Consider the following 70186-nt stretch of genomic DNA (forward strand, 5'->3'; position numbering starts at 1 on the left):
TTAGCTTTCCAGTCCTCATATATACAGTCCCACATCCTCTTGTTCAATCCATGTTTCCATATCGACACGATTTCATGGATTCCAAACAACACACAACAGATACATGCACTGATGTGGAAATGGAGACTCTGGAAATTTTAGATGATATGGACATCCGGACACACAGACAGACAGACTCACTTTTGGTACAATCAAACTTGCGTAAATACATGAAAGAAGGGCTAGAAGGGCCACTGGGAAGATCCAAAGATCATAATAGACTTTAATTATTATATATTCAGTTGTCATCAATCCGTACAAAACGGTGAAGAATATCAGGGTGAAGTAAAAGATGCAGGAGAAGGTCTGAAAGTATCTATATGTAAATTTTGTTACTGGTAAGATGTAGAGCTCAAAATTCTGCACAATTTTGTAATAGACACTTTTTTGATAGCACCAAATCCTGAGGAGATACGGGCGGTTGAAGTTTCTGGGAGAGACGCAGAGAGGCTAGAGCGCTCTCGTTTCTCTATGTCTCTCTTCAACCGCCCGCACCTCCTTAGGATTTGCTCCAATCAAAAACTTGTTTACTAGTAAAATGTAGAACTTGAAATTCTACACATTTTACTAGTTAACAACTTTTTGATAGCTCCGCCCCTTTTAGAGATACAGACGGTCCAACTTGGGAAGAGCGCTCTCGTTGGCTCCCCTCAACTTCTAAAGTTTATATCTGCCACTAGCTAAATAGATATCCCACAGTACGTACCGTAGACCTGAAATCCACTAAATACGGCAGGCAACAGATATAAATCGAGACAATCATTCCAAAAACAATAGAAATTGTTGTCCATCTCTGCACCGTCCTCTCTCTACCCGGCTCTTCATCATGTTCTTGCGCATATAGAAATTTAACAGCCATAATAATGAAATAGAGACCAAATAGGAGAAATTGTGATGGTGACGGAGGAATGATAAAGTTGATATCAGGTTTGGAGAACGGATTCTCTTTGAAATTGTTGCCAGAATATATGGAAACCAGCAGAGCAATTGTGAATATCGAAGGGAATCTCATTATGGGAAATGTTGGAGACTCTCTAATAGTGAGCCGAGAGGGGTCAAGACTGTAGGAGGGGGAAACAGATGGTCTAATGGAAAGAGCAGATGGTTTTGATGGGAGGGGATAAGTTTAAAGGAGAAACACAGAGAGGTCAGAAAAAATGGATATAAAATGTCGGATAAATTGTTTCACATGGGAAGTCTTTGAAGACGCCGCTTTCAAACGGTCTATAAATTCGACCTCACAATATTGATTGTTTATGGACTATACAGGTCATAAATAAGAACTTCATTTTTGCAGTTGATAACATTTTTGTACGAGCACATCATAAGACGTTACAGCCAGTCAATGTATACAACTTCAGAAATTTCATCATTTGGCACTGAAAAAGATTGATAACTTCTTAGGATGTGCTCGTGCAAAAATGTTATCAACTGCAAAAATGAAATTCTATTTATGACCTGTATAGTTTATAAACAATCAATATTGTGAGACTTTCAGGGAGGCCGTGTCACAGTTGGTCATTTTCAACTAAAAACTGCAAGTGTCGCATTCTTTATGGCCAGCACTGTATATCTTTATAGCTCAACTTACTAACTTTGTTGGTGCACACTTTAAAAATACGGTACAACTGCTTACCGATTTACATAGAATGAAAGCCAAGGGAAAGATCCATTGTATTGACGTGGCGGGCACTCACACGAATATCAACAACAAATCAGCCTTGGAGGCTGTTACGAAGAAGCTTCGTAGACATGGCAGGGAAATCGAATGGAAGAGAGTGTCACCAGGACACCTTAACCAGCTTCTCGAGGCTTGTCATAGGTTAAACAGCTTTCAGTTCACAGGTACAGTGCCGGACAAAAAGGTATCAATTGTCTTTTTCAGTTGAAAATGTCCAACTTTAAGAGAGTGTTGCAGTATCACTGATTGTTCCACAAAATAACTTTTTATGGGATCAAAGAAACCAAGACTAAAACTCCATTTTTGTAGTTGACAACTTTTTTGAACGGACACTCCCTAGAAAGTTATCGTCATTTTTAGGCGACAGCTCAAAAATCGCCCTATTTTTGAACTGAAATCGGTCGATTTGAGGGAGAAATTACTTTGTCGAGATGTAACATGCTAGGGAGTGCTCGTGCAAAAAAGTTGTCAACTACAAAAATGGAGTTCTATTCTTGGTCTGTTTGATCCCATAATGAGTTATTTTGTGAGACAATCAGTAATACTGCAACACTCTCTCAAAGTTGGAAAATTTCAACTGACAAAAGCAAAAGTTGATAGCTTTTTGTCCGGTACTGTACCTTCTATAATCAAAAACGAGGCCTTGTTATGGGCAGTCTACATGGATACCATTCAAACCAATGTTCATAAACCACTTCTGTGCCACCGTTACATTGATAACATCATAGTTATTGCGGAATCGAAAACGATAATGGAGCATGTCATTCGATGCCTCAATATCCAAGACAGTATTCTACTCACGAGAGTAACACCTAGAGATGAATGGCTCCCATTTCTAAACTGTAAAATTCGATACACAAAACGATGGCTTCTCCACTCGATGGTACCGAAAACCTGCCAACTAAAGTATTATGATCCATTATGACTTTTGTCAGCCCAAATACTCTTCTAAAAATTGGTATAACACTACTATCAGAAGACAACACGATCCCAACAAACGTACGGACAAACATATAGACTCCAACATCCCTATCATTCATTCCAATGCCATATTTCTCCACAGTCCTCATTTTCCTCTACGTAGTCATATAAAAATGGAATTTTTAAACCCAAAAACTAAAATCGAAAGTCTGAAAAAACTGAAAAATCAAAACTTTTCAATCTGAAAAATTACCAAAAAAAGGTGCCGCCAGATATTAGCAGCCCACCCCTTCTTACAACTGCGCTCCGCCGCAAACGAGAGAGTATTGGCGAGAGACGCAGAGTTTTGTTGTGGCGCGAGAAAAATTTTCACAGTTTTTGACCTATTTTCCATAATTTTCTCTCGAAAGTTGGCAAAAAAATTTATAAAAACTAGTGAAAATAGATCAAAAATGGTGAAAATCTGTTTCGCGCCAGAAAAAACTCTGCGTCTCTCGCCGATACTCTCTCGTTTGAGGTGGGGCGCGGTTGTAACTTAAATGCTCGGCTAATAGATGGGTAATCATTATTTCAAGTCACAGTTGAGTTTTGAGCCCCCCCCCCCCGTACGGTCGGTGGTACCGAAAAAGCCACCGTAACCCGAAATTCTCCTTCAGTGTAAAAACATTCGTGACCTTTCAAGACATTTTTTAAATTTATTTTAACTAGCGGTAAGTAGGCGGTGTATTATTCATAACGTGCTGATCGGGTGTTCCAGAAATCCAATTAGATCGTTATCTTTGTGTATATAAGTTGGACTTTTGTCCAGTTCAACGGTTCAGCCTAACCGTTCAAGTGACGCTCGATATCGGAAACAAAGGAACCGACAGGTGAGTAGGCGAACGTATTCAGGCGGATCCCGCCGGTAAGCGGGGGACGCCAGTCTCACGTATTTTAATTTTATCTATTTCAGTTGAGCAATGTCGTCCTCCGAGAACACCGAAAGCAGTGCAGAGGCTGTTCATCATGAAATTATCGTAACTTATACGAAGAAAACGAAACCAAATGATTCAATTATAACCCAACGGTAAGGTGTAAAAATATTAGATAAACAATATATCACTATTGGTCTTAATTACTCGCTAGAACATATCACTATTGGTCTTAATTACTCGCTAGAACATATCACTATTGGTCTTACAAATTCAAAAACTTTACTATTCACAGAGTAATGTTAGAGACGGAAGATGCTCTTGCTATGGAGACAGCGTTCACTTGTAGTGAACTCAACCGATACAAACCAGTCAGATTGTTGTAAGTACCTTGAGTTTTTTTTCATAAACTTTAATGAGTGCACTTCCAGCGCATTGGTTTACCTCATTGCTGCTATATCGGCGAGCGCAACGTTGAGTATGCTAGTTTCAACTGGATTAATGCATTCGGAGTTGGACAACTACGGTAACATAGTTTGGTGAGTTTTCCAATTCTGTAACTACAACTGTTTCAGTTCGGTTTGTTCATTGCCTTTTTACAGGTCGACTTCTAGTAGCACTTTAGTTGATGGTATAATCCGAGGCGTACATGTGATTCTCTTTGTAAGTATTTCGTAATCAATTATTTCAAAAAAGCCTATTTCTTATAGAAATTTCTCTTGATGTGTACGGAGAAACGAAACACATTTTTTGTAAAAGTTGTCTTCGTCGAGTTGATTTGTGGAGTGGTGGCGATTACATTGTTTTCATTGGACACTCATATGCTTTCCGAATATTCGCAAATAATAATGATAAATGTTGTATTTCGTGAGTTTACAATATGATTTAGATCTGAAAATTCATCAATTAATCTCATTTCAGTCAATATGAATGAGAAATCTTCAAAGTTATTGGGTATTTGGAAAGCTGTTACTGCGATTGCTGAACTTCTAATTGGAGCATGGATAGCTTTATTAGTTAAAAAACACTTAGGAATGGATGGAATGAGATATACAATCAACATAACAGTTATCCTCTATTTTCTTCTTCTTCCATTCGAATTCTACGTGTGGTAAGATAAGATCTCAATAAACATTTTCCTCAATACTGCTACTTTCAGGAATCGAGTCAGAAAACTGCGAAAGGAACAGGAAAAGAAACAGACCATAACGATGCCAATACACAAACGGTTTAAACCAAGCTCGAATGTTTCACAGGATATTGAGATGTGAGTTCGGTCGAATTTTTTGGTGCTGCTCCGAATCAGAAAATCAATAGAAGTGCCTCACTCAGAATCATCAAAAACCAAATTTTAGTCCTTTCTGATTACTGCCAAATCTAATTCGTGCGGTTCTGTTTTGGGGTCGCAGCAAAATTATAATGGGAATAAATGAGTTTCTAAATTTTCCAACGGCTCGAAGAACTTTTGTGATCTACACATGATCAAGGCACACTGTCAGTTATAATCACAGTTTCTTGCTGATTGAAAAATTTTAAAAATACCATGGACACCCCATGGTCGGAAAATTAGTATTTTTTCCAAACTTTCTATCTGCAAAAAATGTAATTATAAGTGACAGTATGACAACTGAGCATGTGTAGATCACAGAAGTTTTGCGTGCCATTGAATAATCACATTTCTACACATTCCAGGCATCCCATTAAATCGCCGTATTACAAGTACATGATGGATTATGGTAATATTTCGCTTCTCAATCACTGACCAATTGACTTATTTTCAGAGCCCGCAGAATTGGTTCGTGCTCTAGTTTTTGTTGATACCATAAACGGACAGACAGTTGAATCTATAAAGACGAAGTTAGAAAACACCGGGATTCGGATCACGGAACGGGCGCTAAACATGTTCATTCAAGAAATTTTTGGCGAAGATCCGGTGAGTTGGTTTTGAAAACTTACGGGATCAGAAAAAATCAAATTGATCGAATCAATAGAAAATAGGATTAAAAATAATCATCTTTGTTTTTCCATGTTTTGTCATTTCCACGTTGGAATGGCTTTTGTTAGTTTTCATTTAACAAAAGGTCACGCGCTTATTTTCAAATTCCAGATATCAACTCATCATGTGACAATAGTTTGAAGAAGAGAAAAGAAGGAATACACCATTTCACGTCGTCATGCATCTCATCGTCTTATTCTGATCCGATTTTTGCAATAACTTCTAGAAAAAAATGAAATAGATTTTTATTCGAATTTTCAAATCACAATAAGGAAAAATAAATTATCAGAAAAAAACCAGAAACGGAATTATTTCAAAATATTGATTTTCTTGTTACTGGATGTTTCAGCTACCTGTTCAAAAAGTTTATGCAAAACGGACGCGATTCAGTGGAGTTGTATGAAAGCATGAATTTGTCCTCAATTATGCTTGCTACATTGCGCGAATCATCGTTAGGACCACCTCGAAAATCAAATTTCCAGCTGATTTTTAGAAAAAAATTCTCGGAAAACGATTTAATGTGGTCATTCTCTTTTTGTTGTTTGAAAGTATTTTCTTTTTCATTCCGTCCTTTTCAAACCTTGAACCTCCTTCATTTTTCTTAGTTTTGTCACGAAAATCGGCAACTAAATTACAAAAGCTTGTGAAGATAGACCAAAAGAGGTGAAAATCTGTGTTGGGCCAGAAAAAAAACTCTGCATCTCTTGCTGATACTTTCTCGTTTGCGCCAGAGCGCAGTTGTAAGAATAATTTAAAATACTTAATTACTCGCTAGAACATATCACTATTGGTCTTACAAATTCAAAAACTTTACTATTCACAGAGTAATGTTAGAGACGGAAGATGCTCTTGCTATGGAGACAGCGTTCACTTGCAGTGAACTCAACCGCTACAAATTAGTCAGATTGTTGTAAGTACCTTGAGTTTTTTTTCATAAACTAATGCTCTGCTAATATAGAGGAAGTGTCGGAACTTATTTTCTATATACTTTTCCAATATTTTTATATTTTTCAAAGTGTTTCTTTATTCTGATCCTCTCTGAGTCGACTGAGCATCGATCAACTGACCATATTCACCCGAAAAAAGTTGACCATCTCCGATTCGCCAATCCTTTTAATCAATTATAGTATCAAGTGTTCTCAGCAAATTGGAAGAACTTTTGGCCAGGTCCGTCACATGATAGTGAGTACCAAGAAAAATCGAACAATCGATATTTTTCGAAAAAAACATTTTGAAGAAGTTAGGAGTAAAAAGGGAAACTATTGTAGACACGATTTTAAGCATTTTTTGTGTTCCGAAAAAAATTCCAGATCAACGCCTTAATTATGAAAATATTTAAAATGTGTGAAATTTTCGGGTTTTTTTTCATAAAATTTTTATCTCGACAATGACCCGAGATAACACCGTTTTTATTTGAAAATCGGAATCTACATAAAATTTAATATCAGAGACATGCTGTCCCTACTCGTATCTCTAGACTAGCGAGTAATTAAGATCAATAGTGATATATTTCAATGTGAAAAATGCCATTTTTGTTAAATTTTTTGAGTTTCATCCAATTTTTGCTTATAACTCAAAGTATAAGTTTGAGGGAGATGATATCTTTTCAGGTTCGGAGTCTACATTGAATTTGGACACTGCGGCTCAAACTAAATCAATATATGGCATTTAGTGTAGTTTTCTGACAATACCTCAAACGATTTGGCGACATTGAAATTTTTTTGCTTCATACGTTGAAATCTATAAAAAATCGCATGTTTTCACTCGCCCCAATAATATATGCCCCAAGATTTTTGACCGAACTATTCAAATTTAATTCAGGTGGCTGGGGGCTGTGCAAACGCCTCCCATTGTACTCGGCCGTTGTCCGTTTACTACACAAGAGGCTCTCCCTCAGGGCAGCTGACCCCGTCCTTCCCTCAGGCCAGCTGATGGTCTGTGTTCATTTTTTGATGAAGGGGCAAGAGTTGGCGTGTGTGCGACTTGGTGCGGGTGTGGTGGTGTGACGAGACCCCTCCTCCTTTCTCCTTTCCTTCAACGTTCCCACCAAACGATATTGATTGCCTCCTCCTCTTTTCTTCTTCTTTCCTTCAACGTTCCCACCAAGCCTCTTATTTCTCCCAATGAAAAATCTTGCCCCATATTTCTACTTTTTCTCTAATGTAGCCGTTCTCGTGCCCAACAAGTATACACCCTCACCACCCAAAGTTGTTGGATGGGAATTTGGAAGAACCTTCTCCTACTATCAACTTGTATTCTTGGCTATAATGGTTTCGATGGGAATAACTCGATGTTTGATGACAATAGAGAAAGAGGATACACCAGAGAGAAGAGTCCGTCCGAAGAGACATATGACGTTTTGTCTCGTTTTTGGAATTGGATGTGCAGTCGTGCAGTTGGCAATGCTCTTTTGGTTTGAGCCCCCGTCCCAGGTTGAATATTTTTCGTTTCTCACTTTCTCGCGGTCCTAGGAATATCTGGCTAATTTCATTTTTAGAACGAGTGTTTGATTGTATTTCCAAGATTAAAAAAATTATGATCATACTCTAATCCTCAAAAAACACTGAAAAGGTAAAATTAGTTTGTTGTCTTCTGGAGAAAAACGTGTGATATTCCTAAACTAAAAATGTATAATTCAGACCCGCTACACGATCAGCACCTTACTGCAATTTTTACAAGTCTTAGTGATCACATGGTTCGGAATGGAGTACTGTATGACGTGTTCGGTTAATTACAACTGGCTAATTATCCCAACTATAATTACGTGCTCGTTGACAATTTATGGATTCGATTGGATTGGTCGAGTTGTAAGTGTTGCTGAAGTTTTCCAAAAATGCTAATTAAAATGAAAAATTTGCAGGAATACTCAAAACTATATCTCATCTGGAATATGTGCATATTCTCTGGACTACTCGAGTTATGGCTCATGTGGTGGAATGGTGTGGTGAATAGCTACATTTATGATATTTCCATGGATAATGTTAGGAATAGTGATGAAGATGATGATGAACGGTGTATTAATTGCTCTAAATTTAGTTGTTAACTGTGAATTATTACAATACTAAAGAAAATTCTAAAAAACTTTCATTATTGACGTATCCATATGCTGAAAACCGCTCTACAATTCCTGTTCTCCTGACTCAAAAGGTGATGTTCCCGACGATACTCTGCACAGCGGCGAGTGCTATCCCGCTGACTCGGATTCAGGAGATGGTGGTACTACAGTCTGTTGCTTCCGTAGTGCTATATGATATTCTCTAGTCTTCTGGAGTTGTATGATATAGGTGCAGGTCGAGTACCCGGATTCTTTTCTGTTAGAAATTAACCGGAGTCGATGAAGACGTGTTGTTAAAAAAATTAAACTAGTATAATAAACTATTATCACTATTTTTAATTGAATAATCAAATAAATTGGTAGTTTTATGTCTCAAAATTGAGCGGAGCTTGCAAAATATTGTCAACCTGTAAAATGTGCAAAATTGCACCCTAAGGAGATATACGTCTCTAAAGACAAAAAGAGACGCAGTGAAGCAAGACACTCTAGATATCCGCGTCTCTTCCCCCAACCCAAAATGCTCATATCTCCCGATGCTTCACTCCTATCAAAAAGTTGTTAACTAATAAAACGAACCAAATTTCACGCTGTATATTTTACTGATCACAAATTGTTCGAAAACATTCGTTCTCGCAGAGATAAATTATAAATGTTTGGCACATGAGGCTCCATCGTGTTGTTAGAGGTGGGGATCAAAATACAAGACACGCAGAGCAGCAAGAAGACGGACTATCTGCCCTTCATTCTCCTCCTGCACCCCTTCTCCTATTGATTCGACGGCTCTCTCTTCCAAAAAATGAGACATTTCTCCTTATTCGCGTTTTCTGTCTTGTTTCAATTCGTACTAACCCCAACACTTTCTGCGAGGATACGTTCGCCCAGCCAAACGTTGATTTCCTATTCAACTGGACCTGGTTCCAAGCGATTCCGGCGCTTATAGTTTACGCGTTATTCCTGCGAAATGGGTTGAGAGTGGTGGATGAAGAGTTGACCGCCGAGAAGTCGACAAGAATCCGTTGGTATATGACAAGAGTTGTGTGTTTTGCTATTCTCCACTCGATTCTTGATGTCGTCCTTGTCTGCCACATGGAGGCGGTGTCTGTGGTAAGGGGATCATTTTTGTAATTGACATCTTTTTGAAATCCATAGATCCTGATGATTTTAAGTTGTTGAATCTCCGCCCACTTTTTTAAGGGTGGGTTGGTTCGCAAAAGATGGTTTAGGGCTATATTTTCGTAGTTGACAACTTTTTGATTGGAAGATTCTCTGCGGATATACAGGCAATTGAAATTTTTTAAAGAATTTGAGAAGAGAGGAGAGGAGAGACTCAGACAGCTAGGCGCTCTCGTTCCTCTGTGTCACTCCTTCTCTCTCAAATTTCCACCGCCCGTATCTCCTTCGGGTGTGGTGCTATAAAAAAGTTGTCACTCCTTCGAAATCCGGAAAGCTCGTCAAAATTTTAGAAAGTTCATTCAAAATCCGGAAAGTTCGTTGAAACTGTAGAAAGTTCCTTTGAAATTCGATTGGTAAAGTATGCAGAATTTCCTGCTCTACATTTTTGTAGTTGATCATCTTTGATAACACCGCCCATTCTTGAGATTCAATGCTTAAAAGACAAGAAGAGACGAAGGCAGATAGATCACTCTCACTTCTCTACGTCTCTGCCTCTCTTCTCAACTTTTTTCTTTGACCGCCCGTATCTGCTCAGGGTTTGCTCCAATAAAAAAACTTCCAAATATAAAAATGTGCAGAATTTCCAGCTCTACATTTCCTCAGTTGACCATTTTCAATATTGTCAAACCCCTAGAGGGTACAACCAATTCCACACGTAACGTCTTACCACCTTCATCTCCCTCCTCGTCTCCACTGTGCTGTGAGGATTTTTGATGGTTGACTACATCGTAATCGGTTTTTCCCAATGGCCCTATGTACCCTTATTTCATGTCTTTGTATGAGGATGATCGTGCCAAAGGTTTGTCTGTGTGTCCGGATGTCCCATATTCAAAATCATTCCAGAGTTTCCATCCTCTATTCTACACACTGATTTGTAATTGCTTCTTTGGAATTTACGAATTAGTGTTGATGTGGAGATATGGGTTGAAGAAATATACGCATTCGGAGGATGTCAGTTTAATGGAACTTGTGTGTTTGATTTATTGTGTTTGACTTTTAATTGAATTTGTGATATTTGTGAAAGTATGAAGTCACGGATAACGAATATTAAGGGAAAATGAAATAAAACTCGTTATCAAATTGTTGTATCTCAAAAAGGGGCGGTGTAAGCAAGAAGTTGTCAGCTAGTAAAATGTGTAGAATTTTAAGCTCTAAATTTTGCTAATTGACAACTTTTTGATAGAAGCACCCCCTGAAGAGATACGGGCGGTTTAAGTTTAAGGAAGAAATAGCCGAGAAGTACTGCCAGAACGAGTTGTGACACAGTGGTTATGAGGTGTCGGAGTTGGATTCCTCGATTGTATTATTTGTTGAATGAATCTTGAATTCTTGCTGCAAGCGTCAAACAGCCCGGTGTTAAGATAGGCTTGTTCAAAGCCGGAAATTAGAATTTTCCATCTGGAAATATTCCGAAAAAAAGCCGGAAAATCTGAATTTTTGGAGTACTGTAGAATTCAAAGGCGCAGATGTGTTGCAACGAGGGTCTCGAAACGAAATTCGATTCATTTTATTTTTTTTTTCAAGTTTTTCGTCAACATCTATTATTTAGGGCTGTTAAAACACAGTTTTTTGACCTATTTTCACTATTTTTCAAAAGTTTTCATGTAATTTGTTCTTAAAAACAGCGAAAATAGGTCAAAAATGGTAAAAAATATTTGTTCGCGCGAGAAAAAAACTCTGCGTCTCTTGCCGATCGTTTGCGGTTGGGCGCAGTTGTAAGAATTCACGAATAAACCGTTTTTTTTTTCCGCAAATTTCCGCTTTTTCCAGGAAAAATTTATCTGAAAAATTACCATTTTCCGAACAAGCCTGATTCAGTAACCAGAAAAAATTTTACAGTTTTATCGCTATGATGCTCAACATCATTGTATCCACCACAATTCTTTCCTTGTCATCAATCAAGGACACTGATGGTACCGGATTCATATTTGACGGGTTCTTCACCATGGCCTTCTGGACAAATGTCTACCAGAATCTCTCAATCAGTCGCATCGTTGAGCTGCTGGATCAACTGTGGATTGTGATTCTGTGAGTTTAAGTGTGTGGTTTTCAATAGCAAATGTTTATAATCAGGTCAACATCAACATCCACATTTGTCTTCGCAATCATGAAGCTAATGAATTTCGGAACTATGGTATTAGCCGAGCATTTTTATTACAACCGCGCTCCACCGTAAACGAGAGAGTATCGACGAGAGACGCAGTGTTTTTTCTCGCGCCGACACAGATTTTCACAGTTTCTGACCTATTTTTGCTATTTTTCTGAAAAATAGCGAAAATAGGTCAAAAACTGTGCCGGCGCGAGAAAAAACTCTGCGTCTCTTTCGTCGATACTCTCTCGTTTGCGGTGGAGCGCAGTTGTAAGAGGAGTGGTCTTCTAATACGACCTCTTCGAAACTATTATTCTATCCTACGGTTATCAATTATTCAGGCGCTTATGAAGATTTTTTCACTGCAAAGTCGTTCTTCGTTTTCGTTATCGTCGGAAGTGGAACTATGCTTTATCAAGTCTGGCATTCACAGCTGGAATCAATATTATGTATTGTGAGTTGCGTTTCCAAAAATGTCTGTTCCATATTCTGTTCTCAGGTTTCGCCACGGATCGCGTTAACACCAAATACGGAAACGTCCGGACCCCTCTGGAAATTGTGGAGCTGTTAGTGGGCTCCGTTCTTTCGAAAGTTCTATTGTGGTTATTCGGTGGTCGAGTGAAGATGTGGCTGTTTGCGATATCTGCTTTCGTTACCATTTCTATCGGATTCGTCGACTTTATGCTAGAGTAAGTATTTAATAATTTTTCTTCAAAAATTCCTAAATTTTCAAGTCTGGAAGCGCTAACACTCGGAGCAAACCAGCATGAGACTCAGCGGGCTGCCAGCAACCAAGGTCTCCGAAGAACCGAAGAGCATTTCCAGCTGAAAGAGCTTCCGTCAGTTTTCCAATTTTCTTCCCTAATTTTGAATAATGATACACTTTTCAGCGCTAGCAACAACCCGCCGGGTCCAAGTGCTTCTGCGGACCAGCAGTTAGACTATTTCCCTTTGCCCCCAGCCGATGAGCTTCCCCATCTTCAGGTAATTCTCAGGTGGAATTTTTTTCCTAATTTCTTCGCAAAAAAAACCGTCCGGAACCCGGTTTTTCTGCATTTTAAGCTCAAAATTCAAATTTTCAACCAATTTTCGCCAAAAATTCGAATTTCCACCGATTTTTTCAGTTTTTTCTCCTCCAAAACCGCTTTTCCGTCTATTCACCTTCACAGTGTCATATACAATGAAAAAAGCTAGTTTTCTGCCGATTTGAGCCGGAAAAATTGTAGAAAAATTATACTTTTCCATATTTTTCGCGAAAAAACCCGTCTGGATTCAATTTCCGTCACAATTTTCAAAAAAAACGACAAATTTCTGATAATCTAGATTAATTTCTCGAAAATTTCAGTTTACAAGACGAGAGGAGACGGTTGTCAACGAGAATGCTGATCAGGACCAAATCGAGCAACCGAGAGTGAGATTTTGTGTCAAAAACTACGAAAAAATTGTTTGCGAGCCGTTTTTCCGAGTGATAAAAACTGGAAATACGAGATTAATTTCTCGGAGAGTTGCAGTGATGCGCCAGTGGCGTTCTCGCGCTATGTTTAGCAGAAGCGGAATTTCGGAGTGTCGTACTAATGGAAAATCGGGTTTGCGGTTCGAGTGGCAATTTTCCTCCATGATATCCGTTTGATTTCGTGATTTTTAGATAAATTGTGAAGCAACACGACAAAACATCATCCTGCGAGTGAAAAAAGTCGGAGAAAGTATCTGAGCCAGGAGAGACGTCAAGAGGAAGACAAAGAAAAAGTTTTGGGTGATGGTACAAGTTCAGAAATTGAGCAAATGTTTTGAAACTTTGTGTATGAACAGATCCATCCTTGTACTTTAATTTTGTAGTTGGTCGTTTTTTGATGCGGGTCTTCCCTGGACTGTTGTACTCTATTGAACGTGACTGAGTCTTTAGGAGCTACAGTAACCCAGGGAGCGGTCCTAGAAAAAAGTGACCAACTAAGAAAATGATATGTTAGGTTTGAACATTCTACTGACAAAATTTCATGTTTAACGGTCGATTTTTGAGCTCACGGCAAGTTGCTGAAGTGAGAAACGACTATTTCTCTATACATTATTGCTGATCGACAACTTGCCATGAGCTCAAATATCGACCGTTAAACATGAAATTTTGTCAGTAGAATGTTCAAACCTAACATATCATTTTCTTAGTTGGTCACTTTTTTCTAGGACCGCTCCCTGGGTTACTGTAGCTCCTAAAGACTCAGTCACGTTCAATAGAGTACAACAGTCCAGGGAAGACCCGCATCAAAAAACGGCCAACTACAAAATTAAAGTACAAGGATGGATCTGTTCATACACAAAGTTTCAAAACATTTGCTCAATTTCTGAACTTGTACCATCACCCAAAACTTTTTCTTTGTCTTCCTCTTGACGTCTCTCCTGGCTCAGATACTTTCTCCGACTTTTTTCACTCGCAGGATGATGTTTTGTCGTGTTGCTTCACAATTTATCTAAAAAATCACGAAATCAAACGGATATCATGGAGGAAAATTGCCACTCGAACCGCAAACCCGATTTTCCATTAGTACGACACTCCGAAATTCCGCTTCTGCTAAACATAGCGCGAGAACGCCACTGGCGCATCACTGCGACTCTCCGAGTTCGCTAAACTCAAAACACGCCAACAAATCTACTGACGCGTTTCCAGATCACCGGGCGGCACGGGAAACGCGCCAACAAAAAATACTGCGCATTGACGTCACAAATCCGTTGAAATCATTGATTTTCCACCGATTTTCGTCATTTTTTCTCATTTTTCTATCAATTTTTCGTAAAAATTTCAAATTTCCAGTGTCACATCTACGTTACAATGACTGAAGAGTCGGAAAACACACCGAAAATCGAACCAGAAGTCGAGAAGACTGAAGAGACGGAGAAAGTGGAGACGGAGAGTGTTAAGGAGGAAGTCAAGGTGGATTTTAGCATAAAAATAGTCGAAAATATCGATTTTTACAGGATTGGGTGCCGGAAATCTATCGTTCACATGGTGGTGACCCTCGTTCGGTCAACTTGAACTTGTGAGTAAATGATGCAACAGTTTTCTTGAAAAAATCCAAAAAAAATTTCTTTTTTTCAAGTTTTTCCCCAAAAAATAATGAAAAATCGATAATTTACAGCGCTGTGTTGTTGAGTCACATCTCAACTGACTTGATCACTGACTCCTACGAGCAATTCGATGAGACGATCCGTACGATGCTGAAGATGGGACATAATCTGAATTCGGATAACATTGTGAAGGTTAATAGTGCTTTTGGAGGAGGGAAAACTGAAAAAATCAAGGAAAATTTGATTTTTTGGCGAAAATTTGCAGAAAAATTGATTCTAGACGGGTTTTTTCCTGAAAAATATGGAAAAGTATAATTTTTCTACAATTTTTCCGGCTCAAATCGCCAGAAAACTAGCTTTTTTCATTGTATATGACACTGTGAAGGTGAATAGACGGAAAAGCGGTTTTGAAGGAGAGTGGAAATTCGAATTTTTGGCGAAAATTGGTTGAAAATGTGATTTTTGAGCTTAAAATGCAGAAAAAACCGGGTTCTGGACGGTTTTTTTTGCGAAAAATTGGTTGAAAAATGTAACTTTCAGCGAATTTATCTACAGATACATGGATTTTAAGCTTATAACGCATTCAGGACTGTTTTTTCTCGAAAAATATGAAAAAATCTCATTTTTCTACAATTTTTCGTGCTGAAATCCTTGATTTTTCAGATTTTAGAGCTAAAAATCGCACTTTTCTCACTTCAAATCAATAATTTTTGATTCCAGGTGATCCGTATCCCGATGCTCGAGGATGGTGCTCCGAATAAGGTAAGCTTTCGCGGCGTTTTCAGGTTTCCCGCGTTTTCAAGTCGAAAAAATTCGGTTTCCAAGTCGAAAATCGATGAATTTTGGCAGAAAACGCTCGAAAACAGTGGATTTTCTCCGGATTTTTGGATTTTCACCTCCCAACCCAACATTCTCCCTCTAAAAATTACAGAACAGTGCTCTGAGAGCGCTAATCTGCTTCTCCGACAAGATACAACAATGTCGTTGTCTGGCGAGAAAAGCGAAATTCGAAGAGGATCAACAGAAAGTTGAGGCAATCGAGTCGCTGCCTGAGTCGTTTCTTTTCATTAGTGAAGAGGATCGTCAGATTCTGGAGAACGGAGTGCACGAGCAACACGAGGAAGAAGAGGAGAATGATGATGTTGGAGAGGAAGTTGATGAGATGATGGAGGAAGAAGAGGGACACGATGAGCATGAAGAGGATGATGAGGAGGAAGATGTCAAGAAAGAAGAGGAGAAGAAAGAGACTAAAGGTTCGCACAGAAAGGCCTGAATTCCCCAGAATTTCTGGATTCTGGAGCCAAATTCAAGCTGAAAATACTCATTAGACTTCATTCTACACTACCTAAGGCTCAGAAGCTCTAAATTCTGAAACATGAGAATTGGAAGCTTCTGGAGCTGAATACAACATAAAGTTACTTAGAACCCTTCTTGTCATCTGACTTCCTCGCAATTTTTACTAGTCCAGAAGCTCGATATTCTCAATCGAGAGAATTGAACGCTTCTGGAGCCGCCGAGCTCAATTCAAGACCATAGCGCTTTTCAGTTTTCAGTGAAAGCCGTCATGAATCGACAATATCTTCAGTAAAGAAGCGTCTCTGTCACTGATTCTAGCTGAAAATCACTAGTTTTTCTTCAAAAAAGCCGAAACTCCCTTACGCTAAGCTTCTGAGTTCTCTACCGAGAGATCGGTTGGTTTTGTGGCAGAATTCAAATGGCTGGATTTTCAGCAAAAATGCTGAAAATTGAAAATCGCTATCATTTTAAAATTACAAGTTTTCTGACGTCAAACGCAGAATTCTTACCAGCAAACCACCAAAAGAGTATTGAAGAAAAGAGTGCTGAAAATTGCAAAATCGCTAGTTTTACAGAATTGCCGATAAGAGTTTTCGCGAGGTCCGAGATCGGATGCTTTTTGATCAGAATTCAAGTAGAATTGGCCGGGTTTTCAGCAAAAATGATGAATATTCGAGATAAATACATTCAATAACTCTCCTTAGCGTTCTGGAACTAAATCCAGCTTGAAAATCGCTAGTTTCACACACATCATCATATAATTACAAGTTTTCTGACGTCAAAAGCAGAAGTCTTACAAACAGAAACCTCTGGAAGAGTCAATTTTTGTCAGGAAAAGCTGAAAATCTCATTTTTCGATAGAAAACACATCGAAGTGGCACTTCTTCACAATCGAAGCTCTAAGACACTTTGGGGGATTCCGGTTTCATGAACACCTATTCAAACGGTTTCAGAAGCTCCCCTCAAGAGTAGAGAGTCTCGAAAACTCTGAAAATTTCAGACTGAAATTAGTGTCCCCCCAATTTTTCGTTTTTCTTCCTTAAAAATCTCGAAAATTTTCCAGAAACTGAGAATAAGAAGAGCAGCGGTGACGTGAAGAGTCAGAAGCCAGAAGAGCCAAAGAAGAAGGTTTACGAGGATGACGACGAGAAGGCTTCATTCGAGATGCAATGGGAGGGTGCGCCAGAGTTTCAGTGGAGATGTAAGCTATAGCAAGTGGAAAATCTGGAATTTTCCAAAAATTATAAGATTTTTGATGCTTTTAGTGTCAAAAAATGACCAGTTTTCGACGATTTTTCAACAGAAATCACTTCAGAATCTCGCAATTTTGGATGCTAGAGTCGCAATTTTAGCCAAAATCTCCAGAAATGCGTCCCAGGCGCGCCAGCCAATAATTTTTGATGATTTTAGTGTTAAAATGATCAGTTTTCAAAGATTTTTTTGAATTTCCAGTGTGCGACGGAGCTCGTGACGAGAAAAAGCTGATAATCGAGAATGTGATGTGGGCGGATCTTCAGGACGTCTTCATCTACCGTACGATTCAGAAGGCGACTCTCTGTGAGACGAGTTTCCCAACTCGTTATTCGAATGAGGGACAACGTCCAGTCTACGGAAAACTTACACTGATCTTCCCAGGATTTGTGGCGATTATGGATGAGGCTCTGAAACATTTGATATATTTCCGTAGTGGAGATAACCGAAGAATCAAAGTGTTCCTCCCACAAACCACGGTCTCGTTGAAGAGAAAAGAGGAGTTCGAGGGGAAACTCGGAAGATTAATCAAACCGACACAGAGAATGATGGAATTGGTTATCAAGATTCTTCCCGATGGATACGTTCCCACTTTGGATGACGCTTGTCAGTGGTTTCCAGATCAATCGGTTATCGGATGCGAATTGGTCCAGGATGAGATGGGGTAAGGACGAGGAAATGACTGAAATTCCGTGTCAAACAGCTTTTTTGAGTCAAAAACACTGAAAATTTCACCAAATTCCGATATAAATTGTGTGTTTTGAATCTGAAGTACAAAATTTTCATTAGATAATCCAAAAATGCGAACTTCTAGTGCCTTTTTCACTCATTTTCAACCGTATAACCTCACTTTTTAACAAAAAGGTTTCATTTCCAGAAAACCATGTGCCATCGTGAGATTCGAGACCGCCCAAGAGGCAGTCGCTGCTCACGCGAGCAAATCATTCGTTTTCATCGGATTGAAGGGTGAAGAAGTGAAGAAAGAGGAGACGAATGACGATAAGGATGATAGTGTTGTCGAGGAGAAACGACACCGGTGCAATGTTTTTATGAGAGGAGGTACGGGAGGGATTCTGTGTAAAAATACGGTATTTTTAGTCAAAATCGGCTGAAAATTGCCAAAAAATCCATAAGAATATTATAATTTTTAGTGAAATACTCGAGAAAATCGGCTGAAAAATGGCTTAAACTGTGTGAAAATTACTAAAAATCCATGAGAATTGAGTAATTTTTAGTCAAACATCTGACAAAATTGGGTAAAAAATGGCTGAAAATGGCCAAAACTGGAAAATGTTCTAAAAATCCCTCAGAATTTAGTATTTTCAGTCAAAACTGACCATTCCGGCTGTTTATATCAAAAAGTGGTATTTTTCAAGGTTTTAAGATTGAAAACTCGACAAAATCGGGGCAATACCGAATTGAGCGAAAAAAAGAGTCTAAAAACAGGGAAAATGCTCAAAAATCTGCATTTCCAGCATATTCTAGAAGGTTTTTGCTGAAAATTTGGTTAAAATCCCGACCTCCTTTCATTTTTTTCCGCTATAAAAATGCATTTTCCATCAACAAATTGTTTTTCTGAATCGAAAAATCCAAAGAATTTTATTAATTTTGCACTGAACAACATTTGAACAGCCGGCGGCCGGTTCAAAGTTTTTGAGTCACTCTTTCAGAAAATGAACACAATTTCTCTTCCTCTTCCTCTTCCATTTATTTGTTCACCGCCTCTTCATTGTTTATATAGGCTGACGACCTATGCCCCAATATTTATAAAAAGGGGAGAAAAAATGGTTAAATACACGTAGTTTCGGTCAGATTTCTGTAGAAAAATGGCTGAGAAATGTGGTTTTTTGAGTGAAAATCAGGATTTATGTTAATTTTTTCGCTACAACTATCCATTTTTTTTCAGTCGAGGCTCACTTCGGATCGTATCTCACTTTCTACGACCAACGCAAGAAAGCTCAGGAGCAAAGTCGTCAAAACCGTCAGAAACGAGGTGGTCCCGGACCGTCATCGACCGCCGCCCAGAAGCGTCCAGCCGGTTCGACGATTCGTGGACCCGTTCAGAAGAAACGAGCGATATCTCCGAAGAGAGCCGGTGGAGCACCGAGAGATTCTACAGGTGGTACACCACGCGGTGGTAATGCATCGCGCAGTGCTCCAAGAGGAGGTTCTGGTGGAGGGGGCGGAGCTAGACGTCCGTCATCCCCAGTGAGATCATCGAGACAAACGCCACGTGGATCTGTGTCAAGAGGTGGACAATCGACGAGAGGAGGCACTGGAAGTACACCGAGAGGAGCATCGAGAGGTGGAAGTGGTGGTGGAAGAGGTGGAAGAACTGGTGATCGTGGAATGAGTCGATGTGAGTTTGAAAATGATGAAAATGCGGGAATTTTTAATCCTTTTTTTATTTGAAATCGTGATTTTCAGACCCAGAATCATCTGAAATCGTGATTTTCAGCCCCAGAATCTTGCTTTTTGAGGTTAAAATCTCGATTTTTCGACCAGAATCCACATTTGTAGCCCTTTTTCATGTGATTCTGACCCGGATTTGTTAAATCTCAATTTTCGTCATTTTTCACTGAAAAATGATAGTTTAAGATTCAGAGACCTCTAGAAAAGGTTCTACGTCGAAAATTGTCGTTTTTTGACTTAAAATTTATATTTTACGGCTCTTAACTCCCAAATTTGGCTCCAAAATACCTTTTTTGACCGGAAATTCATCAAAAAGCCCTCAAATTCATAACTAGAATCTATTTTAAACATCAGGTTTCCGTTCCCAGTCGTTCATTATAAATCAAAGTTTTTTTCTTCAGCCGCCCCACGCTCATCGAACAGCAACTATCGCTCCGATTCATTCTCATCATCATCACAGAGACAACAGCCAAGAACCGATGCATTCTCGGGATATGGATAGTGAGTTTGGGCTGAAAATCCATCTAATTGTGCATTTTTGAAGCTGAAAATGACAATTTCAGCTTCTAAAACCCTCTTTTTTTGTGTTTTCCATCTGAAAATTGCATTCATCAAAAAGTGGGTTTTTGAAGCTGAAAGCATCGCAAAATGGGATAGAAATGCCAATTTCGGCTTCAAAATCCCAAAGTTCGAGCCAAAATTCCAGGATTTTCAGCATTTTCAGATCAAAAAACCCCATATTTTTTTGTTTCATTTCGTAATATTCTGCGACTTCATAGGAATAGCGTGATATGAATTCATTAGGACTCCTCATCTCCTCTTAATGCTTACGTAGGCAATGTCGTGTTTACCGGAAGGAAGAGAGATCTTCTTCTCACATGTATATTATATAATTTATTCATTTCCTGACTAATAATCGTGTCCCTCATAGAAAGATCTAGAAAACTTCCAGAATTTTTGATGACATTGACTGAAAATTGACTGAAAATTGACTGAAAATTGGCTGAAATTTGACTGAAAATATTAGAAAATGTCCAATTTTCAGCGCTCACTTCGATAGCCGTTACGGTGCAAGTGGAAGCAGCAACGATCGTCCAGCTGTTGATCCATTCGGGCGTCCGATGTATTCTGGTAAGTTAGAGAATGCTGAAAATTTTTGATTTTCAGATCGAAAATCGTGATTTTCGGTGTGAAATCGGGTTTTTTTTGCTGAAAAATTGGGATTTTCAGTGGTTTCAGACTGAATTTTGGGGAAAAATAACGATTTTCGGCTGAAAATCTGTCATTTTCCAGATTTTTCGAGCTGAAATTCATTTAAAGCTGAATTTCTGATCTTTTGACTTGAATTCCTGCTGAACATTTCATTTAAAACATTCTTTCTCAACCCGGAAATGACGCACCACTTTCAGCATTTGAGCCATCAAAAATTGAGAAGTTTCTGCCGTTTTTGTTGGAAAAATCTGGAAAATTCTTGATTTTTCGTCAAAAAATGCGATTTTTGCTGAAAAACTTGGATTTTCAGCATTTTTTCCTCCCTGAAATCACGATTTTTCTTGCTGAAAATGTTGAAATTGAGTCATCTCACTTTCATTGATAAGACTCACATCATTCTCTGGAATTATGCCCTACACAAACTTTTACACTTTTTCCCTCTCCGCCCCGCCAATTTCCAGTCATTTCCAGACAATGCAATTAATCGTTTCTTTTGTTAGTTCCAGCCTTCTCGAACACATCATCATCGTCATTCCATCGAGATGATTCGTCGTCCCGCGGATTCTCATCATCATCGTCGTCATTCGAGTGAGTTCTTCGTTGTTTTCAGATTATCCAGAAGAATGGAGGAGGAGGAGCAATGAAATTTTTAATTAAATTGTGCTCTCTGGAAGAGAGAGAGGAGAAGCCACCAGGAAATTGCATTCCTGGCGGCGAAAATGCGTGCTTTTTCAGTCTTTGGAGCTGAAAATGATGGTTTCGCCTCGTTTTTTCGCGGTTTTTGAGCTGAATTCACCCCCAAGCTCGAAATGACGAATTTCAGACTAATGTTTAGCGTTTTATGACATTTTTAAGCTGAAACTGCGCTGAAAATGATGGGTTCAAACTCATTTTCAGATTTTTTGAGCTGGAATCGTCGATTTTCAGCTCATTTTTTTGGCGTTTATGTCTTTGAAATCGTCGTAGAACTTGTTTGCTCAATGCTCAGTGACTCAAAACTGAAATTTTGAAAATTCTGAGTTTATAGCTATTTTGGAGTGAAAACTGCAATTTTCGAGCTCAAAAAATCAAACCTCACTCACCAAATCATTATTTTCCAATTAACACACACTGATCCATCCTTATTTTAAGCCGAGAGAATTCCTGGAAATGAGAGAAATACTTGCATTTGTCTCTTCTTGTTGTCTTCTTCCCCACCAATGAATGAGAAATTAATTAGGTTTTTAGCGCCGAAAGTCTCAAGTGGTCTTAGCGAATTTGTGACCGCTTTTTTCTTCTTATTTCCCCTTTGAAAACACATTTTTTCGAGAAAAACTCATTTTTTACATTTTTTATTGAGAGAAAGATAGTTTGCTGAGTTTCAGACAAAAAATAAGGCTGAAAATGCGATTTTTTTCTTTGAAAGACACAAGAAAATAGTGTTTCAGACGGAAAATCGGGCTGAAAATGCAATTTTCACAATATTGGATGCCCTTCTATTAGAGTAGTGAATTCTCACATCCTTGACCTTTTGCCTCTTGGAGAAAAGTGGAGATCCTCAACGATTCATGACGCAATTTATCTTTTTCTATCTCTCTCGTTCTCTCCGTGTTCCGCTAATCTCTCTTGCGACCTCCTCAATGGTAACAAATCATTTCTTCTCAAAAGACACGTAGACAGGATAGAAGAGATGATTGATTTTGTATATATAGGTGACGTCTGTACACCGTCCTAAGGTGACGACGAAATAGGCATTGAGAGATCAAGAGGTGATTAGATGGGTTTTGAGTAGAAATTAGCTGTCATTTTGATAGGAAAAACTGTATTTTGTAGTCTGGAGAGTATTTTGAGTCGTTTTTTTTTCTCTTTTTCTAGCTATCATTGGCCTTTAGGCTATGAATCTAGTCTGGAATTCCAGAATTCCAGCCAAGATACTCTATTCACTATTTCCTTGAAATCATAAGCACGGTTTTCTCTGAAATTTTCAGTTCTCCAGCTATAATTATACCTAGACTGAGCTCTCTGGACGATTTCATTGAAAAAAGATGTCCTAAGCTCCTAGCTCCGCCCATTTTCTCCCAGGGCTCTAGCTCCGCCCCTTTCTTTCTGGAGCCCTACTCGTTATCATCTCCAACTGGTCCGTCTCTTCCTCAGACTCCGCCCATTTTGAGGGGTCTCCTTCCTAGTCATTCATTCCTTACATCTAGATAGCGTGTGTGTGTGTCCTTTGTAGTTTTTATGATGATAGTAGTATCGCCGGGAGACACAAAACGAACACACACGAATTGGTCACTTTTGTGTCCTAACGATCTTCTCTCTTTGCTATAAGAATGATGACTATAAACCACACTTTGTTCTCTATGTTGTTTCTATATGACTGATGTCACCTACTACACAGGTTGTGTCTTGTTTGAGTGTGTTTTTTCTCTAATTCGATGTACCCCCTTGTGATTTTTTTCGCTTTTAACATGATGGTAGAAACGTGGTCGATTTTGAATGAGGAACTTGCATTTTCCCATTTAGAAGTGTTGAAAAATCGACTTAATTGTGATTTTTTGAGTTAAAACTCTTATTTTGTTTAGAACTCCTTAGAATCCCTGTTTCACTTTGTTAAACGCTGAAAATCTCATTCAAAACTGCGATTTTCCATGAGTTTAACTGAAAATCCCGAAACGATAGCTTTTCAGCGCTGAAATTCCCTTGATAATCTGAAAAGTTTGTCTAGAATGGGGTGCTTTGAGCCAAAGCATAGGTTTTTTGAGTGGAAAACTACTGAATTTGGACGTATTTTCAAGGTTTAGAGGTATTTAGAGAGGTTTTAGACCGAAAAATATCGAATTTTGAAAAAAAATCTGAACTTTTAATCAATGTTTTTCGATGTTTTTAATACAAAAACCCCTCTAAATACCTCAAAAACCATGAAATTAGTCCGATTTCAGTAGTTTTCCGCTCAAAAATTGAGGTTTCGGCTCTTGAAATCGCTATTTTCAACCCAAAAACTACCTATTTTCCATAAAAATCCTTTAAAAAAACAAAAAAGTTTACGTAGGTTTAACCAAAATTCAATGTTTTTCTATCTAAAAACCCTGAAAATTGTCCAATTTCAGTAGTTTTCCACTCAAAAATTGAGGTTTTTTAGCTGAAAACTACATCTTTCCCATTGAAAGTACTCCTTTCTCCTCCTCCTCCAACTTCTCTCACTGGAAAAACTGGATTCGTCTTCCCTCTTTTCTTTTCAAAACGTTCATTTTTTCCATCTTTTTGCAGCAATCGTCGTCGCTACTAGACGTCGTTTCGTCGTCTTCCAACGACTACATTCAACACATTCAAGAAGAGATCAGTATGACAATGAAGCAATTTTAATCTGAAATTCCAATTTATATTTAATCCCCTGATCTCTTTATTTATATATCTTTTCTTGGTTTTTAGATGGAAAATTTGAGATTTTTGAGCGTTTTTTGGGTGAAAAATGTCAAATTTTGCCCCAAAATCTCATTTTCCCCATCTAAAACCCTTTTTTTCTGTTATTTTACTCTTTTTTAACTTATTTCATTCCCTTCTCTCTCTCTCTCACTATCCAATTCCTTGAAACAGCTGAAATTCTTGATTTCCAGAGAATTTTTTCAGATTTTCAGCTCTATTTTAACCGAAAATCCCTTTAAAAGTGTCAATGAATGTCTCTAATTGTCTTTAATTCCCCCCTTTTTTCTTATTTTTGCAGTTTTTTTCAACTGTATCATATCGTTTTCTTATTTTTTCTCCTCATTTTACCTCTATTTCTCTCTGAAATCACCTCATTTTCAGAACCTTCATTGGTCTCTTTTGGTTAACACAAAATGGGTCACATTTCCGGAAAACAATGCCCGATGGTGTTGTTTATTCGGCTTCTGTTACAGGTTGGTTTTTGGATTTTTCAGATGAAAAATCTCAATTTTTAAGACAAAATTGTCATTTTTGAAGGTAAAAAATGTGTATTTTATAGCCTTTTCCCTTGAAAAGTTGCAGCTTTCAACTCAAAAACTGTTTTTTGGAGCAAAATTGCCCTCTTTGAGGCTAAAAGTGTGAAATTTTTGGGTAAATATGCACATTTTCGGCTCAAAAACTCATTTTTTGAAGCTTCAAATGTATTTTGTGGCTTTTTGGCTTTTTCCCTTGAAAATTGCAATTTTCTGATTCAAAAACTTTCTTTTTTGATTTTTCATTGGAAAAGTCGTTTTCCAGCGTTTCCAGCTAGTTTTCAGCTTAAAAATCACTCCAAAACTGCTAGGAAACTCGTTTTCAGCTTGGAAGGAGTTAAAATCCACTTTCAATCTCAAAAACTGCTTGAAAATCCTATTTTTATCTTGAAAATAGGATTTTCAAGTAGTTTTTATGATTAAAAACGGATTTCGGAGTGATTTTCGAGTGAAAAAAATCTATTTATAGCTGAAAATCCACTCAAAACCCCGCCCATTTTTCCAGCTCTCCTCATCAGTTTCTGCTGAATTGAGTCGTTCAATGTCAGTCAGTTATTCGACTCCATTAGTTCGTGATTTGGAAGAATCTGGAAGTGCTCAAGTGAATGTAACTCTGCAATTCCCGAGAGACGACTTCGAGACGGACAATATTGAGAAATATTTGTTCAATGTCGAGTGAGTACTGGAATTTCAGAGGAAATGGGTGAAAAATCGGTAAAAATGGGGGTTTTTTCTTGAAAATGGTCTCAAAAACCCAATTTTTTCGCAAAAAGTGATCCAAAAACTCAATTTTTGTAATTTTCCATCCAAAAAGGCAAAATTTCTCGCGAAAAATTGTCTTAAAACTCATTTTTAGGGCCATTTTCACTATTTTTATCAGCAAAAACACCCATTTTCGGCCAAACCCCGTCCAAAAAGCTCAATTTTATGTCATTTTTAACCCAAAAATCGCAATTTTTCGACAAAAAATCTCTTTAAAAAACCCATTTTTATGCCATTTTGCAGTTCATTCCACCCGGAAATCGCGACGGCCACCGATTACACGTCGAAACTGAAACGAGAGCAATTCCAACTATCGGCGAATAATCAATTCTACGAGACGGAGACAATAATCACAGTGAACGGGAATTTGTTGGGGAAAACTGCGATGAAAATGAGATTAGTATCGATTGATGAGAAGACATGGAACGGCAAGAGATGGAATGAGACAAGTGACATTCAGATGGATCCACGACTGAAATCAGAAGAGATGGACTCAGTGCTCGACGTCTGGGTTGTCAGATCGAAATCATCGAGACGTTGGACATTCATTTTTGTGGTTTCCGTTGTGATTCTCATCTCGATTTGTAATGTGATGATGGGTTGTGAGGTAATTACTCTGAAAATTTGAAAGAAAATCTGAATTTTTAACCTTAAAATCGTGGATATCGGCTCAGAATTGACTGAAATTGAGGTTTTCAGCTGAAAATTGATGCATTTTCAGACGCAAAAACCTATCTGAATAAGCTCCGCCCCTTTTCAGAGCACCAATTTCAAGTTTCGTCGTCGTCAAAATCAGAGAAATTCAGTGGAAAATTGGCATTTTCTATGAAATTTGACCCAAAACTTTTTTTTTTCGGTGCCTATATCTCATTTTCGAAAATTTGTCTAAAATTGGACCAAAAAACGAGATTTTCCTTGAAAAACGCTGAAATTCTCTCCCACTATACTTAACTCTCTCTCTCTCAATTTTCAGCTCGTCATAGACTGAGAATCTGAGAAAATTGACCTGAAAATCGTTAAAATCGACTCAAAATTGATTAAAATTGAGATTTATAGCTGAAAATTGATGCATTTTCAGACAAAGTTCTTGATTTTCAGCTCCCAAACCCAAAAAACTGCGATTTTCTAAAACATGCTGAAATTCTCTCCCACTATACCTAACTCCTAGCTTCCTACTTCGCGAAATGACGATTTCAGTCACTATACCTAGCTGTTGAAGCGCGATTTTTTGAAACCCGCTAAAATTCCGAAATTCTCTCCCTCTATACCTAACTCTCAGCACAATTTTCACCTCGATATCGACTGAGGATCTGAGAAAATTGACCTGAAAATCGTTAAAATCGACTCAAAATTGATTAAAGTTGAGATTTCTAGCTGAAAATTGATGCATTTCCTGAAGTTTCAGCTTCCTTCAGTCACTATACCTAACTCTATTCCCAATTTTCAGCTCGACATTGACTCTGTCATCGCGACACTCAAAAAACCAGTTGCCCCAGCTATCGGTCTCTTCGCTCAATTCATAATAATGCCTTTGCTCTCGTATCTCATCGCTTATGCCATCTTCATGCCACGTGGATTATACTCAATGGCTCTCGGACTCTTCGTCACTGGATGCTCTCCAGGAGGCGGAGCTTCCAACTTCTGGACACTTCTCCTCGATGGAAATCTCAATTTGTCAGTGACAATGACATTCATCTCAACGATTTGCTCGTTGGTTATGATGCCAGCGTGGTTGTACTTCTTGGGACACCCGTTCCTTCAGGGTTTCAATTCGAATGCTGTTATTAAGGTATAGGAATTGCTGAAAAATTGCTGAAAATCGATTGAAAATGAGAGATTTTCGGCTGAAAATCATTATTTTTGGCTTAAAATCGGTTATTTTTCGTCGAATTTCCGCTAGATAGATCAAAAATTTCAAATTTTGAGTCAGTTTTATGGTCGAAAAATGAATTAAGATCAGCATTTTTTGACTAAAAATGGGCGAAAATGGCTGAAAATTGATTGAAATGAGGAATTTTCTTATTAAAATTGGTGAAAATCATCATTTTTGGCTTAAAATCGGTTTTTTATATTAAAATACTATTTTTTTCGTCGAATTTTCTTCGTTTTACATGGAAAATTCGAAATTTTGAATCAATTTTATGATTTTCATCGTCGAAAATCGGGTTGAAATCAGCGTTTTCTGACTTAAAATCGATCATTTTTCCACATAAAATGGTCATTTTTAGTGTTATTCGTTGAATTTTGGATGGAAATCTGCATTTTTTGACTAAAAATCAGTGAAAATCGGAAATTGGTCGCATAAAATGACAATTTTTGATGTTTTTCATTAAATTTTCTTTATTTTACATCGAAATTGTCTAATCATGAGTCAGTTTTATGAATTCCAACTTCGAAAAGTCGATATTTTTCGTCGAATTTTCTTCAATCTGGTCAAAAATTACAATTTCTGAGTCAGTTCCGACTTAAAATCGGTGAAAAAGGGAAGAAAATCTACTTTTTTGGCTAAAAATGACCCAAAAGAACCATATTTCGATATTATTTCCCGATTTTAGTTCAAAAATTTCAAATTCTTCATCTCATTTTTCAGGTGCCATACGGAAAGATCGCAAGTCAACTCGTCACCCTCATCATCCCACTTCTCATCGGAATTGCCATCAAAAAGTGGAAACCCGAGTGGGCAGCGAGAGCACGTCTTCTGATGCGTCCATTCGTCATCTTCGTCATGATTTTCGTCGTCGCATTCGGCTCGATCACGAATCTCTACATGTTCCGAATGCTCACCGGACCCGCTTTGATCGGTGGTCTGGCACTTCCGTGGTGTGGATTCATGTTCGGTTGTTTCACGGCACTCCTCACAAAACGGAAGCCAGAAGACGTGACGGCGATCGCTGTGGAGACGGGAATTCAGAATACGGGAATTGCGATTTTGCTTCTGAAGGCGTCGTTCGATCAGCCGGATGCAGATATTGGGGCGTTGATACCGGTGATTGTCGCCGCGTTTACACCGGGACCGCTTTTGTTGGGTGCCGCCGTGCATTTGACATTCAAAGCGTTGAGGAATAGAAGGCAGAAGGTAGAATATGCTCTGAAAATCTAGAAAATTTCATGTTTAGAGCGTTAAAAATGTAGTTTTTGGCTGAAAAGGTGGATTTTTAGACTGGTTTCCAGTCAAAAATGGACCAAAATTCCAGAGAAAACCTGAAAATTGCATATTTAGAGCGATTTTTGGCTGAAAAATCAAATTTTAGATTGAAATTCCGGAATTCTAGCTCCAAAAACTGAAATTTTCGGCTTGAAATTCGCGTTTTTACCAATTAAAGACATCTGGACATCCGGACAAATCGAAACACTTACTGCTAGCTTTCTCGACGAGAAATTCCCCCGATTTTCAGAAAATCTTCAAAAACCGGATTCCAGAAAGTTTTCAGCTCGAAAATTGCAGACTTTTCACTACAGTTTATTCAAATTTTCAGACAAATTCGAATTTTCTAGCTGAAAATCTTAATTTTCAGCCAAAAAACTTATATTTTCAGCTCAAAAACCCGATTTTCAGTCCGTATTGAATTTTCGAGCTCAAAATCTTTCATTTTAAGTTTTAGACCGGTTTTCCACTAAAGAAATGCTCTGAAATTTCAGATTTTTAGGGGAAAACATGAAAATTTCCCGAGTTTCAGCTCCAAAAGTTCCAGAAATACCACCCAGTTTAGATTTTTCAGCTGAAAATCTTGAATTTTCAGCCCAAACCCCGATTTTCAAACGTTTCCCAACGAATTTCGCATATTTTCAGTCCACATCCGACTCTGATTCGATCGAAAAGCAATCAGTCGAGCTGATCGACGCCTCGAAGCTCTCGGAATCCCAGAAGTTGAATATCGCCTCGAATTCGACGACAATTCTTCCGAATGATCAATACGAGAGTCTTCTGGATCGAACACCCGAACTCCCGGCGGCAGCTGTCATCGTTCAACAATAATTTCAGCGTTTTTATTGAGATTTTCAGCCAAATTTTAGTTTTTTGTTCCCTTTTAGATATTTCTAGTCTCTCTCTTCTCTCGGTCATATAATAGGTGTGTGATTTGTGCTTTAATCTCCCCCATCGGCTGGTCCCAATCATAATCTGTGAAAAAGTGGGCGGAGCCTGTGTCTGAAAGAATCGGAAAATTTGAATCTCTATTTTAGGCTAAAATTTGAGATTTTTGAATGATTTTTACCCAAAAACTCAAAATTTTCAGATTTTCAGCTCTCTAAGCCCCGCCCCTTTCCAATTCTAGTTGACTACTTTTCCCCTCTCCATTCATTGCGTATCCCGATTGATATACCACCCATCCCCGTTTCAATATTGTTTAGTACAGGTTCCATCCCCTACTCATAGCCGTTTCTCGAGGTTTTTGGGCTGAAAATCACGAAAAGATGATTGATTTCGACTGAAATTGAGCATTTTCAACAAAATTTAGGTGAAAAAATTAGTAATTTTGGCTTATTTTGATGATTCAGCTCGATTTTTGCACTCCTGATAAATTTTTGTGGCTGAAATTGCTCAAAATCGATTAAAACATTCAATTTTAACCAAATATCTGATTTTGAGCAGTTTTTGATCAATTCCAGCCAAATTTATGTTAAAATTTCGCATTTTCAGCCCATTTCCACCCCTCAGCTCGATTTTCGGCTGAAATCGATCCAATTTTCGCATTTTCAGCCCATTTCCCCCCTCTCATTCATTGTTATTTCAGCATCCCATTGATCTCTCTCTCTCTTTTTGTCATTTATAATAAAAAGAGCTCTGATTTTATGTCAATCCACTCTTTTTTTTCCAAATTTTTATTTCAATTCTCTATTATTGTTGTCGTGTGTCCACTGGTTGTTCCAGGTTGCATCTTTTTGTTGTCTTTTTTTTGGTTTTGTCTGTGTTTTATTATTTTGGTGAGTTTCTTTTTTTTGCTGAAAATCGGTGAAAAATTGTCGATTTTTCAGTGAAAATCGGCCTAATTTAGCTGAAATCGGCTGAAATTCTGGAAATTTTGAGTTTTTGACTGAAATATGTCTCAAGTTTAGCTGAAAATTAGCTGAAAATCGGCTAAAAATGACTGAAAATTCTTTTAAAGTGGAAAAATGCCTTAAAACAGCTGAAAATCGATCAGAAACTCGACTGGAACATTCGAAATTGTGGTTTTTAGACAATTTCTGACTAGAAATAGCTGAAAACAGTCCTTTTTCCCAGAAAAATTGACTGAAAACCGGGAAAATTCATTTTTTAAAGTCTCATGACCTAGAACTTTCTCTTCCACGGCCTCCTGATAAGAATGGGTGGAGCTTACCATTCTGGAAATCTTTGGGATTTCAAAATTGGAGAAAATGCGGTCTAAAAGCTGAAATCCAGGAGAATCGGCATCTCTGAAAGTCCTAGATTCCCAGCTGAAAGGATCTGTCTTCAGAATCCTTGACGTCGGAACCAGAATCCTTGACGTCGGATCCAGAATCCCTGACGTCGGATCCAGAATCCTTGACATCGGATTCAGAATCCCACGAACACTTTTTTCTCTTCGAGACTACGGTATCCATGGAGAATTGGAGAATCTCTCCACTCCATAGACTCCGCCCACTTTATTAGCTCTCTCTTTTTGAAATGTAGAAGAGCCGGCTGCTGCTGCTGCTCATTTCATTCTGAGCCCCCAGAGCCGCTTGATTTATGGGCTTCTCGTTGTTTTTTGTGTGGTGCCTCTATCTCGTCGGAGGACAAAAAGTACAGCTAATCAATCAAATATCAGTAGATTTTGTGTTGTGTAATAAGGAGATCTGAGAGCTCCAGAGGATCTGAAGTGTGGGCAAATGGCTCCTTCGGCTCTAGGCTCCAGAGACGGATTCCAGAAGTCTAGGAGTCTAGATACCTTGAGGAGCGGTTTCTACCGGATCTGAGAGATTCTATGCCTTAGCGGACGGTTCCTGAGAATCCGGAGAGCTCCTTGGGCTCCTGAGACGGATGTTTCTATAAGGCAGAAGATTCTGTGAGTCTAGGAGATCTCTAACGGATTCTAGGAGCCTAGGAACATAAAGAGCTCTTTTAGATTCTATGGGGGTCTGAAGAGCTCTACCGGATTCTAGGATCCTTTAGAATTCTACTGGATTCTAGGGGTCTAGAGACCTGGATTTTGAAAGCCTTAAGAGGATTCTGAGAGCCTATAAGACGTCTAGGAACTCTATTGGATTCTGAACGAATAGATTCAAGGTGAACATTGATTCCGGCTGATCGGACGGCTTCTAGAATTGTATAGGTAGTCATTAGTTCTCAGATTTGTTATAACGAATCTGAGAACTTTCAAAGATCTATGACTATAAGGAATCCGGAACGCTTTTGGAGCTCAGGAGCCTTATCAGTGAATCAGAATGGTTAGGAGACTACATGATTAGTGCTCCTGCGCTCGGACGGTCGCAGGCCAGAATACGTCAGAATCTGAAATGGTTTCGAGATGATCCACGAACTCCAAGGTTTCGGAGGTCTTCAGGTGGTTCAAGTATCTCGGATAGCGGTTTTATTGAATCCGGTGAATCTCAATGCTTCCTGAGAACATTATGAAACTAACAGACTTCTGAAGCTCAAAATTCCCAGAATCGTGGTCTTGAGCAGAATCTGAATCCTCTCCCCGCTCTTCTCCCCACTAATTATCCCCATATGAGCCGCCTTCTCGCCACCACCTGTCCTCTGCAAGTCACACCCGGCTGGCAATAGAAAGATGACCCGTTTTTGGCGGTCTCGTGACCATTTGATCCTATTTCTCTCCTTGAAGCAGCATGACGTCTTCTTCTTCTTCTTCACTTCTGAAGTGGGTCACATGAGATAACCATGACTACCGTCAGTCAGGCTCTCAGAAGGCTCTCAGAAGAGATGAAACAAGTTGAGAAGTGAAAAGAGCGTGTGACTTTTCACTTCTCAACTTGTTGTGCGAAATGATGATAATTATGGAGCGGGGGTGACGCCTGGTACGTTAGGAGGGGAGACGTTGATTAGGGGGAGCGAGTGTGGGAAATTGGAGAGGTGAAGAGAAATTTGAAGACGTCGAGAGGGGAGGGGAGAGACCTCGGGAAAGAATCCGAGCTAAAAGGAGGAGGCGTGACTTCTTTTTGTTGAGTATACTGTATCTAGTGGCTCTAGACGACAGTTGCTTAGTTAGCAATTGATCTGAACTGATTTGCGTGTTGATTGGCCAATTAGCGGCAGTCTGAGCGCTTGACGGGTTTTATTGCATTTAAAATAGTTATGGCTCTACTGGAATGCTCAAGAACTCTCTCTTCTGCTATTCAGAGGCATCTAAAACCGTTTCAGACTTGCTTTATAGGGTCTTGACCGGTTCAGAAAGTAGGATCGATCTAAAACTGTCTAGAATCGACCAGACCTACTTGAAACTGGTGATACTCATCTAGACATGATCAGAGCGGTTTAAATCTGTTTCGAGGTAATTAGAGTGTTAATTAGTCGTTCAGACCAATCAAGCTAAGATCGGCTCACTCAGAGCGTTACCAAACTGAGTTTAGACGGGTTTTGAAGCATCAGGAGTCGTTCTAGAGGCTTCTCTGTTATCTAGAACGGTCTAGACTGGCTCACGGCCAGATCGATCTGAGCTAGTTCACACTTTTGTTGAAACGGTCTAAAGAATGTACAAAATTGGTTCAAAACCGTGCGAATGCTCATCTGGAGCCATTTTGAACCAATTGGAGGCTTTCAGAACGGTCAAAATTAGTCTAAAACTAAAGTTGGCATGCTATCTAGAACGGTTTAGCTCAGTCCAGGACTCTGAAACTGTCCGGACCCTTCTGAAACTGTCCAGACCCTTTTGAAACGGTCCGGACCCTTCTAAGTCTGTCCTGATCCTTTTGAGACTGTCCGGACCCTTCTGGATTCCCCAAAACAATCCCAAATTGATCCTTTGATCCCCTCCAACACCTCAAGTCCATATCCGATAGTCTAGTCTGTGTTTTGATATGTGCACACACACCGAATTGCTCAATCACTTCTGATTCTCACCCAAATATTTATAATCGGTGTGGTTTGCACTGATCAAATTGGTGGAGAATAAGGGCTCTCTGTGTTTACTCACTCCCCCACACACACACACAATTCATTCCCGCGCAGCAGCTCTAAACCGTGTGCACTTTTTGCAAGTCCACCGTCCTTTATCGATGGGTCAGTCCTTTTCCTTCCTTCCTTCCTTTCCCATGTACAAACAGACACTGGCAACAAATTCCTATCGGTATATAGTGTCAGTAGTCACATGTGTCTGTGATGTGGAAAAAGTTTAGAGAAAGAGGAAAAGGGTAAGAGCACTCTGCTGCCGCCTTCCCTTACACTCCTGAAAGAAGAGGAGCGTCGTGAAGGAGCCAGAAGGAGCCCAGAGGCGCACACACGTGTTTTTGTTTCCGTCAGTCACTTTTGATGAGAGTGGAGATACTTACACTTTTTCTCACCTTTTTCCTGGAAGGGATAGCATTCCGGAGAGGCTAGGCACCTGTTGGAACCGGTGGGTGTTCTTTGAGAGAGAGCTCTGCAAAGTTCGGAACTCATTGAGAGTGAGATTTGAGAGACTCCGACGGTTCTAGAGGAATTTGGAATATTCTGGGAGATCTGCGAGAATCTAATAGGTCCCAGATGATTCTAGACGACTCTTGGAGTATTCTGAATCTAGAAGTTCTGAAGTCCTGAAAGGTCTGATAGGTTCCAGATGATTCTTCTTGGAGGATTCTGAATCTAGACGGATTCTAGACAAGAGGATTCTGGCGAGCTCAGAATGGTCCTGTAGGCCTGTTCGAGACTATTCTAGAAGGTTACACCTCAATCTAGAGATTCAGAAGAGATAGACACTTCTAGATGATCGTTTCAGACTGTTCTAGAGAACTCTCGACGATTTTGAATCTAGAGAATTCTCACATTCTCACAATGGTTCTGACGGGATTCTGAAGGATTCTAGTGATTCAGAAGAGTTCTAGACTTCGAGTTTTCCGAAACTGTCATAGTCAGTTCTAGAAAACTCTGGATTATTCTAGATTTTTCTGCCATGGTTCTAGACGATTCCAGAGTCTATTCTTGGCGCCGGTCGTATAGATTCGGTATGATCCGACGATCCTCGAGATTGTTCGAGTGACACGGAGAAATCGATGCTTCTGGAGCCTTCTGAAGGATTCCCGTCCAAATCTGGAGATTCTAGAAACTACTTTTGTAGCGCTCCGGAGGATTCGTGAAAGTATGAGGCTAAACGACGCTAGAGGCTCCTGAAGCTCTTCTGATAGCTTCTGATCTCAAGTTTCCGCGCCAACGGCACCCCAACCTCTCTTCAGAAGACACAATCCTGGTCACTGACTAACGCTGTCTTCTGAATTCTGATTCCGATTGTTTTTCGTATTCATTCGTATCCAGTCAGTCTCAGAACAATTAGCTTTTTTTGATACGACTACATTTTCTTGTAGTTTTGGTGTCGAATTCTGGAAATCAGAAGCTATCGGAACACCTTCTGATCAACAAAAGCGGATTTCAGACAGAAGGTGGAGGAGGATGGGGCCAAATTGCTGAGCAGAAATCAGCAAATTGGGCTCAAAAAACCAGAATTTTGGAGGTGAAGCCATTTTTGTGATTGCTATGGAGCGCACTTGCAACGGTCTGCTTACTAGAATATAGATCTGTCCCAGCTATGAAGCCACGCCCACAAGCTAGACTCTAGCTATCTGTGGTTACGGTAGCAAACTTGCAAATCTGAAATTCCCTAATTTTTGACTGGAAAACCTTGCTCAAAATCTCCAAAAATCGCATTTTTTCACTTTTTTTTGTTAAAAATTGCTGAAAAATGACATTCTCAAATCTGTGAAGTTTGCTGTAAATCTATGCTGAAAGTCGACTCAGCGAGATCTTGAATTCCAAATTCCAGCCAGGAGCCACGCCCACAAGACGGGTTCTAGCTTCCATCATATCATCTTGTTGCTACAGTAGGCCAAGCCTAATCTGGAAATCTGGAATTCCAAGCCACGGCTTCTAGAGACTACTGTATAACCAGACATTTGGCTAGGCAACATCTGAAATTCCAGAGCCACGCCCCTTCCAAAACGCCGGAAAAGAGGAGGAATACTAATACTAATTTAGTGGTAATAGATTCCCCCCCCCTTTTTTGCGGAATGAATGGAAGAAGAGAGGCGGCGGTAGTAGCAGCTGCTACCCCCCTACTACAACTACTAGCCGAAAAAAAACGGCCCTCTCTTTTTCTCGGAAGAAATAGTATGGATTAAGGAGAAGAGGAATTTGTGTTCCCCCACTCTCTCTCCAAGAAGAGACGCAGAGTAATGCCACTTGGCACAGTGCCAGCGGTTTCTCTGCCGTCTCTTCAATTCAATCCAACACACATCCAGCACCGTCTGCGTCTCTCTGCTGGTGTTAACTGGCACGTGATTGAACGACGGACACACTTGGGAGGGGTCGCGTCTCCCGCACGAGAGAGACCCCAGAGAGACTTGGCACACTGCCAAGTTTTTTTTTGGAGTGGCGCCCAGCCCCGCCCGTCAGCTCTCAGATGATATGATTGAGGAATGGTGATGATCTTTTGATCTCAATCTGAATCTGGGATACGGTTTTAGTTTTTTTTTGGCGGGAAGCGAGAGAGAGAGACAGAGAGTACAGTTTTTGATCTTTTACCCGCCAAATCGTGTGTTTTTCAGCAGTTTCGGACGGTTAAAACCGCCTTTTTTTGAGGTTTTAAACGGTTTTACCACTGAAAAATGTGGTTTTAGACCGTTTTTGTCAGTAGAAACCGCCTTTTTTGAGGTTTTTATGTGCAAGTAAGGTTTTTGTGCCGAAAATTGTCATTTTTATGCAGTTTTTGACAGTTAAAACCGCTTTTTTTATGGTTTTAGACTGTTTTACCACTGAAAAATGTAGTTTTAGACCGTTTTTGACAGTAGAAACCGCTATTTTTGACATTTTTGTAAATTTTTATGTGATTTTAAACGGTTTTATCACTGAAAAATGTAGTTTTAGACCGTTTTTGACAGTAGAAACCGCTATTTTTGACATTTTTGTAAATTTTTATGTGATTTTAAACGGTTTTATCACTAAAAAATGTAGTTTTAGACCGTTTTGGACAGTAGAAACCGCTATTTTTGAGGTTTTTGTGCCGAAATTTGTCATTTTTACTCAATTTTTGACAGTTAAATCCGCCTTTTTTTGAAGTTTTCGTTAGTTTTTATGTGATTTTATACTGTTTATCATTAAAAAATGTAGTTTTAGACCATTTTTGACAGTAGAAACCGCTATTTTTGAGGTTTTTGTGCCGAAATTTGTCATTTTTACTCAATTTTTGACAGTTAAATCCGCCTTTTTTTGAAGTTTTCGTTAGTTTTTATGTGATTTTATACTGTTTATCATTAAAAAATGTAGTTTTAGACCATTTTTGACAGTAGAAACCGCTTTTTTTGAGGTTTTTGTGCCGAAAATTGTCATTTTAACGCAATTTTTGACAGTTAAAACCGCCTTTTTATGGTTTTAGACTGTTTTACCACTGAAAAATGTGATTTTCGACGGTTCAAACTGCATTTTCTTATTAAAAGAGGTTTTTGGTGTTTTTAACGCGTAAAGTTACTATTTTTGCGGGCCCCTCAAAACCACTATTTTCGATTTTTCTGTACCAAAAGTTGATGTTTTAGCCGTGCAAAATCTCAGTTTTTCACTATTTTTGAAATTTTTTCAATCTTTTAGACCCACAAATTCCCATTTTCTCCCATTTCCGCTCTTTTCTGTGACAAAAATTGGGATTTTCTCATTTTTCGTCATTTTTTTGTAGGTTTTTGTGCTGAAAACACTGATTTATGACATTTTCATCAATTTCCAGATCACAAAAATCACAATTTTCCTCAATTCTGTCCATTTTTTTGTGCCGAAAACCCTGATTTTTGATATTTTCATCGATTTCTAGACTCAAATTCCCTTTTTTTCTTCATTTTCTCGTTTTCTAGACCCAAAAATCTCTGTTTTCTTCTTTTTTTTCAATTTCCAATCATTTTTGACCTCTTTTTTCTCTCAAAAATCACAGTTTTTGACCTTTTTTTGAACCCGGAAGTACATTGTTATTTTCTCTGCGTCTCTCATCCCTCCACACTCTCTCGCCTCTCTTTTCGTTTTTCGACGATTTCTCTGATTTTGCCACGTGGTTTCTACACTTTTTGGTTTTTTTTTCTTTTTTTTGACCGAAAAACGTTGTTTCGATGATGCCTGTATGATTTGGCTCTTTGCACAGTCCGTTTTCCACAGAAAATCCACTTTTTTGACGTTTTTTGAATCGAAAATACGAGTTTTCTATGATTTTTGACTGGAAAATGTTGATTTTTGCTTGTTTTTTTTGTGTTTTTCTCACTGAAAATTGCTAAAATAATGTTTTTTTATGATCAAATCCTTCGAAAATAAGATTTTTGTCATCAAAAACCTTCTAAAACTGCGAAAATGTTGAATTTTGATTTTTAGTCTATTAAAAAAAAAATGTCCCTTTTTTTTTAACTAAAACTACTCAAAATAGTGTTTTTGGTGGAAAAATTCAGTTTCTTCGCTGATTTCTCATCAGTTTGTTCGATCATGCTCAAAAACTCAAAAAATGACTTTTTTAAACCGAATTTTTTCATCAAAAACCGTTCAATATCCACATTTTTGCTCAAAAATTTGAATTTCTGTTGATTTTTTCTTGTTTTTCGCTCGTTTTTTTTACCAAAAAACGCTATTTTTCGGTCCAGAAACAGGCAATGACCCGAAAAATCGAAAAAAAAAGTGATTTTTTAGTTCAATCTGCATTTTTTCCTCAAAATCCGTCTGAAAAAGCGTTTTCTAACCTAAAAATCCTTATTTTCCGCCTATTTTTCCATTTTCAGCTTCTAAAAACTGGAAAAATGAGCGAAAATCCCCATTTTATCGCATTTTCCCGCGATTTCTCCCGGTTTTCTCGATGATTTACCTTCGAAATCTGATTTTCTACCCTATTTTTTGATTAGAAACTCCAAAAATCGAGTTTTTAACCGAATTTTTGCATTAAACATCTGAAAAAAACCTTATTTTCTATTCTAAAAACCTCGAAAAACTGGGAAAATTAGCTTTTTTACCTTCAAAATCTCATTTTCTACCAATTTTTTGTCTAAAAACTCTGGAATTTCAGTTTTTTCTTTTTTTTAGCTGGAAATTCTTCATTTCCTCCCCCTCACATGCACCTCATATAAATAAATAAATAAATATAATCTTATGCCCTTTTCCACTCTCTCACATCACTCTTTTCGCTCGATTTCCCCCCTTCTTTTGCTGTTTTTTATTTTATTTTTCCCGCCGATTTAGTGTCAGGCGGGTTGGGAGAGAGGAAGGAGAAGAAGACTGGGAGGTTAGTGGTTAACTGGTGAGATCACGAGGTTCTGTTGTTGGGTGGGGGGGGTCTCAGTCTGTCTATCTCTCTCCACTATTCCATGTAGTTTGATTCAATTTGACTCTGAAATTTGGCTGAAAATACTCAAAAATCGGACATTTTCAGCCGATTTGAAGCTGGGCTTTTTTATGCTGAAAAATTGTCTGAAAATGAGGTATTTTTCAGCGGAAAATTGGCTAAAAACGACCAATTTAGACTGAAATCACTCAAAAATCGGTCATTTTATGCCAATTTTAGCTCAAATCACCCAGAATGTCCCATTTCCACTTCTGGGTAGTTTGACCTTTAAATCGGCTGAAAATTGGATGGAAATGAGGTCAATTTCAGACTGTTTTAAATAGATTTTCAGCCGATTTAAAGCTCAAAATCGACTGAAAATAAGAAAGTTGAAATGAAGGCCGAAAAATACCTAATTTTCAGCCAAATTTTATTCCATGTAGTTTGATTCAATTGGACTCTGAAATTTTGACTGAAAATGCTCAAAAATTGGACATTTTCAGCCGATTTTAGACTCAGATCACCCAGAAGTTGAAATCGGGTGAAAAATCCCTCATTTTCCGTAAAAATCGGACATTTTCAGCCAATTTGAAGCTCAATATCGACTGAAAACACAACTGTTGAAATGGGCTATGTTATGCTGAAAAATTGACTGAAAATGAGGTATTTTTCAGCGGAAAATTGGCTAAAAATGACCAATTTTGACTGAAATTACTCAAAAATCGGTCATTTTCAGCCAAATTTCAGCAAATTCTTTGATTTCACTATCCGAGAGTGTTCCAGCTTGAAAATTTGTCATTTTCAGCCAATTTTCAGCCAATTTAAAGCTCAAATGACACAAAGCTTGAAATCGGGTATTTTCCGCTGAAAAATCTGTCATTTTCAGACAAGTTTCAGTTAATTTTTAAGCTCTAAAAATGCACCATTTCAACTTTCATGTTTTCAGTCGAATTTGAGCCTTGAATCGGCTGAAAATCGATCTAAAACAGTGTGAAAATGTCCAAGGAATTGAATTGGTTTTAGCCAAAAATAGGCGATTTGCGTGGCGAAAATTTCAGAAAATTGCTGAAAAAAGCAATTTTTCACGAATTTTAACAGGAAATTTGAGATTTTTGGCTGAAAATCGCTATTTCCCTGTTAAAATTCGTGAAAAATTGCTTTTTTCAGCGATTTTTCAGAAATTTTCGCCTCGCAAATCGTCTATTTTTGGTTAAAACCAATCCAATTCATTGGAATTAGGCTCAACGTTCTCGTTCTAATCTCCTGATTCTCCTAATCTCTAGAATCTTCTTATTTCCCCACACTTCCCCCATCCAAAACCAATCCCCTCCTTTATATACCCCCATCTAAGCTCCGCCCCCTTTCTACATACATTTTTTGGATTTTGCTCTTTTTGCTATAATCCCTTGAGAGGAAATGAATGATAAATCCCCTCTTATCACCTTTTGATTGCTCTTTTGGCTGCTCTCAGACCAAAATAACACTGCCTGGCGTGTCGTTGGCCGCTTTTTATCAGGAAAAATGGGATCCAGAGAGCTCGAAAATTCAAAAACGCGTCTCAGGCGCCCCAGACTCCTTTTTGAATCGAAAGAACTGGAAAACGCGTCTCATGCGCCCCAGACTCATTTTTTGATTTGAAAGAAATGGGAAACGCGCTTCTGGCACCCCAGACTCCTTATTTTGCCTCGAGAGAACTGGAAAACGCGCCTCAGGCGCCCCAGTCTCATTTTGATTTGAGAACGCGGGAGAACGCGTCTCATGCGCCCCAGTCTCATTTTGATTTGAGAACTCGAGAGAACGCGTCTCAGGCGCCCCAGGATCCTCTTTTTGAATCGAAAGAACTGGAAGACGCGTCTCAGGCGCCCCAGACAGCCTAAAAATGGAACTCTCGCCGTCATGCTCAGTGAGCATGACTCTTTTTCCATTTTGGAAACAAAATATGTGTTATTTTGCAAAACGAGACTCTAATAAGCGTGACGATGGAGGGGAGTCATGTGATTTCTAGTCAGAATAGGGGGTTTTCCTGAAGGCTGGGGTGCCGGTGAGCGCGTTTTTCTCGGAGATTTTCAAATTTCCGTCTGGCGCGCCTCCGTCGCCCCCTCTCCGCGATTTCGTCTCGCATTATTTGCATTTCGAAACATTCCGATGGTATATGACATCATTCTTGCTTCTTTCCTTCACATGCCTCTAGTAGTGGAATGCTGAGTCACTCGGCTGGTCCCCCCCTCTTGTGTTCCCTTCAAATGTCGAGAGATGAATGACACATCTGAAGAATACTCGAGGGTAGAGACATGAGGGGGCGGGGAGAATGGAGAAGGAGAATGGAGGTTATGTGTCTAGACAGAGGTATATACCATGCTGTGTGATGGTGGTACGGTGGAATCTGACAATTCCTGAAAGTTTGAAGCAACGTTCTAAGCGTTTAGGGCGTCTTCAAAGCGATCAGATTGCCTGAAAAGCGTCTAGGACCGTCTAGACCATGTGGGCGCCTTTGACGCGTTTAGAACGATTCCTCATCGTCTAAAGGGCTTCACAAGTGTCTAGAACTCGTTTGAGGCGTTTTTGACGGAGTTAGAGCGGTTTTGAGCCGTCCGAATCACCCCAAAACCGTTTAGGACCGTCTAGACCATATGGGCGCCTTTGACGCGTTTAGAACGGTTCTGAACCGTTCTTGTAGTCTAAATGACTTCGGAAGTGTCTAAAACTTATTAGAGGCGTTTTTGACGGAGTTAGAGCGGTTTTGAGCCGTCCGAATCACCCCAAAACCGTCTAGGACTGTCTAGGCCATCTGGGGCGTCTTAGACGCGTTTAGAACGATTCTAAGCCGTTCTCATCGTCTACAGAGCTTCAGAAGTGTCTAAAACTAGTTTGAGGCGTTTTTGACGCATTTTGAAAGATCCTAAACCGCCGAGAACGCCTAAAAATCGTCTAGGACTGTATGGATATCTCGAAGCTCCATTTCAGCTAAGACAGAACTGTCTAAAGCAATCTGGAGCAACTCGAATCAGTTTGAGACGAATCCAATCGCAATTGATGCGTTTAGGACAGTCCGGAGGGTTCTGGACGTATTTAGGCTTGTCCAGACTGAAACAGCTTGATTTCAGCCAAGTTCTTCGGTTTTCATCAGTAGAAAAATATTCCATAGAGCTGAAAACGGCTGGACCACTCCAGGAGTGCTCTAGAACGATCCAGATCATGTTAGACACGTTTTTCAGAGCAGAAACAAAACGCGTCTAGAAAGGTTTAGGTGAGTCTGGCGCACCTCGGGCATGTAGAGCCATCGTTCCAGCCAGATTACTGTAGCTACTCCGCCTTTCAGCCGTTTTTGAGCACTAAAGTGCCACTGTCGTGCCTCCGACGCGGCTAGAATAGTCTGAACCAGATTACTGTAGAATTCAAGCCAGAAACTTGATAGAGACGCCACTTTGGCAACAGGCAGCAGACTGAAAAAGGTCACATTACTGTCTCCCCCATGTGATAACTGTGCTAACTGTCATGTGTTCCTCCCCGCCACTATCTTGTGGCCGCCTCAGCAGCCACATATTGTTCGGCCGGTGCTCTCTATCTATCTATCTATCTGACTGCCTGTTTTCTTCTCCTTCTGTGTCCACCATCATCACAATTGTGCAAACATTGTGAATATTTGTGTCGTCTTCTCTATACCTCTACTCCCCGCCATCTCCACTGTCACAACATATTTTCTGTGTTTGAACTTTTAACAAGGAGAAGGGATGGCTGGGAGAGCGGTGGGAGATGGAGATAGAATGAGATAGAGAGAAGGGAGAAGAAGCAACAGTGTGGTGTGGGAGAGCACCTCCCACACACACACACAGACACAGCCGCCGTTGTGTTTTTCTATCGCTCTCTAATTGATACATTTTTATTGTTTTATGATGGTTTTATTGGGGTGTCTGGATTGCTGGTTTATCGTAGTTTGTAGAGAGAGAGAGAGAGAGAAGGATAGTAGAATATAGTCGAGCATGGTTATGGGCTTTGAGCTCAAGATGTAAAGCTCGGAGATCTAGAATAACGAGATTCATGTATCCGAGCTCGAGAATCCAGAATCTAAAGTCTAGGCTTTAGAACGTAAGATCTGGAAGTCTGGATTCTTTTCTGAAGTATATAGCAATCTGGGCGTAGAATCCCGAACCCCAAATTCCAGGTTCTAGAATATACGCTTCAGAATCCATGAAACAGGCTTTATGATTCAGAAATATTTTCCTGTACCGAGTGACGAGCTCCAAGTTTCAAATTCTAGGATCTAGGCTTCAGGATCCAAGTTCTTGAGCCTTCAGATCCGAATCTCAAGCTCCAGATGTAGAGATTTTGAGATCTAGGCAGCAGCACCTAGAACTCTGAAGATCTAGGCCCCTTACTTGATTTGACACAGAAATCACTGTGTCGTGGAGATTCTGAATCGGTCTTCAAACTTCATACGATCCTTCTGAAGCTATACGGCCAGATTTCGAATCCTCGAAATCAGTGCTGTGTCAGCTGGGGTTTCTAGACGATTCTAGAAGATCTCGACTCTGTTCCCCTCATGGAGTTTCTGAATCCGTTTTCAGATTTGCCATAGCTTCAGAACATACTCAGACACGGATCCTCCGAATCCTCGAAATCAGTGCTGTGTCAGCTGGGTTTCTTGGCGATTCTAGAAGATTTTAGGATTCTGAATCTGAATCTAGTGGAATCTGAAGCTAGCGTTCCCCGAGCTTCTAGAGATAGATCACCAATATCAGAGCTCCTTCTGAAGGTTAGATCCCGAATCCTCGAAATCAGTGCTGTGTCAGCTGGGTTTCTTGGCGATTCTAGAAGACTTTAGGATTCTGAATCTGAATCTAGTGGAATCTGAAGCCAGCGTTCCCCGAGCTTCTAGAGATAGATCACCAATATCAGAGCTCCTTCTGAAGGTTAGATCCCGAATCCTCGAAATCAGTGCTGTGTCAGCTGGGTTTCTTGGCGATTCTAGAAGACTTTAGGATTCTGAATCTGAATCTAGTGGAATCTGAAGCCAGCGTTCCCCGAGCTTCTAGAGATAGATCACCAATATCAGAGCCACATGGCCAGAATTTGGAGAATCTCCTCCTGCTTGTCTATCTCTCCATCTCTCCCTCCCAATTCATTCATTTTTTGTCGCTCGTTCAATCAATCCCCCCTTCCCCACCACCCCCGCATCAATATCAATTCCCTCCCCGCTCTCTTCTCTATTCGATTGATGATATATAGTTCCTGCTCTTCTTTTTCCAACTTTTTATATGGAAAATGAGACGTCATTCAGTCCTATAACAGTCATGTGATGGAGGAGGAGGAAGTTAGTACATAGAGGGAGAGTTATATAGATGGTTTCAGAGAAAGTTTGAAGAAATCGGGAAGTTTTGAGAATCTAGAGATCCTGGCTTCAGAATCTCTAGATTCATTGTCCTACTTGTGGAAAGTGTCTAGTATTTTCGAATTCTAGTCGCCTTGCTCATTCCGATTGAGAAAGATATGACGGGATATCTGTGCATTTCCTAACCCAAGTTTCTCAACGAGATCATGAATTATTCCATTCATTTTTTCTCTCGAGTTATCAAAAATTCCACGAGATTTTTCGGCGAGTTTTCCTTCTTCTGGAGGTTTTTGATCGGTTTTCGCTCGATTTTCTAGGAATTTTCGCCTCGTTTTCGCTATTTTTAGATGATTTTTAGTGCAACTTTCTCAGATTTTCCTAGATTCAGCAAATTTTCAGCCATTTAACGCATTTTTAGACAGTTTTCTGGGATTTTGACTCACTTCTCTCATTATCAGCTGTTTCCGAGCCAAGTTTCAGCTATTTTTTCCTCAATTTCTATAATTATTCCCCGATTTACAGTCAAGTATCTTATTTTGAGGCGATTTTTCAACCATTTTCCATCATTTTCAGACAAAATTTCTGAAATTTTCTCGTATTCCTCCAGTTTTTAGCGTATTTTAAAACCCATTTTCTCTCAATTCTTCAGGTTTTTCGCTCGATTGTCCGAAATTTCAAATAGATTTTCAACATTTTTAGCCGATTTTTAGAGATTTTTCATGATTTCCAGCTAGGTTTCAGCCAGTTTACTCCGTTTTTCGCCGATTTTCAGCCATTTTTCCTCGATTTTTAGATATTTCTCAACATTTTCAGCCAGTTTACTCCGTTTTTTTGTCATTTTTAGCCGATTTTCGCCGATTTTAATCTATTTTTCTTCATTTTTCCTCAATTTTTTTCCGAATTTCCATAATTTTTCTCCACTTTTTTTCAGAATATCTTCTCTCCTCCCTCTATCCACTTCACCACTTCCCCTCCTACTCGAACCACCTCATCATCCACCGTGAGTCTTTCCTGGAAGACGAAGAGAAAGAGATTCCGCAAAACAGCAGCAGCATGGCCACCTATGTTAAGAACTTTTTTCGCGCAAAACGGCGGAAAACTGATTGTGAGTTGACGATTTTAGTGGGAAAAAATGGAAAATTTGACGAAAAATGACCAGAAAATGATAAAATTCGCGAAAAAATAGTCTGAAAATGACGTCTGGCGCACCTTTGACGCGTTTTTGAGAAAATTCACAAAAATTGCCGTCAGGGGCGCCTTTTGACGCGTTTTTCACAACCGAAAACGTGTCTGGCGCACCTTTTGACGCGTTTCTCTGAAAATGGGCGTGGCCTAGAAGTGGGCGGAGCCTAACATTCAGAATTCAGTTTGAAAAATCCCGCAATTTCACTGTCTGGCGTACCTTTGACGCGTTTTGTGAAAATTAGCAGAGCCTCATGTCGAAATGCACCAAAATCAGTGGCTGGCGCCCCTTTGACGCGTTTTTGAAAATGGGCGTGGCCTAAAAGGGGCGTGGCCTAAAAGTGGGCGGAGCTTAAGAATTTTGGAAATTTTCACATCTGGCGTACCTTTTGACGCGTTTTTTTCTTTCAGCATCCTCGGAAGAAAGTGATCTCCACTTACCGCCCCGCCCACCGTCATCATCTGGAGCGTCGACGTCATCATCAGCCGGCGTCTTTCTGAGTCCCTCGTCAACAGCGAATTCGATTGATTTTATGATTGGAACGACGACGACTACGACGATGACGTCATCTCCATCGACGTCATCTGTTCTCGCTCCTCCCCTTCCTCTATCAGTTGTATCGATTCGAACGGGATCTGGAGTAGGGATTGGTCACAGACGGCAGCATTCTAGTCGTGAGTTTTGGAACCTGAAAAAGACACAAAATTATGAAATTTTCCGCCAATTTTGACCAATTTTTAGCTGAAAATCGGCTAAAAATGGTCTAAAATTCAAGATTTTCAGTCAATTTTCCCCCCGAAACCGCTTAAAAGTTTCAGCTGGACACCTGCAACAGTACCAACAAGAACTCCACTCTCGACACGCTGCGAACATCGCCAGAATCGCCTCGAGAAGACGTCGGAATACGGAGGATCACGATCCGAATGAGAGGCCACCCAAGTTTAAGCATCGAAGTCCCTAGTGAGTGGAATAGAAATTGTGGGATTTGGGAAGTTAGGCCATGGCTACGGTGCTTCTAGAATTCTGAAATGTTGAAATAGAAGCGAGTTATGAACAATTTGAATTCGTGGCCTAGAAAACCAATTTTTGGGAAGTTAGGCCACGGCTAGAAAGCTCTGAATCTAAGCTATATGACAGGGGTTTTTAGAATCTGAAATCTTGATTTTAAAGCAAGTTACGAAGGTTTTAAAGTTGGTGGCATAGAAAACCAATTTTTGGGAAGTTAGGCCATGACGAAACGCTGCTGAAAATTGTTTCTCTCACAGTAGTTTCAGATATTTGAAATCCAATTTCTGAAGCCAGTTATCCACAATTTGAATTCGTGGCCTAGAAAAACCAATTTTTGGGAAGTTAGGCCACGGCTAGAAAACTCTTAAAATATGCTATCTGATAGTGCTTCTAGAGTTCTGGAATCTTGATTTTGAAGCAAATTACCAAGATTTTGAAATTGCTGGCCTAGAAATCGCAAAAATTGTATTTCTAGGCCACCATTTTCCCCATCGGTTTTACCGATTTCCAGATGGCCTAGAAATCCTATATTAGGGATTTCTAGTCCTCTCAACCTCTCATATCTCATCTCTCTTTCAGCTATCAAAGCAGTGGTTCCCTCGCCCACTCCGATATGCGAATGATACTAATCGAAGCGGAATCGCGTGTGCTCTACGACACGGCTACAGTAATCCCCGTGAGATACGGTATCCATCCGGCGAAACGATCCCTCTCGGCGTGTGGAGAATTTCAGTTTTTGAGACGGCGAAAGGATACGCAGAAATTGTCACAAATGATATTCGGTGCGGTGCCGAATCTGAAAACGAACGAGTCGTTCAGGATTCATGTGTTAGAGTGAGTTTTTTGTCTGAAAATAGCAAAAATCGGGCTGAAAATCCTCTAAAAATGCCCTATTTTGACCAAAAATTATCCAAAATCCATTAATTTTGGCTGAGAATGGGCAATTTTTGGTTGAAAATAGGCAATTTTGGCTGAAAATGGGCAATTTTTGGCTGAAAATCCGCTAAAAACTTTCATTTTTGACCAAAAATCATCCAAAATTCGGGTTTTGAACCGATTATCACCTTTTCATTCGCTATTTTTGGCTGACAAATAGACAATATTTGACTGTAGTTGGCTAAAAAATCCGCTAAAAACATCCAAAAGTCTTCCAAAATTCTGGTTTTCAGACAAATTTCAGTCATTTTCAGCCATTTTTTCATCTTTTTTGGTTGAAAATGGCCGAAAATCTGGTAGAATCGTCCATTTTTGTCTGAAAATCACCGATTTTCAGTCATTTTCAGCCATTTTTCACATTTTCTTCCTCTTAAATCCAAAATTTCCAGAGACCAAGAGACAATTCTCGTCAGCAAGACATTCGCCATTCCAAAGAGCCGAAAAGGAGCCCTTCCACCACCTGCCGCCGCCACCGTCCTCCGTAACCATCTTCTCGACGCAGCGGCGACGTCATCTGATTCAGATTCCCAAAGTACCGTCAAATCGCTCGACGGATGGAGAACTCGAACATCGAAATCGATAATGACGACACCGGAGGGATTCAATCGTGTCCGTCACATATCGATCACTTTTGGAGAGGACGATTCATACGATTCGCATCAGAATTTGTTCGGATCGCCCGGCGGATCATCGTCGATGAGTTTGCCGAGAGCGTTCTCACCGCCTCATCGGATTTCGAAGGCGAGAAGAAGGCAGATGGCTGTGACGACTAGTTTGAGTGAGACTTGTGAGTTTTCAGAATCTGAAAATATGGATTTGGAGCCGAGTTATCCCCAATTGAGAGCGCTGAATCTGAGCTATCTGACAGTGTTTTCAGAATCTGAAAATATGGATTTTAAGCCGAGTTATCCCCAATTGAGACCCCTGAATCTGAGCTATCTGACAGTGTTTTCAGAATCTGAAAATATGGATTTTAAGCCGAGTTATCCCCAATTGAGACCCCTGAATCTGAGCTATCTGACAGTGTTTTCAGAATCTGAAAATATGGATTTTAAGCCGAGTTATCCCCAATTGAGACCCCTGAATCTGAGCTATCTGACAGTGTTTTCAGAATCTGAAAATATGGATTTTAAGCCGAGTTATCCCCAATTGAGACCCCTGAATCTGAGCTATCTGACAGTGTTTTCAGAATCTGAAAATATGGATTTTAAGCCGAGTTATCCCCAATTGAGACCCCTGAATCTGAGCTATCTGACAGTGTTTTCAGAATCTGAAAATATGGATTTGGAGCCGAGTTATCCCCAATTGAGACCCCTGAATCTGAGCTATCTGACAGTGTTTTCAGAATCTGAAAATATGGATTTTAAGCCGAGTTATCCCCAATTGAGACCCCTGAATCTGAGCTATCTGACAGTGTTTTCAGAATCTGAAAATATGGATTTTAAGCCGAGTTATCCCCAATTGAGACCCCTGAATCTGAGCTATCTGACAGTGTTTTCAGAATCTGAAAATATGGATTTTAAGCCGAGTTATCCCCAATTGAGACCCCTGAATCTGAGCTATCTGACAGTGTTTTCAGAATCTGAAAATATGGATTTTAAGCCGAGTTATCCCCAATTGAGACCCCTGAATCTGAGCTATCTGACAGTGTTTTCAGAATCTGAAAATATGGATTTTAAGCCGAGTTATCCCCAATTGAGACCCCTGAATCTGAGCTATCTGACAGTGTTTTCAGAATCTGAAAATATGGATTTTAAGCCGAGTTATCCCCAATTGAGACCCCTGAATCTGAGCTATCTGACAGTGTTTTCAGAATCTGAAAATATGGATTTTAAGCCGAGTTATCCCCAATTGAGACCCCTGAATCTGAGCTATCTGACAGTGTTTTCAGAATCTGAAAATATGGATTTTAAGCCGAGTTATCCCCAATTGAGACCCCTGAATCTGAGCTATCTGACAGTGTTTTCAGAATCTGAAAATATGGATTTGGAGCCGAGTTATCCCCAATTGAGACCCCTGAATCTGAGCTATCTGACAGTGTTTTCAGAATCTGAAAATATGGATTTTAAGCCGAGTTATCCCCAATTGAGACCCCTGAATCTGAGCTATCTGACAGTGTTTTCAGAATCTGAAAATATGGATTTTAAGCCGAGTTATCCCCAATTGAGACCCCTGAATCTGAGCTATCTGACAGTGTTTTCAGAATCTGAAAATATGGATTTTAAGCCGAGTTATCCCCAATTGAGACCCCTGAATCTGAGCTATCTGACAGTGTTTTTAGAATCCGAAAATATGAATTTTAAGCCGAGTTATCCCCAATTGAGACCCCTGAATCTGAGCTATCTGACAGTGTTTTCAGAATCTGAAAATATGGATTTTAAGCCGAGTTATCCCCAATTGAGACCCCTGAATCTGAGCTATCTGACAGTGTTTTTAGAATCCGAAAATATGAATTTTAAGCCGAGTTATCCCCAATTGAGAGCGCTGAATCTAAGCTGTATGACAGTGCTTTCAGAATCTGAAAATATGGATTTTGAGCCAAGTTACGGGTTGATGGCCTAGAAATCCACATTTTTGGAAAAGTTAGGCCAAAGATGTGATTTTAAGCTATCTGACAGCGTTTTCTGGTGCTGAAAATATGGATTTTGAGCCAATTTTGACTGATGGTCTAGAAAACCACTTTTTTGGAACTTTAGGCCTAAAATGTGAATCTGAGCTATCTGACAGTCTTTTCTGGAGCTGAAAATAAAGATTTTGAGCCGAGTTATCGATGGATGGCCTAGAAATCCACTTTTTTGGAAAGTTAGGCCATATTCGATAGTACTTTAAGAATCTGAATAAATCAATTTTGAGCTAACATCCGAATGGCCTAGAAAACAAGGAAAAGTTAGGCCACAATAAATTGACACCATTTTCAGCGGCCGTTCCAATACCATCGTCACTGAAAGCGCGTTCCCGAATGAGTTCGATGAGTTCCTCGCAAGCAGACGACACAGACGGTCATCCGATGTCAATGCAGAATATGCGAAACGTCGCCCTGGGAATTCTGGTTCCAATCCAACAGAGATGTTTCCTAATGCAACACATACCACTCATCGAATCGGAGATGTCTCGTCTCGAGACACGAATCATAAACGCCGCTGGCCATCCGTCGACATTTCTTCAGAATATCTCGAAATCGTGGGAGGAACTGACTGAGATCATATGCCAACTGCATAATGCACCACGACTGAAACATCCGTATTGGTTGGCACTGAATGAGAAGTGCCATCTGGATGGACGGACGTTGGCGACGGAGTTTTGTGAGCAGCTGGCGTATTTGGTGCGGAAATACGATAGAAAGGAGGCTGGATAGTGAGTTTATAGATAGAATGGATTTGGATCCAGGACTAGGCTACAGTAATCTCTAGGATCCACTCTATAGGATCGGCTAGGATAGGCTACAGTAATCTCTGAGTTCCAATTTGTAGAACGGGATCTAGGATCGACTAGGATCGGCCTACAGTAAGTAACCCGCCATCCAGAATCTGTTAGAATCAGAAATTATGGATCCTGCTATAGTTGGCTACAGTAATCGCAAGGATTGGATCTGGGAAAGCTTACAGTAGGCTTCTAGGATCGCTTTGAAATTTCCAGGATTTCAAGATCCTATGGGTTACTGTACCTCATCCTAGATCCTCGATCCAGGATCCAAGAGCCTTTCGGATCCTTTGGGTTACTGTACCTGATCTTGGATCCAGGATCCTGGATCCAAGAACTTATCGGATACCATGGGGGTTACTGTACCCTATCCTGGATCCTGGATCCAAGAGCTTTTCGGATCCTATGGATTACTGTACCCTATCCTGGATCCTGGATCCTATGGTGGTTACTGTATCTTATTCTAGATCCAGGATCCAATAGCTTTTAGGATCCCGTGGGGGTAACTCTACCCTATCCTGGATCCAAGAGGTTTTTGGATCCTATAATGGTTACTGTACCCTATCCTAGATCCTAGATCCAGGATCTCAATCTTCCACCACATTCTCATCGCCAATTTCTTTCAGTTTCCTATCCAACCTGGTCACCGCCCTTCTCATGCATCACATGTCGTGGGTCGCCAGTGTCGCCTCCCCACCGCTCGTCAATATGGATCGAAAACAAAAGCAAAACACCCTCTTCGGAATGAACTCGAAAGAAGGCGCTCCGACGGTCGGCTATAACGCCCTCATGGCTCAATATCTCGAAATTTCGGGAGCCTGCGGAAATATGAGATCAGCAAAGTTGTGTATTCTCGGCGATGATGTCGAGATTCTCGCCTCCGTTTGCTCCGTTCTTTCGTTCTTTATTCGATGCTCCGCAGTACAACATATTGGTAAGCACAACGGCTGGCGTGTCTTTGGCGCGTTATTTTTATAGGAAATATGGCAGTTTTGATTTAGACGAATTATCCCTGATCTTGATTCGTCTGGCGCGCCTAGGGACGCGTTTTTTAAATTCTAGACGATCTGGCGTGTCATGGGCGCTCCTTTCATCGAGTGAATCAACTGTCGTGCCTTTGACGCGATTCCGATAGTGCTTTTGGTGCGTTCTAACTACTTTAGATTTCTGAGAAAACTGGTGCGCCTTTGACGCGATTTGAAATGTTTAAGCCATTTCTGACTATCTGGTGCATCTTTAGCGCGTTTTCTGTTTAAAAATCCAATGATTTTGAGCTATCTGGGGCACATTTGGCGCGTTTCCTGATAGGAAAACCTATTTTGAGTGGGTTTTTCGGATTTTCAGACCGTTTTGGCGCACCTTTAACGCATTCAAATCCATCTCTCATTCCAGACAGTGACAAGATGTGGGAAGTGCCAACCGAACAACCGTTCTCGCCAATCGACGTTTCCGGATCGCCCGCCTCGATGCTCGGATGTGCCCATCATCATCAGAATCTGAATAATTTGATAAAAAGTCAGAAGACAAACGGTTTCATTGCGAATGGATCGGCGACGACACCATCCGGCTCTACCGTAATCCTGAATCCACATCATCCCGAGGAGACGTCGTCGGTGGCAATGATGCGACGACTTCGAAATAACAATATGATGGATGAGAATGCGCCGTCGACGTCGACAGCCGCCGCGTTGTTGGATGCTGATGTGGCGATGAGTACTGAGGTAGATTTGCGCTGAAAATCTGCTGAAAATGAGATGTTTGAGATGTCTAGCGTGCCTGGGACGCGTTTTTCTGATTGAAAATGAGTGATTTTAGCCATTTTTCGACATATAAACTGATTTTGAGTTATCTGGCGTGCCAGAGACGCGTTTTTATGTCCAGAAGTCTGTTTTTAAGCTGTCTGGCGTACCTTAGACGCGTTTCTTAATCCAAAATCAGTGAGAATTCAGGGAACCTGTTTTGAGCTATAATATCTGGGGTTCCTTTGACGCACACGTTTTCTCAATCCGAAAGTACTGAGACCAATTCTGTCAATTTTGAGCTGTCGGGCGTGTCTTTGACGCGTTTTTGATTGACATTAAGTGATTTTAGGGATTTTTAGACCTAGAAACAGATTTTGAGCTATCTGGCGTACCTTTCGCTCGTTTTTGACAGCTTTCGGCGTACCTTTGACGCGTTTTCTCAATCCAATTTCCAATATTCTTGCAGATCACGGTAATTTCGACCACGCACTCGCACAGCGTCTGCGTGATCGATCGAGTCGACTTTCCGTGTTGTCCGACAATCGCCGACGCAGAGGACATGTGGGTTCCACGACCGAATTCCGAGGGACTCGGGCGGTCGATGTTCGCTGGACCACTCGACAACTATTGTCCGCATTTCGTGTTGTCAGCGTTGATGAAAAGCAATGCGAATATGCCCGACGTTTATTCGAGGTAAGAGATGGCCTAGAAAATCCGCTTTTTGGGAAGTTAGGCCATGACCGATGAGCTCTGGAATCGGGCTGTTCGGGAGTGGTTTTAGATTCGGAAAATGTAGATTTTGAAGCGAGTTATGAAACTCTGAAGTTGGTGGCCTAGAAAATCGGCTTTTTGGGAAGTTAGGCCATGACTGAAAAGCCGCGGAAATCATCTATCCAATGGTGCTTCCAGAATTCAGTAATATGGATTTTGAAGCGAGTTATAAAGCTTTGAAGTTGGTGGCCTAGAAAATCCGTTTTTTGGGAAGTTAGGCCACGAGTAGAAAGCTCAAAACATAAGCCATTTACAGGTGTTTCTGAAACGTAAAATCGTCAATTTTAGAGTAAAATTTGACGCTCTGAAGTTGGTGGCCTAGAAAATTCGTTTCGTGGAAAGTTAGGCCACGATTAAAAGGCTGGGGAATCGGGCTATCTGATAGTGTGTTTAGAATTCACAAAAAGACGAGTTATTGAAAGATCTGAAAATGGGCTATTTGGGAGTGGTTTCAAAATTCAATAATATGAATTTTGAAGCTAGTTACAAAGCTCTGAAGGTGGTGGCCTAGAAAACCCGTCATTTGGATAGTCAGGCCATTCCATTTCTTCTTCCAGAATGTTCGACGAAGTGCGTTGCAACGACTCTCCATGCCACCGCTCCTCAACCACATCCACCACAATCCACCACCAATCAGTCGCCTCCTCCTCCTCTCAATCCACATCGTCCATCTGTGATCCATCGAATCCGGAGAACGTCCTAATCGTCGCCGACATTGAACAGATGACGGTGAAAGTGTTATCATCTGAAGGCTCCGACGAGGTGACGTCACCCTCTGAATCCGTTGTCGCTATGTTGGAGCAATTCGTGGGGATTCATGATGCGGTGCCGGCGACTGCCGAGTTTCTCGTCGGAATTATTGAGGACTCGTTGGCTCATATCGTTGGAAAGAGTCTCACGTTGGTTGAGCTCGTCAGAAGTGATCAATCGGTAAGGAACGCGCGCCAGACAGACTGAAATTCTGAAAATTCTGTGTAAAAACCGCGAAAATGCCATAGAAAACGCGTCAAAGGCACACCAGACTGCCTTTTATTCAAAACGCGCCAACGGCACCCCAGCTCCTTGATTCGAAGAAGTTAGAGCGTGTTAAAGGCACGCCAGCTCCTTAGAAACTGAAAACTTGCAAAAAACGCGCCAACTGCACGCCAGACTCTTAGTTTCCGATTTTTGACGAAAGAAAGCGCGTTAGAGGCACGCCAGATGGACTGAAATTCGGATTTTTTGAAAGCTGGTCAAAACGCGTCTAAGGAGCCCCAGAAAGAATCTTGAAAACTATCGGAATCGCGCCAAAGGCACGCCAGACTCTAAGGTTTCTCAAAATCGTGGCGTGTCTGGCGTGCCTTTAACGCGCTTTCTTTCGCTTTGAAAAATGAAATTTCAGAGTCTGGCGTGCCTTTGGCGCGTTTCCATATCACATGAACTGAAAATTTTGACTCATCTGGTGCGCCTTTGACGCGTTTTTTCCAGTCATTTTCAGTTCAAAATAACGAAAACGTTCTTTCAGAAACACCCGAACTCTCCACAACTGACACCGGACCGCGTGCGTACCATAATCGGTTGCGACCATTCGGATCTCCGTCTCATTGTGAATGTGGCCGCCGTCTACTGGCCGCCCGTCTTGCAATCCGTTTTGGGATAAGAAAGAACTCCAGGAATTAATTATTAATAAATACTAATTTATTCTTTTTGTTTGTGTGTGTAAATTAAATTTCTATTTTTTTCGAGAAGCTCCGCCCCTTTTAGTGGGCGGAGCTTCCCCCCCAAAGTGTTCTACTCTCCCGTATTAATGCCTTATTTCTCTGTTCCATTTCTCTTTCAAACCCTCCTGAAAATCCGTGTAACCACTTCTCCGTCCGGTATGATATTGAGTCTCTAAGATTCCTTTTTTTTTGTTTTATTAATATGTATTATTGTACATCTCTCCATCATCCGTCTCTCAGATAGGTCCTCTCTATACCTCTATAAGCGGGTTTCCTGTTTTTTTTGTTACTTTTTTTGGCTGAAATTCTATTATTCGATACCCGTAACTCTTTCATTTCAACCCCCACACCCGGATATACTCGTTCTGTGTTTTGTTCTCTTGCAAAAACTCGGTTTCTGTACAGATATTATGAATGGATTGGATTGAGAGTGTCTTATTGTCGCAAAAAAACTGAAAAAATGGTTAAAAATCGCGCTAAATGCACACCAAACAGTCGAAAAGTGAAATTTCCTCAGAAACGCGCCAACGGCGCCCCAGTTCCCTGAAGTTAGGAAGCGTACAAGGCGCGCCAGTCTTCTTAAAAACTGAAATTTTTTTGAAAAACGCGTCAAAGACACGCCATCTGGTTCATAGTTTTTGAATTCCCGAGTCTGGCGTGCCTTTGACGCGTTCCATAATAAATATACTCGAAAAGTGTAAATCATCTGGCGCGCCTTTGCCGTCTCTTCGTTTTTTACCCCAATCTCATTACGCCTGTATCTCAAAAAGGGGCGGAGCTTATAAAAAGTTGTCAACTATCAAAATGTAGCAAATTTCAAGTACATTATTTTTATAGTTCACAACTTTTTATAAGCTCCGCCCCTTTCTGAGATACAGGCGTAATAAGATTGGCACCCCAGGAGACAACGAGATACCCTCTCACTTCTCTGCGTCTCTATCTCCGCCCCCTGAATTGCTATCAAAAAATGGTCAATTACTAAAATGTAGCCCTTTTCCTGCTCTATACAATGAGAACAATTTCAAAATAAAAATATTTTATTAAACCGTAATTATTTATCACTCGAAGGGGTCCAACTCAAGACGATTGATCTCATGAAACAATCCATCGTATATCCGGTCGATATGCATCAAATAGAGTTCCAATAGGCCAAAGTAGATCATAAAACACCAGGGAACAATTAGGAATGCGTAACACTGAAATATTGAATTGGTGGCCTAGAAACACAAAACTAGTCCCCCGGCCACCGACTTACATTTGGCTGAAAGTGTATCAAAGGGAAAGAAGTCAGTATTGTGGCAATTAGTGCTGCGATAATTGGCCAATTATAGTCAATTACACACGTGAAGAAGTAGGGCAAACCGAAACACGCGATAAGAATGACTGTGGGTAGTTGTGATACTGTGGTGATGATGTATCTGGTCTGAAATTTTTTGAAAATTTTGGAGTTTTGGAATTTTTCAGGTTTTTTCAAAAGAATGATAGAAAATTAGTCAGGGATACTAAAAGTACAAAAAACTTGGATTTTAGACCTTCGCAGTGGTTTTTAGTGGTGGCCGAGTGGTTAAGGTTCCGAGGTACCGGGGTTCGAGCCCACCTGCGAGATTTTTCTTTTGTTTTTTGTTAAAATGACTTTAAATGGTTTGAGAACACTTAAAATGCAAAAAATTCAGAAACAATAAAAAATTTCCGATTTTTCAAAAAAAAAAATTTTTTGAAAATTTTCATTTTTTCCAAAAACGAGTATAAATGATCATTTTTATGTGAAAACTTTCAAAAACCAGGTTATCCTGGTTTTCGTCATGTTTTGACACGTTTTTACGATTTTTGATCGATTCCAGTGGTGCCCCTGTGGTTAAGGTAGACTATGGTTCAGAGGTACCAGGGTTCGAGCCCACCTGCGAGATTTTTCTTTTGTTTCTGAATAAAACAACACAAAATAACCTAAAGTTACTAAAAATGCAAAAAATCTAGGAAAACCCAAGAAATTTGAAGTTTCTAGGCCAATTTTGGTCGTTGCCCCTGTGATCAAGGTAGACGGGTTGCTATGGTTCCGAGGTACCGGGGTTCGAGCCCACATGCGAGATTTTTCTTTTGTTTTTTGTTAATATGATGGAAAATAACTTAAAGCTATGAAAAATGCAAAGAAAAATCAGAAGAAACTAAAAAATTTGAGATTTTTGAGTAATAAAAAAAGGCTCACCTCATCATCCGCATCATACAGAAAACTCATAAAAATACAGAAAACCGCTTGAAATATGCCATAGTTCACCACATAAACCATCCATTTCTTGTGTTTCTCCAATCGCTGGGGCTCGTCGGGCGCTTTTATCGCATTGGCTATTCGGGGCACGGCTATGAGTATGAGAAGTGCCAGGTAGATGATTTGTGGATAGTCGTATTGAGAAATAAATTTTAGTTGTTGACTAATTTTGGATATCTGTGGGTCCGTAGAGAAAACGAATCGATTTCCGACGAGTAATTGAAAAATTGAGACTGCCGGGTAGACGGAAACGAATAGCGTCATCATTTATTGATTGTTTTATAAGGGGGGACCTGCTGACGGGGGCTGGATGGAGAAGAGTTGCTAAGGGGGGCAGAAATTGGAAGAAGGGGGGATTAAAAGAGAGAGAAAGAGAGACGCAGACATATGGAGGGATATATCTGAGAACATGAGGGGGGAGGAAGGAGGCTAATTAGAAATGTGTTGTGGTGGGAAATTGGGAAATCTGAAGCTGCCCGGGGTTTTGGAGATTTGCAAATTAGAGGATTAAGTTTAGGGATACTAACAGAAAATATATATTCGTAATAAGTATTTACTGACTGGGTAAGGTTATGGAGTCAGTTTGGAGTTATGAGACGTGACCTATATCATTGGAAAGCTGAGAAAGCGCTGATTCCAAAAATATATTCAGTTTTTGTTTTCGAGGCATGGTATTCGAGAAAAAGGGGTCAAAGTTCTGACACGCGAACAATTTTAGGCATTTTTTGTTTGCCTTTGTAACTTTCTGAAAACAACCAAATCCTTCTAAATCTCTGAAAACTTATATATATATATATATAATTTTGACGTTCTTCACTCGGTTGCTCAAAGAAACTATATTTTATGGAATTTTGAGCCTCAAGTCGCAGGTCTCCAAACTGACTCCATGACCTAAAAGTCAAATGTTGTGTCAACACCAAATAAGCGAAAATTAGAAATGAGTAAAAATCATGAAAATCAAAAAAATGCTGACACTACTTTCGTAATCGATAAATGTTTCATTTTTTGATAATCAAAACATTTCCGATATTCGATTAAAGAAAATGAAAGTGACTTCGCAACCGCATATTTGTCACTAGCCAGGATTTATTGTTTCCGTATTTTGCCACTTTCTAATGTCATATCTAACGTTGTCTAAAACTATCTTGTAGTTGCGAAACGTCGTAGTTGTAAACTATTTCGATTTTCATTTTTGAGGAACAATTATGATTTAGAATCCGGCCCACCTACATGTTGGTGTATTTTTCTGCTCATGGTATTCATCTTACAAGGGAAGTCTTTGGAGGTGCCACTTTCAAAGGTCCTATAAATTTGGTTATAGGTATTTTCGATCACGACCATTTCTGCAGTCAAAACCTGCTAAATGTATCTGCGAGCCGAGTTATGAGCTCTCAAACTTTTCATATGGTTTAGCCTGTTCATATGGAATTCCAAATCAACAAGTAGTATACGCAAAATATTCTCATTTTTGCAACGTACAAACACAGGGAAACCGCTGCGGAACAGAAACTGAACCGCGCTGTGGCGTATATACGACCGATTTGGAATTCCATGAAAAAAAGCTAAACCATATGAATAGTTTGAGAGCTCATAACTCGGCTCGCAGACGCATTTAGCAGGTTTTGACTGCAGAAATTGACACCCAGTAGCCAAAAGTACCTATGACCAAGTTTATAGGTAGTTTGAAAATGGCGTCTCCAAAGATGTCCCTTGTTAAAGCGAGTTAATTGCATACTTGCAAACCGGGCCGAAACGGGCCGAAACGGGCCGACAAGGGCCGGCGCGTAACTCCCGTCAAACTCAATATTATGAGCTCAAAAATATACCAAAATGTAGATCTCAGCGAGTTCTATGTCCGTGGCCCACTACGGGCCGGATGGCTATTTGTAATTGTGCCGCGGGCCGGGATAAAGTGCCAAAAAACGCGAAAATGGCCAAAAAAGTCATTCTAGCCCGGCCCGCGGCACATTACCGAATAGAGATCCGGCCCGTAGTAGGTCACGGACAAAGAACTCGTAAAGATCTACATTTTGGTATATTTTTGATCTCATAATATTGAGTTTGAAGCGAGTTACGCTCCGGCCCGTGTCGGCCCGTTTCGGCTCGGTTGACAAGTATGGTTAATTGTGTCTGACCGAGCAGATGGTCCCCCGGGTGGCCAGAGGTCACCACTTCTCCCCTTCTCCACACCGCCATACCCTTTCTTCTCCCTTTCTTCTCCCACCATTCCCCCCATTCCCACTATCGATTCCCCTCATCGATGGAGTTGAGACCCTCCTATCATTTCCCATTCTTGCCTATATCCATTCTATTCGCTATCGTCTGTATCTTTGTACCCAACGTCTATTCAACGGATCCACCCAAAAAAGCGGATGAAAACTATCGATTCCATTTTGCCCTCTCATATTATCAATTGGGTTTTCTTGCAATACTTGTCATTGTCGGAGTTCTCAGAATGGTGACTGAAATCAAGAAGGATGAAGGAAGAGAACGGCTTATCAGGTGTCGAAATCGGTTAACAGCTATTCTAGTTTTTGTATTTCTTTATATTCTGATGGAAGTATTCATGACATTCTGGTTCCCACCAGATTCACAGGTATGCCAGAATTTTTTTAAAGTTAAAGGTACAATTTTGTCATTGTTAAAACTCAAGCTGAAAAATATATCAAAATGTAGATCTCTGGTATAATCCGAGCCGGTTTAGAGTGAGATATGATTTTTTGTTGTTGTTAACTTGAGGAAAATAAAAAAATCGCGGAAAAGCTAAAAAAATAACTAATTGTCTTTTTTTTTAACATTTTGAAACTCTTAAAACTTTTTGGTTTTTGAATAGACAATTTTGGAGTGTTTCGAGTTGGTGGTCAAGAAATCCGAAAATTTGGGTTTCTAGTCCACCATTGGATTTGTGGCTGTTCAGTCAGGTATGAGGTTTTGGGAATTTACAAAATTTTGGGAATTTACAAAAACTTTTGTGACCTAAAAACCTCTCACATATGAGTTACGCCCTAAAACTGCAAAACTACAGTAACCCGAGTCGAATTATTGGCAAATTTCAGATCAAATGTTATCTGAGTCAATGCGGCCAATTCATCCTCACACTTCTTGCCAGTTTGTATTTAATTGGTATATTAATGACATGTGCCATTTTCTATAATTGGCTAATTATCCCAACAATCGTAATCGATGGTACCATGTGCTATCTACTGAATATGTATGCAGCCCCGGTATGTTTGTGTTATTTTGAACAAATTACGTTTTTCTTGTTGCAGGAATACGAAGAAGTGTATAGATGTTGGATGATTACTTTCTCGGTGTGTCTACTGGATCTGTGGTATATTTGGAGCCGCGGACTACTTGATAGTCCTTTCTATAGTCTCCCGAAAATGTACGAGAGAGGAGAGATTGATTATTTACCGACAATACCTCGACCTTTGTTTACCTAAATTGAGTTTGTTGTATTTCTTTCATTTTCAACATTACAAAATGACATATAATTGATTGTGCACAATCAATTACATTAATCAATAATTGTTCAGCTTGTGTTCAAATAATTAAAAATAATAAAATTGAATAAAATGTTCAATTGTTCAAACATTAATTCTTTACCAAGCGCCTACTAGAACCCTCGGTTAAACATACTCTTTTTAGTCGATATTTATATAATCTATTAATTAAACCTTCAAAAACTGTTGAAATTTCCATTAATTTCAGCTAGAAATCTCAAAAAATGGTTGAGAAATGACATAATCGGAGTTTTTTGAAAGAAAATTGTATCTCAAGCTGTTTTTGGACATTTTTTATGAATTTTTAACTAAATAAACCAAAAATTGAGAAGCACGAGAATTGTCAATTAATCTGAACTAAAAATCTCTGAAAATGGTCGAGAAATGACTATTTTATAAGGTTTCAAATATTTAATGATTTTTGAAAAAATGAAATTTTTACCCATTTTTCGATATATAAGTTCAAATCTTTGTATCCAACCCGATTTTCAGTCAAATTTCATGATTTTTATATCAAAAAATAGAACATTTCATAGATTTCCAGTCCATGTTGTTATTCTGAGTGAAAAAATCCCAAAAAAGTGATAAAAAGTCAGTTTTTGTCAGCTCCCCGTAAATCGACACCAAACCTCGTAAATCATTTTTTCCAGGCATACTTGTAGGCCAGGAAGTGATTTTTTCAAATCCGGAAGTCGGAAGGGAAAAAATGCCCGGAAGTCGGAATTCCGCGCAACTCTGTTGTAGGCTATTAGAATTGAATAGGCTGTCATTTATTCAACAAGATTAAAAAAAAGTGAAATAAATACAAAACTCAACTCACACAGGACGATGTCTATCAAAAAACCCTCGTTCCTCCATTTTTGCTATACTAAAATGTGGACTATCATGCAGTCATCACTCCAAATAGTGTACAATTCAAAGATTCCAATTGGCACACAAAAACTGACTATTCGATACAATATTCGGTACTCGGGAATACCGTATAATATAGATAAATAGGTGAAGAGACAGCCGGCTAGGAAAGTGGGTATAAATAACCAATTATAGTAGATTGCACACGTCGCAAATATTGCGAATCCGTAGTAGCTGATGAAAATTGTCAGAATTAATTGGCCAATTAGTGTCGTATAGTATTTCATCTGGAAAAAACTGAGATTAGGTGGAAAGCGCTAAAGGCGCGATTGATCTTAGTATCGGAAAATGAAAATTGAAATATTGAACATCTGGCGTGCCTTTGGCGCGTTCATCTTAAATTCCGATTTTGAAAAATTTACGCGCCAACTGCACCATGTAATATGGAAACGCGTCAGAGGCGCGCCAGACTTTCAAATTCTATTTTTCACAAAAGAAAAGACGTCAGAGGCACGCCAGCCGTCTCCATTTTTAGAAATCTTTGAGTCTGGTGCGCCTCTGACGCACTTTTTCTTTTGCTTTCAAAAATCGAAGTTTCCGAGCCTGGAGTACCTAATTTGGCGTGCAATTGGGGCGATTTCAATAATATGTCGGCTGGCGCACCTTTGATGCATACTTTTTTGAATTTTGGAATCAATTTTTCAACAAAACAAAACGCACTTGTGAATCTGGTGGAGCCCGAAATGACATACAAATTTCAACAAGAAAATACAGTAACCCATAGAGAATAAGAATTGTCAAATGCTTTCGATTCTTCTCCAGACGTACAGTGCCCTCATCCCGTCCGATTTCTTTCAAACAACTCCTGAAGCCGAGAAATACAAAAATGGCAATAAAACCGAGTTGATACCATGAATGAACAAGTTGAAATTTGTCATTTGGCTCTTCCGGTGGTCTAGTGGAATTGTAGGTGCTGGGCGCAAGGACGGCGGCGATGGAGAATAATGAGAATAGTGGGAAGAATTGTGGCGGGTAGGAGAGGACCATTTTGAATCGATGTGGTTGGTGTGAGTGAGGAATAGGAAATAATGGAGGAGGAGGTGACCTCTTATGTTGGCAGAGGGGCAACCGGGAGAACAGCTGGAGGACACCACTGGCAGACCACTGGCTGAATTAATTTCCCAAATGATACATTGGTAATTTATTTGAATTTAAAATCTCCTAAAATCATACTTGCAAACCGGGCCGACGCGTACCCAATTTTTGTTAATTTGATGAAAAACACACAAAAATGGACCGGAAGTCCAAATTTCTTTCAAAAGATTCCCATGTTGTCACTTCTCAACCATTTTATCCATACTTGTCAACCGGGCCGAAACGGGCCGGCGCGTAACTCGCTTCAAACTCAATATTATGAGCTGACAAATATACTGTTGTGACGTTGTTTATTTCCCCCTCCTATTGTAGTAGTTAAGAATCACTAATAAAGCAGTGATTATACCAAATTGTATCTCTATTAGCACGAGACACAACATATACCAAAATGTAGATCTCGACGAGTTCTATATCCGTGACCTACTACGGGTCGAATCGCTATGCGTTAATGTGCCGCGGGCCGGAAATAGAGCCAAAAAACGCAAAAATGACCAAAAAATGCATTCTAGCCCCGCGCGCGGCACAGCAGTAGGCAGTAGGTCATAGGTATAGAACTCGCCGAGTGAAAAAACTCACTTTTAGTCTGAAAATCGCGCGGGTTTTATAAATTTTTTGTTGACTTACTACGGCACGGATGGCTATTCGTTAACTTGCCGTGGGCCGGGGCTAGAATGGCTCTTTTAATCGTTTTTGCGTTTTGACACTTTTTTCTGATTTCTGGAGCAGAAAACTCGGTTTTTATTGGATGTTGTGAACATTTCTAGTAAAAATGAGTTTTTGGCTCGAATGTTTGTTCCCCGATTTGTCTGAAATCACATCAAAACCCCAGATTTCTTCGTTTTTAGCTCAAAAACTCAATGAATTTCGATAAAACCCGATAGAAACTGAGTATTTTGCACAAAAAATTTATAAAACCCGCGCGATTTTCAGACTAAAAGTGAGTTATTTCACTCGGCGAGTTCTACACCTATGACCTACTGCCGACTGCTGTGCCGTGGGCCGGGCTAGAATGAATTTTTTGGCTCTTTTTCCGGCCCGCGGCACATTAATGAATATCCATCCGGCCCGTAGTGGGCCACGGACATAGAATTCGCTGAGATCTACATTTTGGTATATTTTTCAGCTCATAATATTGAGTTTGAAGCGAGTTACGCGCCTTGAGAAGTGACAATTGGGAATCTTTTGAAAGAAATTTGGACTTCAAGCTGTTTCTGGTCAGGGTTTGTGGGTTTTTCATCGAAAATTAACAAACAATTGAAAACTTCAAGAATAGTTGATTAATGCTAAAAATATTCAAAAATGGTTGAGAAATGAGTATTTTATAAGGTTTCAAATATTTAATGATTTTTGAAAAAATGAAATTTTAACCGATTTTTATAAAGTTTATTCTGAAACAAAGAAATATTTAATGACACTGATTTAAAACAAAATCAATCGAAAAACCCTCGTTCCTCCATCTTCGCTATACTAAATATGGGACTATCATGTAATCCATCACTCCAAATCGTCCACAACTCCAAAATACCGAATGAAATACAGAAAATTGGGAGTTGATACATCATTCTGTACTCGGGAACACCATAAATCCCAGATAAATAGGTAAAGAGACAACCGGCAAGAAATGTAGGAATAACAAGCCAATTATAAAAGACCCAGCACGTGCAGAGGATACCCAATCCGTAGTAGCTGATGGCAACTGTCAGAATTAGTTGCCCAATTAGAGTAGCATACTGTTTGATCTGGAAAGAGACATGAATGCGTTAGATTTTACAAAGTTTAAGTGAAATCCAAAAATGTTATTTTTCGATCGAAAATATCAAAATTTCACCAGAAAATCCATTAAAATGTTATTTTTCGATCGAAAATACCCATTCTTTTGCATAAACTTCATGTGTATATTTTTTTAATCGGAAATCTAGATTTTTGACAAGAAAATCGCTAGAAATGTCAGTTGTCGATCAAAAATATTGAGGTTCGGTCAATTTTTTTGTTTTTTTTTTACTAAATTAACAAAAAATTGAAAATCACAAAAATTTTCATTTTATTTGAACTAAAAATCTTTAAAAATGATTGATAAATGACTATTCTATAAGGTGTCAAACAAAACTTTTTTGTAGCAAAAATGAAATTTTAACCGGTCTTTCGTTACCTTGTAATTTAGTCAATTTTAAACGGATTTTTATGAATTTTATACCAAAATAAAGAAAAATTTCAGATCGTTAAGATGTTTTGAATAATTTGATCAAAAGATTAAGAAAATTAGTTAGAAATTAATGATTTTAAGGAGCATAGAAATTTTTAACACTTTTTCTCGATAGATTGCTTCTAACTGAATTTGAAACTAATTTCTGTGAGTTTAGTGTCAATTTGTTGCAAATTTCTTGATTTTTATGATTTACTGGTTGTTTTAAACTAAAAATCATAAAAAATGATCAAAACCTGACCGAGTTGTGAAGGTTCAAAAAATTGGAGGAAATCAATTTTTCTGAAATTTAGCCCAAAGTTCAAATCTTTGTATCCAACCCGGTTTTTAGTCAACTTTTATGATTTTTATGTCAAAAAATAGAAAATTTCATAGATTTTGTTATTTCACGTTTAAAACCCCAAAAAAGTGATTAAAAACCCGTTTTTGTCGGCTCCCCGTAAATCGACACCAAAACTGAAAATAATAAAAAACGATCAAGCGTAAAAAAACAAACCTGTGAGTCTTGTGGAGCCCAAAAAGTCATCAATATTTCAGTTAAATAAAACAGTAATCCGTAGGAAATAATCATTGTTAACCGCTTCCGATTGGCAAGTAACCGTTCCGGACGTTCTTCTTTTTTCAGTTCAACTGAAGCTCCCACCGTGCTAAGTATCAACCAAATAACAAAAAACACCAATTGATACCAGGACATGGTCACTTTTTCATTTATTATGGGTTCCGTGGAATAGACATTGGGAAGCATGATGGTAGCTAACGCAAGAATTGAAAACATTGGGAAGAATGGAACGGGGTAGGGAATCATTGTTGGTGGTGGCGGTGCGAAAATCAATAGGTGGAGGGAAAGAGGAAAGAAGACGAGTCTGGTGGTAGGTTGGCAGATGGTTAGGGTCAGATGGTGCAGCCGGCTGGCCCATTGACAGGGCTCCGCGACCATTCGCAACTGCGACATTCCGCAACTGCGACATTTCGCAACTCACGTAGGTTTCGCAACTGCGACACTTCGCAACTGCGACATTCCGCAACTAGCCATTTCGCAACTGCGACATTCCGCAACTGCGACATTCCGCAACTGCGACATTTCGCAACTCACGTAGGTTTCGCAACTGCGACACTTCGCAACTGCGACATTCCGCAACTAGCCATTTCGCAACTGCGACATTTCGCAACTCACGTAGGTTTCGCAACTGCGACATTTCGCAACTAGCCATTTCGCAACTGCGACATTCCGCAACTACGACATTTCGCAACCACGACGTTTCGCAACCACGACGTTTCGCAACCACGGCGTTTCGCAACCACACCGCATTTGCATATTTAGGTCAGTTGAAAATGTTGAAGCCAAAGGGTCTAGGAACATATTTGAAAACATTAAATAGAAGAAAAAGTTATCTGACTCATTATTAGACAAAACTAGGTTAAAATATTGCTAGTTCTATGGTTGCGAAACGTCGCAGTTGCGAAATGTCTCAGTTGCGAAACGTCGTAGTTGCGAAATGTCGCAGTTGCGGAATGTCGCAGTTGCGAATTGTCGCGGAGCCATTGAGGGAGTCAAAAAAAAAAAAAAACAAACAAACAAATTATGAAATTTCATCTTTTTTGAAATAGAAAATGGCTAGGAATGACGAAGTCTCGTGAACACAGGTCAGTTCTTATCAAATTCCTTCTTCTTATACTCTTACTCCCTTGAAGATTTCAATTTTCCCTAATTCTTGTTATTGACTGACAGTTTTGGGCTCCACAAGACTCACAGGTTTGTTTTTAGGCTTGAAAACTGGTATTTTCGATCAAAAAGTGTCATTTTTATGGATTTTTCTGGTCAAAAATCAAGATTTTCAATAAAAAAATTACATATTTATGAATTTTATGCTAAAAAATGGGTATTTTGGATCAACAATTGACTTTTTAATGGATTTTCTGGTGAATTTTTGATATTTTCGATCGAAAAATAAAATTGTAAAATCTAACGCATTCATATCTCTTTCCATATCAAACAGTATGGGTCATCCGCCTTCTTAAGATAAGAACACCTGTCCGCAATATCTTTTTGGGAAATCTAACCAGTCATTAGGCTCCGCCCTCTGCTTATAACTGCTAGTATGCCACCACCGGACCTTCATTTAGATCTGAAGAACATTCTCAGTTCTTCCAAGAAATTTCCTTTGTTTCCGTATGAAATCCTTCAAAATCCGTTCAAATTTGATTGAATTACAAGGTATCGTAAAATCGGTTAACATTGTATTTTTTGAAAAAATTCCAAAAATTTGAAACTTTATAAAATTGTCATTTCTCAACCATTTTTTGAAATTTTTGGCTTTAATTAATTGAGAATTCTTGTAGTTTTAAACTTTCTGTTAATTTACTGTAAAACCCATAAAAATGGACCAAAAACAGTTTGATTTTGAGGGTGTCTAAAATTCTTTTGAAAAAAAAGTCGAACATTTGAAACCTAATAAAAATTACAAATTTATTTGCGAAAATCGATTCGAATACCCGTACAAGAATACACAAAAAAAGGAGGGAGAAATGAGAGAAAATGGTAATTTTCGAGGACAAAAATCACCGATTTGTAGCACCTAAGGCAAGAGGCACTTCCAAAAAAGGGGGCGGAGTCAACACGGAGGGAGGCGTGGCTTATAAAAACAAATGGATGTTATGCTATGAATGAATACACTATTTGGATATTCTGAAGTCTGTTTTAGACGGTGACTCCAGATGTCGATGTCGTCGGAACGTGGTGATGAGTCATTTCAACGTCGATTTGGGCGGCGCCATCGGAATCCAGAGAGGAAGATGACGTGGATCCGGAGGTAGATGGTTCGGGGATCTGGAAAAATAGATATATTGGAAAGAGGAGGTTTTGAGAATTATTTTGAGCTAAAAATCGATGAAATTGGTTGAGAAATGACTGGTTCATCATGACTGGTTGATCTGGACTGGTTAAAAAATTCAAAAAATAAAATTATTTATTTCGGTTTTCAGATGTCTTTTTTAAGTCGATATACATAATTATCAGGTTATTAATTAGCGTTTTTTAAACTGTTGAAAATTTCAATTAAGTTGAACTGAAAAACTCAAAAAACGGTTGAAAAATGACTATTTAATAAGATTCCAAATTTTTGAAATGTTTTGAAAAAATAAGTTTTTCGAATTTCCAGAAGCTTGAATCCCGGTTAATTTTCTGTCGATATTTATGATTTTTTTTAAATAATTGATTACAATTTTGAAAACTACAAGAATTTTCAATTAATTTAAACTCAAAATCTCAAAAAATATTTAAGAAATTACTATTTTATAAGGTTTCAAATTTCAGAAATTTTTTGAAAAAATGTCATTATAATCAATTTTTGATCTCTTGTAATTTAGTCAATTTTGAACGGATTTTTATGAATTTTATACCGAAAAAAAGACAAGTTTTGAAGCTTTATGATTTTCAAACATTTTGATATAAAAACGCAGACTTGAAAATTTCTTTTTTTTCATTTTTCTCGGTAGACTGTTTTTCTGATTTTGAAACTTATTTCTGTGAGTTTAATGTCAATTTGTTGCGAATTTCTTGAATTTTATGATTTACTAACTGTTTTAAATTAAAACTATAAAAAACGGTCAAAAACTGACTGAGTTGTAAAAAATCAAAAAATTGGAGAAAATCTGTTTTTTGAAATCTGAATTTTTGAAGTCCCAAATTCAAATCTTTGTATCTAACCCGATTTTAAGCCACTTTTTATAATTTTTATGTCAGAAAATAAACAATTTCATATATTTTATTATCATGAACTTAAAATCCCAAAAACTGATGAAAAAGTCAGTTTTTGTCGGCTCCCCGTAAATCGACACCAAACCTCGTAAATCATTTTTTTCAGGCATATTTGTAGGCTATTATTTACTTGCTCTCTCCCTAAAAACGTAAAAAAAGGGAAAAAAGTCAAATAAACGGGTTTGGCAGAGAGAGATGTAACTACTGAACAACATAGTTCACTTGTAGTCCGTCACAATCGGCACACACTTTTTTATTTGTTTTAAAAAGAGAAGGATGACAATGGAGGGGTACAAGGTTCAGAGGGTCCGAAAATACATGTAGAAGGTTCTGGAAGAGATCAAAGGAGCATAGGCTGTGTAGATTTACGGGAGCTATGTAAATTTACGGTGAGTAGGGATTACGAAAGCCTGCCGAGTTATTCTATTACTTTTAAAGGATTTTAAACTCAAAATAACAACCTGGACTGGAAATTTATGAAATTTTCTATTTTTTGACATAAAAATTATAAAAATTGACTAAAATCGGGTTGGATACAAGGATCTGTATTTTGGACTAAATTTCAAAAAAACTGATTTTATTCAATTTTTTGAACCTTCACAACTCAGTCAGTTTTTGATCATTTTTTATGATTTTTAGTTTAAGACAACCAGTAAATCATAAAATTTAAGAAAATTGCAACAAATTAACACTGAACTCACAGAAATTAGTTTGAAATTCAGATAGAAGCAATCTCTCGAGAAAAAGTGTTCAAAATGTCAAGGCTCATTAAAATTACGATTTTTCAGCACATTAAAAAAAATTTTAAATTCAAATTAAATAAAAATCTCAAAGCAGTTAAAATTTGCCCATGTTTTGGTATAAAATTCATAAAAATCAGTTAAAAATTGACTAAACTACGAGGTATCAAAAATCGGTTAAAATTTCATTTTCTTCAAAAAAATTGAAAATTTGAAATCTCATAAAATAGTCATCTCTCGACCATTTTTTGAGATTTTTAGCTTAAATTAATTGTAAATTCTTGTAGTTTTTAATTTTTTGTTATCTTAGTAAAAAAAACGTTAATATTGACAAAAAAACAGTGTGAGATACAAGCTTATTTCAAAAAGTTCCCATTCTGTCATTTCTTGACCATTTTTCTCAGTTTTTA

At 39.2% G+C, this 70186-nt stretch overlaps 12 protein-coding genes across 12 annotated transcripts in view; 8 read left to right on the forward strand and 4 right to left on the reverse strand.

Moving 5' to 3' along the window:
- The window catches only part of GCK72_016105 (uncharacterized protein), a gene marked incomplete at both ends in the record, with an annotated part of 2609 nt that extends 1558 nt beyond the window's left edge, over positions 1-1051 (reverse strand). Inside the window, 3 exons of the mRNA XM_053731325.1 lie at positions 26-128; positions 181-345; positions 746-1051. Coding sequence (XP_053586097.1) covers positions 26-128; positions 181-345; positions 746-1051 — 574 coding nt within the window. The remainder of the gene's footprint in view (positions 1-25; positions 129-180; positions 346-745) is intronic.
- Positions 1052-3600: 2549 nt separating this feature from the next.
- On the forward strand, positions 3601-5500 carry GCK72_016106 (uncharacterized protein; the record flags this gene model as incomplete). Its single annotated transcript, XM_053731326.1, has 9 exons — positions 3601-3707; positions 3848-3934; positions 3984-4091; positions 4155-4215; positions 4263-4419; positions 4474-4663; positions 4712-4819; positions 5245-5288; positions 5334-5500. The coding sequence occupies 9 exons, from the start codon at positions 3601-3603 to the stop codon at positions 5498-5500; spliced, it is 1029 nt and encodes a 342-aa protein (XP_053586098.1).
- Positions 5501-7671: 2171 nt separating this feature from the next.
- Positions 7672-8591, forward strand: GCK72_016107 (uncharacterized protein; the record flags this gene model as incomplete). Its single annotated transcript, XM_003094784.2, has 3 exons — positions 7672-7980; positions 8188-8355; positions 8409-8591. 3 exons carry the CDS (start codon positions 7672-7674, stop codon positions 8589-8591), a joined length of 660 nt encoding a protein of 219 aa, XP_003094832.2.
- A 672-nt stretch (positions 8592-9263) lies between these two features.
- On the forward strand, positions 9264-9728 carry GCK72_016108 (uncharacterized protein; the record flags this gene model as incomplete). Its single annotated transcript, XM_053731327.1, has 1 exon — positions 9264-9728. The coding sequence occupies one exon, from the start codon at positions 9264-9266 to the stop codon at positions 9726-9728; it is 465 nt and encodes a 154-aa protein (XP_053586099.1).
- A 1897-nt stretch (positions 9729-11625) lies between these two features.
- On the forward strand, positions 11626-11952 carry GCK72_016109 (uncharacterized protein; the record flags this gene model as incomplete). Its single annotated transcript, XM_053731328.1, has 2 exons — positions 11626-11804; positions 11850-11952. 2 exons carry the CDS (start codon positions 11626-11628, stop codon positions 11950-11952), a joined length of 282 nt encoding a protein of 93 aa, XP_053586100.1.
- A 360-nt stretch (positions 11953-12312) lies between these two features.
- Positions 12313-21685, forward strand: GCK72_016110 (uncharacterized protein; the record flags this gene model as incomplete). Its single annotated transcript, XM_053731329.1, has 17 exons — positions 12313-12319; positions 12365-12554; positions 12600-12704; positions 12756-12849; positions 13211-13276; positions 14669-14788; positions 14833-14894; positions 14994-15114; positions 15643-15684; positions 15854-16175; positions 17282-17419; positions 17671-18133; positions 18347-18528; positions 19376-19828; positions 20283-20382; positions 20927-21012; positions 21600-21685. The coding sequence occupies 17 exons, from the start codon at positions 12313-12315 to the stop codon at positions 21683-21685; spliced, it is 2637 nt and encodes an 878-aa protein (XP_053586101.1).
- Positions 21686-24908: 3223 nt separating this feature from the next.
- Positions 24909-29766, forward strand: GCK72_016111 (uncharacterized protein; the record flags this gene model as incomplete). Its single annotated transcript, XM_003094767.2, has 6 exons — positions 24909-24968; positions 25534-25703; positions 26034-26397; positions 27238-27579; positions 28381-28866; positions 29581-29766. 6 exons carry the CDS (start codon positions 24909-24911, stop codon positions 29764-29766), a joined length of 1608 nt encoding a protein of 535 aa, XP_003094815.2.
- Positions 27342-31300, reverse strand: GCK72_016112 (uncharacterized protein; the record flags this gene model as incomplete). The annotated part of the gene is made up of 3 exons (XM_053731330.1): positions 27342-27546; positions 28430-28878; positions 31109-31300. The coding sequence occupies 3 exons, from the start codon at positions 31298-31300 to the stop codon at positions 27342-27344; spliced, it is 846 nt and encodes a 281-aa protein (XP_053586102.1).
- Positions 31301-45596: 14296 nt separating this feature from the next.
- On the forward strand, positions 45597-55242 carry GCK72_016113 (uncharacterized protein; the record flags this gene model as incomplete). The annotated part of the gene is made up of 11 exons (XM_053731331.1): positions 45597-45648; positions 46137-46400; positions 46545-46686; positions 47314-47568; positions 48060-48457; positions 50589-51024; positions 51717-52024; positions 52483-52811; positions 53299-53525; positions 54161-54533; positions 55108-55242. 11 exons carry the CDS (start codon positions 45597-45599, stop codon positions 55240-55242), a joined length of 2919 nt encoding a protein of 972 aa, XP_053586103.1.
- Positions 55243-56361: 1119 nt separating this feature from the next.
- Positions 56362-57833, reverse strand: GCK72_016114 (uncharacterized protein; the record flags this gene model as incomplete). The annotated part of the gene is made up of 3 exons (XM_003094777.2): positions 56362-56499; positions 56559-56726; positions 57507-57833. 3 exons carry the CDS (start codon positions 57831-57833, stop codon positions 56362-56364), a joined length of 633 nt encoding a protein of 210 aa, XP_003094825.2.
- Positions 57834-59826: 1993 nt separating this feature from the next.
- GCK72_016115 (uncharacterized protein) lies at positions 59827-61009 on the forward strand (the record flags this gene model as incomplete). The annotated part of the gene is made up of 3 exons (XM_003094766.2): positions 59827-60162; positions 60623-60790; positions 60836-61009. The coding sequence occupies 3 exons, from the start codon at positions 59827-59829 to the stop codon at positions 61007-61009; spliced, it is 678 nt and encodes a 225-aa protein (XP_003094814.2).
- A 6968-nt stretch (positions 61010-67977) lies between these two features.
- GCK72_016116 (uncharacterized protein) overlaps positions 67978-70186 on the reverse strand; it is a gene marked incomplete at both ends in the record, with an annotated part of 3435 nt that continues 1226 nt past the window's right edge. Inside the window, one exon of the mRNA XM_003094771.2 lies at positions 67978-68106. Coding sequence (XP_003094819.1) covers positions 67978-68106 — 129 coding nt within the window. The remainder of the gene's footprint in view (positions 68107-70186) is intronic.

Source organism: Caenorhabditis remanei, chromosome IV, assembly GCF_010183535.1.
Source record: "Caenorhabditis remanei strain PX506 chromosome IV, whole genome shotgun sequence".
Classification (NCBI taxonomy): domain Eukaryota; kingdom Metazoa; phylum Nematoda; class Chromadorea; order Rhabditida; family Rhabditidae; genus Caenorhabditis; species Caenorhabditis remanei.